This window comes from Melanaphis sacchari, unplaced genomic scaffold (genome assembly GCF_002803265.2).
Source record: "Melanaphis sacchari strain LSU unplaced genomic scaffold, SCAv2.0 Contig62_pilon_pilon, whole genome shotgun sequence".
In the NCBI taxonomy this organism is placed as follows: Eukaryota; Metazoa; Arthropoda; class Insecta; order Hemiptera; family Aphididae; genus Melanaphis; species Melanaphis sacchari.
This window is the reverse complement of record NW_020271445.1, coordinates 464,697-536,785: the sequence shown is the minus strand read 5'-3', so window position 1 is coordinate 536,785 and position 72,089 is coordinate 464,697. Positions and strand designations below refer to the sequence as shown.

The 72,089-nt window shown below is 25.2% G+C and overlaps 3 protein-coding genes across 3 annotated transcripts; 2 read left to right on the top strand and 1 right to left on the bottom strand.

Annotated features, from left to right (window-relative positions):
- Positions 1 to 26,696: 26,696 nt before the first annotated feature.
- Positions 26,697 to 29,420, bottom strand: LOC112600264 (dolichyl-phosphate beta-glucosyltransferase). The gene is made up of 7 exons (XM_025347449.1): positions 29,164 to 29,420; positions 28,914 to 29,103; positions 28,663 to 28,862; positions 28,477 to 28,585; positions 27,105 to 27,339; positions 26,949 to 27,034; positions 26,697 to 26,883 (listed from the first exon to the last, which is right to left on the bottom strand). The coding sequence occupies exons 1-7, from the start codon at positions 29,266 to 29,268 to the stop codon at positions 26,783 to 26,785; spliced, it is 1,026 nt and encodes a 341-aa protein (XP_025203234.1). The 5' UTR covers positions 29,269 to 29,420; the 3' UTR covers positions 26,697 to 26,782.
- A 154-nt stretch (positions 29,421 to 29,574) lies between these two features.
- Positions 29,575 to 41,802, top strand: LOC112600272 (ER degradation-enhancing alpha-mannosidase-like protein 2). Its single transcript, XM_025347456.1, has 9 exons — positions 29,575 to 29,915; positions 29,987 to 30,097; positions 30,162 to 30,347; positions 30,428 to 30,671; positions 32,101 to 32,434; positions 32,585 to 32,838; positions 34,564 to 34,756; positions 37,129 to 37,272; positions 40,910 to 41,802. Exons 1-9 carry the CDS (start codon positions 29,818 to 29,820, stop codon positions 41,563 to 41,565), a joined length of 2,220 nt encoding a protein of 739 aa, XP_025203241.1. The 5' UTR covers positions 29,575 to 29,817; the 3' UTR covers positions 41,566 to 41,802.
- Positions 41,803 to 52,682: 10,880 nt separating this feature from the next.
- On the top strand, positions 52,683 to 63,004 carry LOC112600287. Its single transcript, XM_025347478.1, has 8 exons — positions 52,683 to 52,718; positions 56,341 to 56,434; positions 58,984 to 59,164; positions 59,467 to 59,615; positions 59,856 to 60,031; positions 60,136 to 60,340; positions 60,449 to 60,604; positions 62,826 to 63,004. The coding sequence occupies exons 2-8, from the start codon at positions 56,350 to 56,352 to the stop codon at positions 63,002 to 63,004; spliced, it is 1,131 nt and encodes a 376-aa protein (XP_025203263.1). The 5' UTR covers positions 52,683 to 52,718; positions 56,341 to 56,349.
- Positions 63,005 to 72,089: the final 9,085 nt, after the last annotated feature.

Genomic DNA, 72,089 nt, shown 5'->3' with positions numbered 1-72,089 from the left:
GTCATTTGTTCAAACAAAAGCGTCTTTTCAAAGAAATTTTATTCCTAGGGTTAGGTTTCCAAGTGGAACTTAATGAAAAATACTCGGTCTTTAGTGGCGACGAAGTTTTAAATTTTACTATTTATACCACCTCTAAAATAATTTTTTTTATTTACTTTAGTATGTCCTACTTTTTTGTCTTGAGGTAATTTCATAATTTTTGTTTCTATTGAGATAGAACTATAAAACGTTATTTTTTAATTTACCGATAAATTGATATTATGTGGAAAAAAAAGTGTTGCAATTTTTTTCTGTACTTCGATACCTATACCTCCACTTGTTTTGAATACGTGAAAATAAAACATAACCCACCCATTGAATTATAAAAAAAATAATTAAAATCGGATTAGTGTTGAAAAATTTGTTTTTTTTTTTCAAATAAATATATTAATAAAAGTACTGGAAATTTTACTTTTGACACCCTCTCCATTTTTTTGAACTAGAATCGAATTTCTGATTACTGCTGCAGCAGTGGTATTAAATTATGCTATAGAAAATTACAAAATTCAAGGTGCAGTTTAGAAGTTAAAAGTTTATAACTATTGTTTAGTGTATACGAAATGTGGCTTAAATTATTTTAAACATCATAAAACTAAAAGTATAATATATAAATAAATTTCATCTATAATGTCAAACTTTTGTGAACTTCGTTTCATTTATGACCTTAGGGAAATAAAATAACCACTGGTAGTGAAATATACGTAGGTAATAGTCAATAGGTAGGTTTTAAAATCAATGCCTTTCACAGTTTCACTTATCTGTTTCATGAATTTAGGCTATACTGGTACGATTGTACGTCTATTGGATAAATCGGAAAATGTAAATCTCTCAATTACAACCAACAGAACTTAAAATAATTATAAAAACTCATAATGAGTTGAAATATTTTGAAAATTGTATTACATAAATAAATAATATAGAAAATTATTGTAAAAACATTTGATGAAAATTTTGATCATTTTTTAATAACAAAATAATATCAAGTCATTTGAGAATAAATAATAGCTATTTTACGGTTAAAATTTCAAAACATTTAAACTTTAAACGTTCATAAAAAATTGAATTGATTTTTTTGGTAGAAACAATTTTTAATATAAATTGAAAAATCTTGTACTAAATTTTCAAATTATCTTAGATATAAAAAGAAAATTGCTTATGATTTTCTAACTTTTTCAAGTTCAACCAAAAAATCAATATCAAAAATGGGATTTTCGTAAAAATGGCTACTTCTTTTTAATTTTTTTTTTTTAATTTTTCTTGATTATTTGAAAAATTCTGAGCATTTTTATTTTGACCTGTTTAATATACAAATTAGATACCTATAGTTTGTTATTCAAAACCACCTTCAAAGTTTAAAATCTAAGCATTATTTTAACGACTTACTGTGTATACATACACAAAAAAAAAAAAACACATGTTGTAAAATACATTCATTACTTCGCTCAGAATTTATAAACGTAATTTAAGATAACAAACAATAAATGTATATAATATGTATAAAAAAAAAAATAATCACAAATTATATTTATACTTTTTTTTGCGCTAAAACCTATGATATTTATCATCATTATTTGTTCCAATGAAATTTTTAATATTATTTATTTTATGTTAATCCTTTTAAGTAGAATTTGGAAATTTTAGAAATTGCTTATTTTTATTTGTTAATAAATTAACAGTACACGATTGATATTTTATAGTATTTTTTCAATTTAAAAGATTTTTTGCATATTATTTTATACTTTTTATACATATTTTACAATTTTTCATGCATATTTTGACTGTTTTAGCTCCTATGAATTCTAAGTTCTACTTATTAGTATAATTGTATGGTTGATTGAAAGTTGGATAACTTGTGTAAACAAATAAAAGTTTATATATATTTCAAAATATTGAATTGTTATAGCTTTTATTTTTTATTAAATGTTAAAAATATTTACAGTAAAATCTGTCCTGTGCGAAATTGCACGAGAACGATAAAAATTTCCGTTTTAAGTAGGTTTCCATATAACTGAATAAAAAGAAAATTTCGTACTATATAGAGTTACAATATTCTATACACGATTAAGATTTAAGGTTTTAACATTTTCCGACCAATAATTAAAATCAAAATGTTGAAAATTAATAAATATCATAGGCTATAATAAATTTTAATTTTTAGTAAATAATTACATAATACGTATTAATTCAAAATAATAATAAATTTCAATTCCTAAATTTGAAGAACATAACATTTAGTAGGTATTAATCTAATAATAGTATAATAAATCAAAGAACTCTTGTGCAAAAGAAATTCTTTGAGACTTGATGTTTTTACTAGGTTATGAGTATTAACATAATATATCCCGGTATTTAACTCGATAAAAATATATTACTTAATAAATGTTTATCGATAATTTATGTTCAATAGTGAAAATCACACATAAATAACATACATTTTATAAAATTAAAAGTTAAAAAAAAATGGTCAGATTAAATACCTAATGTAATTTCTGCAGGTCACAAAGTCAGTTGGAATTAGTTAACTCTATTTTCATTCAATTTAATCTGGCCACCCTAGTAGGTGTATATAGTCTATACATGTATGTAAATACTTCAATACAAATATTTAGTTTAATTTGGTAAGGTTTAGTTAGGTTACTTAAATACTTATTTGGTACTTTGGTACCAATTTTACATCTAATAAAACGACTAAAGTGATGAAGTAATTAGTACGTATAGTACGTATATGTACATCAGGCGTGGATCTAGAAATTTAAAATGAAGGAATTTTCTAATTTGAATGAACAGATATATAAATCGAAATATATACATTAACATTTTAGTTTTTTCAAATGTAATTTATTCAATACTATTATGCACTGCCAACACGGTTTTATCTAGTTTCTATTTTATTTAACATAACGCATTGATACACAACATTATCTTTACATTATTAAAAATTGACCTATTTATTACTAAAACAATGAATTGATTATTGAAAAGGTACTTACCATAATGAGACAGGCAGTATAACACTGTGACGAAACAGTGTTAACGAAAAATATCAGAATAAGATATGAACATCACATATAACATATAAGAATAGTGGTTATATAAAATATACATAATGTGCCTGACAAGCGGCATTTAGTACTATTAATGGTATTCAATTGAATGATTGTCCGGCGATTATTGTTTGTATACTCGTATTGAGTTTTTATATATGATTGTATCTCAAACTTTTAAACAATTGAATATAAAATTATTGAAAATAAGATCATATTTTTTAGGCTTGAAAAACTGAGTTTAAAGTTTATTCCAAACAATATCAATCATTTATTTTGAAACAATGTAAATTAAGTCATTTTTTTATAATATTTAATTATTTATTAATTTAAAAATGTTTGAGGGGGGCGTTTGCATTTATCCCCCCTCCCGTGAATCCAAGCTTGATGAATGCACATATAGTTATTAAAAAAATAATATTTTCAAAAACTGAAGGATTATTCAATCGTACAGCTGTTTGAATAAATAGCATTATACTTGTATGGTTTTCTTTTCATAAATACTTATTCTTATAACTTTATTTTACTAAATAATGAAAACACATTTTTTTGTGAGCAATTGTTAGCCAAACTACATAGTTATCACTAATCAGTATTAAATTAATATTACATTTTTTTTTTTTAAATACCTATAAATAATAAAACAATTTTTTCAATTGCATAATAAATAAAACATTAAAAAAATATTTTGGTTTTTTTGTTGTTTAATAATTTATAAATGAATATTTGTATCGTATAGTCCTGTAACATGGAAATCGACAGTATTTTTTCTCTATATTTTATAATTTATTTTTTAAATATTTAGATCATAATTGGTGATTGTTACTCACTCCATAGGCGCTATTCGAGGGTAGCGCTTATATAGGTTTATAAAAGGCTTATGGTTTTATAATTTTATCCATAGCCTCCCAGTATTTCAACGTATTTTAGCTTATTAAAATTAGTTTTTAGGACCATTTAATTTATATAATTAACTAAATAATATGGTATTTATAAAATATATAATCAATCGTGTATTTATAGTGCTTAGTATTATACGCAATACTTATTCAGTGTGCTGAATAGATAAATAAATATTTGCGTATTAAGTATCGACAATATTTTTTAAATTTTGGATTCACGTGATTATTTAAATTATAAAAAAATAAAAGGTTAATTTTCTATTATCCGATTTAATATAGCGTCTACCTCTGTTATTATTACTAAACACTTCTACGATTACAGACATTACAGTTAACGCAAGTTGTATAATAATTAATTGGAGAAATCGACTTAAGTCATGTAATGTATATATCAAATATATATTAAGTAAGTACCTACGTATTATGAAATTTGTCATAGATCCTGTCCGATGATAAGTTGTCAGGAAATTAAATCTAGTTTGTACATTAAATTAAACATTGAAAATTATATTTAGTACTTTTCAAACTAATTGGAAAAAATAATAATTATTTAAGGAAAAACATGAATTTTTACACAAATTTAGTTTTTAATTAAATCTAAACTTATTTTCAGTTATAGACAAATAATAATATTAGTTATTACTTATTACTTATTATACACGCATTAACACAAATACACAACGACATAAATGACACATGATTTTAATACATATAAGTACTTAGATTATACTCATATAACATTTTTAAAATAATCGTTATTTTATTTTTAAAATTTATTTTTATCAAACAATTGCTTTTTAATATTTATAAATAGAAAATCATAAAAATGAATAAATATTTTTTTTAAATACAAAACATCAAAAAATAAAAAATAAAATTGAGGATTCATCCTTTATACCCGCCTTTTCACTTTTGCTACATAAATACGCCATTAAAAACGAATATTGTACGATGCGATTCATATTAATATAATAATTTAAGTACGTATACATACTTCTACGATTAATTCAATCTCACTAGTATTAATAGTATTATATTGATGGCACGTTGTAATCTCATAACTCTATGCAGATTAATGTATTAACGCTATAACGACAGTGGGCACGTATCCAAATATTTTATGCTGTGGAACTGATCGGTGGAAGGGTGAAAATAAAAATCAAACAATGTATTATTATTAAGTCTTACTATACTTTATTCCTACTTATTTACATTTATAAAAATATATAATTTTAATTTGTTAAATACATATTTCATTAATTCGTTTTAATATCGGCTAACACCAATATTATATTGCACAATAATGTATTACTTAGTTTGAAATTTAGTACATTGAATTTATAATATTATATAAAAAATTTGAAACTAAATATTAATTAATAAAAATATTTGTTGATAATTAATTTTTCAATTTGTTATAAAATACTAAAGTAAGCCTTAAAAACTATAAAACATTTAAATAATCATTATTTAATTCCCCATCATTTGTATTTAAGTAATGAATTATATGCTACAAACAGTTGACATATAGATAAATTTAAAAAATCACAAAAACGCATATAAACTTTAAATTCGATCTATCTGGTTCCTACGTACATGCGTGAGGATAGAGTATTTATTTTAAGGAAAGGTAAAATATCTGTTTTGAATTCTATCTTTTTGGTCGGCATAGTCTCTTAGTTGCACTAACGGTATTAAATACTAGATAAATACCTACTGTTTTAGATTTTGTTACTGTCTTTAACTACATAAAAATAAAAATAATAATAATTACACACAACATATAATAACTTTTATTAAATAGTTATAATTTTAGAAAATAGATTCTAATAGGAATGATTGAATATATTGGTCTTATTCTTATAAGTTAATAAGTTACAATAATATGATTTTTTTAACATGTGTGTTTCTATCATCACTAATTACCACAATTATTCGTTTGATATTTGAAAATTTTTCTGCCTCCAATTATTTATCAAACTTTTCTATTAGCACACTAATGCAACTGTGACTTGCAAATTAAGGAAAACCCACATTTTATTTTTAATGTTTATTTATTTGAGTTCAAAATCAAAGTATTAAAATATTGAAATGATTAAGATTCGTATAAAAAACAAAAAAATTGACATATTATTTTTTTATAAATATTTCCTTAACTTAATTTAATTTAACCATATATATTAAATGTAATGATCTATTAAATTTTTCAAGAAAAAAAAATGTATTCAATACAATTGAATAGATAGTTAAGAAAAAAATGTAAACACGGTTGTGCCCTTGAAACGAATAACTGTTGGATTTTTTAATAGTATTTATTGACTTTAGTAAGAATGTTTAATCCGAAAAAAATCAATTGTTATAGGTAAACATAATATTTTAAATAGGATTGTATTAACCAATCACTGTTAAATGATAAAAAAAATATCAATCATGGTTGTATCTTTTAGACGAACCATCCCTAAACTTAAGAGTTTTTATAGTTAAAATCTTGTCGACTTAAAACCCATGTATAAATATATTTAAGTCATCTTTAAGTACTATCATATTCTGTCTGGTCTATTTCTTTAAATTCGGTCTTGGTTAACGCGATCTAGTAATATAATAATTTTCAATCGTCTTAAAAAATTATAACTACAAAATTTTTTATCAATATTTATAGAAAAAAAAGCTCAAAAAAAGTTAAAACATTTTTTAAATCATACCATGCATTACTTTAAACAAATATAAAATTCAAGATAATTGTTTATTATTATAAATTAATTACTTTATTTAACTAAATTAATAACTATTGCATTACTCTTATACTATTTTCAATAATAACATAAATTGTGATAGATAACTACAAAATACAAATTAAATAATTACCTATGATTAAATTACAATATTTTTAATCATAATTTTAGCATGTTATATAATGTATCTTATGTATCATAATTTCGATTATTTTGAATACCTATGGGTTACATATACAACATGGCAATACGATCACATAGTAGAATATGACCAGTATTACCACACAAAAATTGACTGGCGTTCTCCCTCTTGTAACTGTTTTTACATAAATATTAATAATTATATTATTATAAATAATTATAGTACCTATAATTATAACTAACTGGAATATAAAGTAGTATTTTGGATCGTATTACACTAGAATTAAATATTAAAATCGTAACAGTTTGTCAAGTAAAAAATCATGTGGTACCAAATCGTATACTATGATAATGTTATCATTTATTTAACTAAAACTTTGATTACGTCAGAATATTATACTTTTTTAGGAACATCATTGACCGGTATTCGTCCATTCTTTACTATATTCATGGTAATGTCACGAATTATATCAGAAACAAATGAAAAAATGTCCACAATAAAACAAAATTTTTACGATCTATTAATATATATAATTTCGAACGAAATAATTATTACCATCAATATTATAAATCAAAGTTTTTAAAGTACGCGATTTAAAATTAATATAAAACCACGCAATTTATGAACCTTGTCTGTGTGGTTTATCACCTATCTATGTTGACTATATTATATTGGATTCCTTTTAAGTGAAATTATTACTAACAATATTATTATGATTTATGATTACGCCATTACTGTCATCGGAATATAAATACATAACTAAATTGTTATCAAAGCAAATATAAGTCATAAAATATTATTATGATATTATAATATTGGCAATGTTTAAAGTACTTAACGATAAGTATATCAAAAGTAAAAAAAAAAAAAAACTAGATTTTTAAATTTTAAATCAACAAATTATGATTATTAATAATTTATCATTTTATAAAATAACTAAAGGCTGATGTAACTTGATCCCTGTGTTTGCAAGCCGACTTCGACCTTTTGGAGTAGGAAATGTGAAAATCGTTTCATTGGAAATTCGGTCGGGAGTGGTATTTAAGTGTTTAAAAATCAGTTACTAACGGAAAAAAATCCTTTACCTGCGCTTTTTTGTTTGTAAAAATATCGGATACATAGGATAAATTAGATTGCCACGGATGATTATCTAGCAGTCAATCATCACCTGGTGAAAATTAATACCTAGTTTGGAAATAAATTCACTTACGGCGGATTGGATGCATGTCCTCTTGTTTGCCTGGTGTTTTTATACATTTTAAATCAACAATAATTACAAATTATGACTATTAATAATTGACTGTTTTACATAATAACTTGTTGATAGTTTATTACGTGAACAATATAAGTGTCAATGTACAGCACTGTACACTGGTACATATCAGTTTGAAAAAAATAATAAAATATTTTTTCTATAATATAACAATTCTTGGAATTTTTATAATGTCTCGTTTTAAATATTTTTCCCCAAAAATTGATACTAAAAATCAAAAGTCATATAGGCAACTACTTTTTGGAGATCCATGTCAAAATTGTGTATTTGAACATGAATTATCGTAGTAGGTATAGACTTCCTAATTAAAATAAATATAAATAGCTATTGCAAAAGTATTTATAACAAATTTTAGAAGACATATTATAAAGTTATCGTTATTTCCAATAAGTCTATATTTATAGTAGTTTATTTTTTTTCCTGACATTTTTGCTTTCATTCTTTTGAAAAAAAAAATCATAACTTTTACCATTGTCGTGTTCTGTGTTAATATACAAAGAATAATAAAAAACAATTTTGAACGGCGAACATAATATATAATATTACATATATATATAATAAATAATATAAATTGACAATTTTCCTTTTATGACTTTATAGTAATACTATAAATACTTTATAGTTATAACGTATTTTCTTTACAAATAATGTCCCATTGAATGTAACGCCCTATTGACTAAAGGTTGACGTAACTTTTGTAAATACATATACATTACGTTTGTAGAAACGTTTTACAATATTTATTTATTTGATTCAAAAGAGACAACGTTGCAAAAAAATTATTTTGATGTTAACGTTAAGAAAATCTTATAATGCCTCGCAACTTACACCAAAATATTTAATAATTGTGTTGGAAATATCGACACTTAACAATAGGTATTATCGTACAACAATGCGTGTGTGAAAAATGTGTAATATATTATGTCGTAGGTATTAAAATATCATTTTTTCAGATGCTTATTGAGACTATAGTTAGTTTTATACTTCTATAGTTCTATAATTAAAAATATATGAGTACTTTTCTACTTCCTTTTTTATACTTAAAAGTTGTATGTATTTAAAATACGACTAGATATCTCCTATTATAGCTATGTATATTTTTCAAGGGTAAAATTTTTGCATGAATGAGTTATGAGCTGAAAAATTAATGAAAAACTTTAAAAAAGTTTGTTGTAAGACTAAAACTTTTATTACTTCCTAAGAATTTGAAGTTAAATAAGTTCATAGACATACCGCATATATACATAATTATGGATATTTTTTAAATAGTTTGTGTTATACGAATAATTATATCATATTAATGAGATTCCGAATTTGAATAATTAGACTTTGAACTGGTCTAAACTCCAATGATCTTTAAAATATATTTACATTTACTAAAAAAAAAAATAATAAACATAAATATAACTTTTAAAATATCTTAATTGATTGCAAATTCAGTAGCATTTATTTAAAATTAAGTGCAAATATTTGTTTATAAATACTTATCAGAATCTTCGTTTTTAACCACACGAAATACAAACTAGATCAAATTTTCTATCAGAAACTACCTTATCAAAGTTTAAGAACTAAGTATTTTACTGCTCCAAAAAATTGTGAAAGACACTTAAAAATAACAGTAAATAAATAAAAACACACCGTAAAATAAATACATTCAGCGTTCAGAATCTAAAAGATTAAAAAATGGTTAAACATTATTTCGATCTTTAAAAAGTCACTTTATAGAATTTTTTATTAATTATATAGAAAATTTAAATAAGTTAATTTTGAACAAGTGAGAGCAATTTATAATTTATACAATAAAGAAAATTTTATACTATTTTACAGTTAATATTTATTACACTTTCTGTATGTTTAAGAGATAACTATTAATTAGTGTAATCCAATAACAAATAATCTATTGGTACCTACTCATTAATATTTTATGAAATACCTAATTTATAATATTTATTATTAAAATGTTTACAAATGTAATTTCACCCAATATCTTAGGTATCTGGAGAAACATTTAAATATCATTATAATTAGCCTAAAGATACTTAAAACTTAAAGATATCTAAATAATAATACTAATAAAAATATTAATTTTATTATAGTTAGGTTAGTAATATATGTAAGTATCAATACTGATTAGTGATTACTGTTTCCAATCATAATTTTAAAATTCTATTGGTAATGCATAATAAATTTATTAAAAAACTTAATTTAGTTTTAATTTTAAATTTGTTACATTGAATTAGTTTAGATAATTAATAAAATAAAGTTTTTTATTCCAAAACAAGTAGAAATAGTATTAAACATGTAAGATACAACAAATATTTTTAGCGAGTTTTAAGTTCGTTATTTAATCTATATTAGTTATAACTTGTAGGTAACTACTAAAAAAATTAAAATCTTAATATTTACTATTCGTATAGTATTTTTTAAGCTAAAAATTGTTCTCGTTCATTCAAAACTCAATCAACTTTTAAAATATTATCAATAAGTAACAATAAAATAGTTGTAAATAATGAAAAAATGGAGATCATTAATCACACATTTTATTAAAAAAATTTGCATTAAAATATTTACACTATATTTCAAATTAGACTACTAAATTTTCAATAAATTAATACTTAGTGCAGTACTTATATATTATATACCTAGTGATTAGTATCTACTTATAAGTTTGTTTTCGTTAATCTCACCTTTTATTAAAAATGAGATATAAGAATTTCGGTTAATATTATATCAAATCTAATGTCGATGAATCAATTTAACTTCGTTATTTAACCAAATAATCTGACTGATCAATTAATTCATAATTGCACAGGTATAATAAATAATAAATATTAAAAATATTAATCAATTAAATCGACGTTATGCATAATTTAGTACCTAATTATTCTTTAAAACTGACCAAAATGTCTTAATGGACTTAATTTATAGGGCTATATATATATACTATAATAACTATTGTATTTATAGCGATGAACGTAAAGCAAATAATATAATGATATAATAGTAAACAACAATACTAATCAACCATTTATGAAATTTTTATTGTTAATTGTTCTTCCTAGTTTATTATGTTCCAAAAAATATTTCATATGGACCAATGAAGTATACCGAAAAAAATAATTACAATAAAAACTGTCAAGTTTAGTAACTATTAAGTAGGCTGTAGTAAGACAGTAATTATACATATATATATACAAAAGCTGGACATTAATGAGTTCAAAATTTAAAACTAAGTTATTTAACGAATAACCTTTTTTATAAAAGTATTTCTAACTTTTTGAGACAAATTGTTTTCCGTAATAATATGCAGTTACTAAAATTAATTAATTTTTTTTATAATCACATCTAAGGCTTGGATTTATATGCATTAGCATATTTTTTTACAACTTCTGATTACTTTTTTGATTTATAATATCTACGAATTACATCATGTTGAAATAAATGATGATTATTATATTTTGCATATTACTACATATTTCAATAATTTTTAACATGTAAAATGTATGTTGTATAGTATATTATTTTAGTTGTATAGTGGTTGATCAAAATTGTCTGAATATCGATAGCATGATGAGTTGTATTATAAAAATTATTTTTAAAAGCTCCTATAGTTATGTGTTGAAATATAATACCAGAATTATGCCTTCAGTCATATTTTTTCAAATTTTTTTACATATTTTACTATTTTTTTTTTTTAATTTTAGCCTTAATCATATATTATATCAATTCATTTTTTTCTGATTATACGACTCTATTATAGATTTAAAATATGTTTTGTTTTATACAAATAATTATGTTAAAAGAAAATAAAACGGAAATATTATTCATAACGTTAGTACATATTATGTATTTATTGTTAATACGCACTAAATTGTACTGTTGAAGTGTCGAGTATTAAATTTCTGTTTTTCAATACAGAAATCTAAATAATGTATATAAATACAACTTAATATACATGCACATAAGAAATTACAAAAATAACACACACACTTTTTAAGTTCAAATCAGGACGAAATTAGATATTAAAACAAATAAGAACGATTCCAGTTACTCGTATTTATATTTTATTTATAGTTCAAAAATGACATAATATTAATATAATATAATATTTATGACAAAAATGTATTCAATCTACTGCATTACTATAATAGTAAAATATTAAAATAAACTAAGTATTATAAACTGACTGAGTGACAAACCGTTTTCGCTCTGAATAATTTTTCGTAAGTATTCAAAAATTTTTCATTCATCAATTGGATTCAAAATGTAACAAAAAAAAATTCAGCGACTTACTCAATGATGAGTTATACTCTCAACGTCTACTGTACATTAGAGCTATTACTTTTTTTTTATTATATCTTAACAAGTTTTATATTATGTATAAACAGGTGGTCGCTTTAAAGGTATGCAGAAAAAATAACTTCCCGCATCCAAAGAAATGAAGAGTAACATTATCCCCTCTCGGATAAAATTGTTAACACCGTTTACTTTGAATAATATTTTGTTTATATAATAAAAATTAAAAAATAAAATTTGTAATTATCGTTTAACATTGTCTACAATTAAGTTATAATAATTATGGTAACATAACAATTATAATATAAAAACTGAACATTTTTAATTTAATTCAAAAGATAGTAATAATATAGTTTATAAATGTATAATGAATAAATTAATATAAACATATTTGTTAATGAGGGCGACTTTATTGATATTCCTAAATTGTAAGCTGCATCATATAATTTTTATACCTCTTTATACATCACTGTCGACTATGTATAATCTTAAAAGAATAAATTAAATAGTATTAATGATGATAATATTATATTATAGGTAAACCGTGTAATAATATTGCAGCATGGATTGACTTTCAGAAGTTGATTTAAAAATATAACTATCAATAACAATAAAATAAAATAATCGTATACAAAGTAGAAATGTTTTAATTTTGGAATTAATTTTATGCTAAAATTTTCAACTCCAGATAATAATTAGTATAATATAATACAATTATTGGTCATCTACAATGACTACATTGGCATTATTATTATGATATTACTATGTGTATGATGGTACAGAATACTTGCCTAAACTTATATATTATGCATATACACTATTGCACCAATAGTCGATCATTATCGTTAATACGTGGTACAACTATTTTTTAAGAGATTTTGTGTAGGTGATTACTTGTACCAAATCAGGATAAATGATAATCGAAAGCTTGAAAGATGTTCCGTTCTATTTGTAAATAAATTCACTTGTATCTAATCCCATGCTGGTATCAATTTTATATATTGCTATATTGCGCAACCTCTGCGTTCTTAGTGCAAAACTGTTTGAAGTTGGACAAAAACCTAAGCCAAATGCCGTGTACTTATAATAAAGCGTAAAAGACGATGAAATCCATTCAATTAAATTAACACGAGATGAACGAGAAACTTTTTTTTTTGAGAATTTATAGATTACAATAATTATCTATGTTTAGAACAGTTACCGTTTTGATAATAAAAAATGTCAATATGAAATCTTCTAACACGCGTTACGCAAAACGTGTAAATCGATGTACATTGTCTTCAATTAAAGTATAGCAATAGCCAATAATATAGATATATTAATATCTACCTACTAGTTTATAACATTGAAAATTTGTTTACAAATTATTTATTTTAAGCAGCTATTTATTGGCATACTAAATTAAATTATTATTGCCTTATACCTAATTATTCAAAAGCATAGTTATTCACATATAGCATAAATTAATGCAAAAAATATATAATAAATATACTCAGTATTCACAAAATGTGTGTCTGGATAAGGTTACACTTTCAACGAAGTGTTTATTATATACATCTGAGCTCTATGCCTCTATGCTTTAACTATAGCACAAAATATCTCAAGGATTTAAAAATATAAGCCTATCTATATGCACATAATATAATATAGTCTTTAAGTTAATTTAAAAATCAGAATTTGAATGATTCGTAATACTAAATAAAAAATAAGATTGAGCATTCTTGAGAAATCATGATGAAAAAAATATTAAATCTAGGAATCAAAAATGAATATAAGTTCATCAGATAATAAAATCTCCAAAAAATTAAATACTAATTAAAATTCTGTTATACATTTTATTAATATAACACACGTTTAAAATAAGTTAAAAAATGTAGTATGACAAATCATTAATCAGTAATCAATGATAGATAAATATTAACATCAAAACTGTTTAAAATAATATATTGTTTACAGTTAGTACTTATCTAATGAAAATCTGTAACTATATAAATGAAAATACTTATACTTTTAGAACCACCATTCATCCAAGATTCAAAATATATTTTTATTGGGACGACATACATAAAACTAAAATTATTTGATGGGAACAATTCGAAATTAAAAGAGACAGAAAAAAAATTACGTATAAGTCAAATTTTTAGCAGAAAAGTAAAAATAGCTGCCTTTATTTCAATAGACTCTACGACCAGTCACGCGTTCCAAATATATTGAAAATTAGATGCATTTCTACAACTTTAAATATTTCAAAAAAATTCAATGTTTCTGAGAAAAGAAAATAATATATAAAAATTGTGTATGTTATTGTTATAGAATTTGACATTCAAACACCCTCAACGAAGGAGATCACTAATTGTACGCATTTAACATGTTTTATTCTCAAAGTTATCATAGGTGCATAAATTCATTTTAAAAGTTTCATATTTGAAGACGTAATTTTATGTTTTTAAATTATAAACACTTCAAGGTACCTAATATTATATAATTTTAAAACATACATATTTCTATTTTAGTTAAAACAGTTAAAAAATAAGAATTCGTAGACTAGCTGGTGTTCTCTTAGATAATACTTTTGAAACTAATAAACACAGTCCGTCAAGTATTTATAGTTTATACGCAACAAACGCTTGTACGTGAAAAACAGAAATTCGTGATTATTTTTATTTGTCTAATGAATCAAATTCACTCAAGGTTTTTTTCGTATACATGCGTCAGCTTTTTCTGATTGGAACACTGGGCTAAAAGGTAAAATATTAGTTGAAAGTTTAAATCCTGTTATTAATGATCAATTATTATTAACTATAAGTAGAAGCATGCATAATTTTTATTTTTATTTCTATTTTCCATATTTTATAGTACTCTTAATTCAACTGTTATTATTATTATTATTTATGAAATCATATGTATAATTTGTAACATTATCAATTGTAATCACTATTTTTATATTAATTATTACTATTACCATATGTTATTTTGGACTTTGGACATAACATTTCAATTAATTTATATTTAATTTTTAATAACGAAGTTTTGCTTGCTAAATATGATAGGCAATCGTTTTTTATTATTAATATTAACGGTCATCGGTCAAGCGTATAATCTGCAAACTATAAAACTATTTTAAAGTTATAAAAACGATGTTTATGCCTTGATTTTAAATAAATTATAAATAAATATTTAAAAAAAAAAACCCCCGTGGAGTCTAAGAGATCTTCACGTCACTCACTCACTGTAATTTTTTTCCTGAACTCATCTATAAAATTTCCAGTTACTTTCTTAATAATCAAAAAATAAAAACAAATTAATAGAATTTTCCTACAAAACTAATTTTTGATAAAACTTATTTCTTTACTTTGTTAAAGTTCAAAAATGATTAACCACATACCACATAAACTTGAAATATTCACCAAGTTCATATTAATATTTTACATACATGGAATAATTTTCAAAATATTTTTACTCTTTTAGTGATGCTATTTATAAACAATTGGAATTTGAAAATTAAATACAAAATTCCTCAAAGATATTTTAAATAAAAATTTAAAATAAAATGTCGAGCGTAAATTCATAAGCAAATTTTATAAACTTTTGAAGTTAGATTTCAATAAATTTAATCGAAATTATAAAGATCAATAAATTATTTTTTAGTTAAAAATCCATAAAACTTTCTTTTTATTCCTAAAATCTGAAAATGTAATATAAAATTTTTCATAAGTTTTTCAATCCACTCAATAACTACTATGCAGCAGAGTGGTACCTACTTGACCAGATTTGTATAATAAATTTCTAAGAAAGAAAATTTTGAAAATTTTGATGTTATTAATTTAAAACTTAAAGTAACAATGTGTACAAATATGTAACATATTATACAATAAATATATAAATTATTACATTATTATTTATATATTTTAGTAATTATTTGTTTGAATTTACACCTGAAAGGTTCAAGTAAAAATATAATAAGTTAGCAAAAGTATGTAGGTATCTACATACGTGTGATATAAAGTAATATAACATAATATGATAATGAAATAATAAAATATTAGAAGTTATAATCAATAATTAGATTAATGATACGGAAAGATATTTAATTAAAAAAGAAATCAAAGTTAGATAAATATTACTTTTATTAAAAACTCAACTCAATGGACTATATTGACCAAAATTTTTTAGATGAGTTTCTTCGTGAAATTTTTCTAAGCCTGCCTACGTCACCAAGTTTATTCACTATATATTTTTTAGTAGATATAGCTATTAAAATTAATTATTCATTTTTTTCAAAAGTATTATACTTATTAAATTTTTAAAATAATATATATTTTTACCATATTATATTATTATTATTAACTTTTGAGTTAATACTATCATTACTATCTTACTCTAAAAAAGTACAAATTATTGATCCATATAGATCAAAATTAATCTACATACTTTGAAAATGTCATTGCGTGTTATTAAATTCATAATTTGCGTAAGCGTTTTTGAACTATAACAAAATAATTAACATCGTTTTTTATCGTTTAAGTATGTAAACTTTTTTTGTCAAAATTCTAAAAAATACATAAAAATTAAATATTGTTTACTTTTTATGAATATCTGTATACAGATACAAGAGAAACTTATGTGAAATCTTGAATAACTATTTAATGAAATTTGTAGAAAAAAAACTAAAAAACGTGCCATCAAAAATGGCTTATGCTTATAAATTAGCTCAAAAAGAGTTTAAATACTTAAGAAACTCCAACGAAACGATTTGGAAAAAATTTCAAGTTTCTTATAATATAATGGTTGTTCATTTTTGAATTACAACAAAATATCAAGAATCATATAAGAATAAATAGTTTTTATATAAAGGTAATGATGATAAATATATAATGTCGTAAATATTTTAATTTCAAGCAATTATAAAAAATATAAATAAATTTCAATAATTTTTTTTGTTTTAAGTAAAAAACTAATAAAGAATATTACTTTAAATTATAAAATCGAAAATATTTATGAATTTCTAGCTATAAAATAATATGCAAACTTTAGTGATTTTATGAATTTTAAGCTAAAAATAGAAGCATTTTTCTGCCTCAAAAGTTAATAACAGTTCCAAACTAAACATATCATAATAAAATAAATTCATTCTTCGTTTCACTCATATCTAAAAGAACAAACTTTTATGTATTTCTAATTATACATTCACATGTGACTTATAGGAGCTAGAACACTGATAGTGATAATAATATAATTTATATAATAATAGGTATTCACCAAGCGTAGGCATACTTATATATTATAATCTTTATTCTATAAAACATAAAAATTTTGTCAAATTAAAAATAAATAAAAGTTGTTCTCATTAATTTTATAAATCAAATGTTCACATTGAATAATTTTAAAATTTAACCAAGAATATTTGATTCTGAAATTATTTAAATTAATTTAAATTGTAATATTTGACATAAAATAAAAAATCGAATAGTATGAAAATGTATTGTTAATGGAATATTATTATAAATTATCTGAAATTAAGTTCTAAAGTGAGCTTAAAAATTTCAAAAAGATCTAAAAATAAAAAAGCCAAAAATTATAAAATACAATTAAGTATTTAAACATACCTATACATAATCGCATATTCGTATGTTATTCAAACACATTTTTTTTATTCTAAAACTTAAAAAAAAATAGCCACCAATTTTCAATACTTTATCCGAAGTGTGAAAAAATATTTTAGATGATATTTCAGCCTTTCAAGTTCACTTCTACGATCAAGAACGTTTGATAGTAAGATAACTTTATCATAATATCCATAACATTTTAATATTAATTGTCAAATAATATTGTCCTCGTGATGACAATATGTTTAAATTTAAACTATTATTATATTAATCAGTCTTTTCTATGATTGTAAATATTAAATAAAAAAAAATCTTTCTAATTGAGGTGTGACAATATAAAACGTACATATTATCAAAAATATTAACATCGAATATTACATCAGATTTGATAATAGGTATATAAGTACTATTGTATATCATATATATATAAATTCTTAAAAACTTAAAACGTAGGTACTAATTCTTATGTTAAATTAACTTAATAAAACACAACTTTTCTTAATTAGTATAAAATGCACCATTTTAATGGTATTCAGAGTAAACCATAAAACAAATAAAATAAAATACATTATTTATAAAAAAAGCTTACAAAACGTATATTCCCATCATATTAATACAAAACGTATTATTTCCAACGTTAAAATTAAGTTATTTAACTCTTAAATATGCTATAAAATATAGTTTATAGTTTTAATAAGTTAAAGTTTAACCGTATTTTGAAGAAATATATTTAAAAAAAAAAAAAACGTATTGACGGAAACAAACACAGTATGAAAAATGAGACACGCATTGGGAAACGCCAAATCTTTTAACAAAAGTTTGATAAGATAGAAACAAATAAATTTTTTATTTACTAACGTATAACATTTTTTTTTTAAACTACCCATAAATGGCTGAACAAAACTTGTATAACTATGATGAATAACCACTATATTGGCGCGTGAATGTCCTATATACAATACATGATAAATACCCACTAGATTGCGGTTATAACTTATAATTTATAAGTTTAATCGAAATAATTTAATACGAAATCGTATAGATATTATAAATATTTATTTCTCTGAACATCCCGGTGTAATAGGATCATAATAACAACGACTTTTCCTCGAATAATTTACCATAATTTTATAGTATCTATGTATATACAACTATATATTGTATGTCTATTTGTAATCTATATCCTGTATATAATATTTTAATATTTGTCGATATTATATACTTATGTTGTATACAACGAAGCTCCATTAAAATGGTGAACCAAATGTAACTTATATATACATTTTATATATATATATATCTCAATTTCTGGTGTAATTTAACAAGTCTAGTATTGCGGATGAGTTTCATAACGAATGCTCGAATTTATTTGACAGGGAGTATCTAATTATGTTATGACCAGCCGGTAAGTTAAACGATAATGAAAATGTTTCCATAGCAGCCATTAATAAATGTCTACTTAGGTACGTAATTTAAAATTGTATTTTCCAGTTACTGCAAAATCAACAGTGATACATAAATCTTCAAAAGCAACAAGGACAAAACAAAGATCAATTTAATTTTAAATAAGTAGGTACACTGTGCAATTTTTGTTTATAAATATATATCTAACTGCGTAGTCGTATCGTAGTTCTATTTATCATTTTACATAAAATTTAAAAATATTAATAATACATAGTGTCTACTGCGTATAATTTCACAAAAAACACTAGGCTAATAAAACAATATTCTAAAATATAACTACTTACCGCAAGTACAAAATAATATAATTTAATATTTATAATCTTTCTTAGTCACAATTTATGGATATATTGACACAAATAATATACCAGTAGGTATATAGATTATAGATACATTAAACATTTTACTTATGCCTATAATAAACGGTACCTATAGGTACTCATAATAATTTTTATTGTAAAAATGCTGTTACTATTAATTAAATTTTAATACTTATCTATTTAACAAATTATATACTATAAATTATATTATTTAACAGTTAATATCATAAAAAAAATATTTAATTGCAATATATCATATAACGATTCCTGCAGATTCCTTACTTAATAGATAATAATAAAAAACTTTATAAATAAAATAGGTATTTTATTTTAAATAATTTTTTTTTTTCATTTTTCGGTTGATTATTAGTAAATTAATTTTTAATCATACTTTCAAAAATAGTTAATTTAATTCAAATTGTGTGAATACTTATTTAATATTAGGAACAATTGCAAATTCACGATTAGTCAATGCGTTTTATGAATTCAATTAATTTATTGTCATGAATTGTATGTATATAGTATATTATAGGTATTTCGGCTTCACACAACTACGCACAGCTACACAGTGCAAAAAAATAATTTGCAATTGAATTTTTAACAAAAAATTATTGAAATATTTTTAAAATTTATTATCATGGTAGATATCGTTTTACTATGACTATACTACTGTTACAGGTATCGGAGTATCACGCCAAGTCATATAAACGATACCTAAATCATGACAACAAATATTCCTTCCTAGTTTCAACTGTCAATTTCCAAGTGCCATTCTTTACTTCTCACTTACTAGTAACTAATCACAAAAAAAAAAAAAATTAACGATTATTACTATTACAAAACGTATATCATATCCTTGTTTATTTTATCCGTGTTCTGAGAATAAATATTTTTTTCTTGTAATAATGTGTTATAAGTCATTAGAAACGACTATTATAAAAAAAAAAAGCTTAATTATTTTTCCCTCGCCCTCAACAGCCTCAACATCGTGCTGCTTGTACTTATTATAATATGTATATTGCCAACTAACCTGTTATTGTATCGTCTTCGAATTAAATCACTCCCGTTATCCGTGGAGTTAAATTACGCGTTGTGCGAGTGGCGGCCGACCAACTGCACGATGTGCCCAAAGTCGTGGCGATGAACAATAAATTCGTATCGAACGAACGGTGGAGTCAGCGGGCCGACGACGGGAAACGGAATGAACGAGCGCCGATCCGCGCGGCGCGAAATTTCGAATCACACCGGCTTCCGGTGTTGTTCCGGGCCAATGAAAGCTTGCCGTCGTCCGATAGCGCTGTCTCGGGATTTCGTGCGTTTCGTTTTCGTTGCGTTCATCCCTCGCACGATTTGGTGGGTGGAGTGATTTTTCCATTTTCGTGCCACCAGACGGGACGGATAAGTACCTACCACCTCTGGTCGGAAAGTTTCCGCGAACCTTCCAATCGTGCGTCGTAGTTGTCAATATATTTATAGTATTATAATCGGCTTTAACGTCAAACTCGTTTTTGTATTTATACTTATAATATGCATTTGTGTTATTGTGTCATATATTATCGGTTTTCAAATACAATATTACAATATAAAATATAATAATATCAATTATATTAGTTACTGACACAGTGGCACATTCAATCCTCATCCAACGTACCTACATTATGTTTTGAAACAGGTAAAATATTTTTATAAAAAAATAAAATAATATCCTATACGCCTTTAAAAGTTACATAAGCGCCAATAGTGAAAAAATGACGTATCATTTGCGTCAAAATTTGTAAGACATAAGCACCAAATATATAAAAAAGAAATATTATTTGCAGCAATATCATTATTTTATATAAGTTTTTAAAAATTGTCAATAATCGATAAAATTTATATAGGTAGGTACATAAAAATAATTAAAAGTAAATGTAATTTCAATAAATTAGTTGATTTTTTAATTTAACTTTTTCCACATATTCTAATCGACTAATTTCACCACCCTGGTGTTTCTTTCATCATTCAATAATTTTTTCATGAGATATTTGGAGTATAGTTGAAAAATAAATATGTTTCGCTTTGTAATTTTAATAATACATCAATTACTATACCTGAATGTACAAAATGAGCTGCATAAAATTGGTATTTTAAATGTCTATGATATAATACAACTGCATTTATATTTTATAGTCTGTATAATTTCATTATCCGGAATATTGGCATAAATTTAATGAGGAAATATACTAGAATTAAAGTATATTTCTAAAATTGTAATCATTAACTTAGAAACGATTTGATCTTTAGGTTCGATGGACGTTAAATCTATAAAAGCAACGGTTACTTCGGTGCATGGAAGAAAAGCTGAATCAAAAAAAAAACTTAAATCAAATCCATAGACCTTATACTATATAGTATAAGCCATAAGGTATTAAGGTCTATGACCAAATCTCTGTTTCATAGTTTTCTATGTATTCATTTCAAAGTCCTAAGCTTTGAATTTTCCAAAATCACGTTACTCTAAGTGAAATTTGAAACATTTTATTTTTTAATTTGTAAAAGCAACTAAAAATTCATCAAGTATCTAATGTTTTTTTTAAAATCAATTTTGATTATTGATAGAGAAAATTCTAAATTTTATTTTACACACAATTTTTGTACGTATTTCCATCTTAGTTCGTAGCATTTTAATGTTTTACTAGGTAGTAAACGGTAAATCATATGTACTCGTAAATAGCTTCGACAGCTACAAACATACATATATCGTGTGTAGTTAGTAAAATAATTTTGGACATAATAGGTATGTAAAATGTACTATCGGAAACTAAAAGTGAACTATTGCAACACAGATATTGAAGATTAGATATTATTTACTGGTAAGAAAAATGATTTTACTTTTTGTATCTAGTGTCTACTATCTACGTGACAAAACGTCTTGTACTCTTGTGCCTATTACTTAAAATAGTTCGATTACTAACTTAATTAATAGTATAGGTATAGCTTCTTCCAAATATTGATGTATTGTCGGCAAAGATTTACATCTATGTATTGAAACTCGAACATTTCCAATATTATCTGAAACCATTATAGTATTTTCAGCAGCACATAACTCGTGACGCATTATTTTAGATGGTCGGTCAATAATATTTTCAATTACTTTTCTTTTACATCTATTACGCAAAAAATTACACTGGGCGTCATAATCGTTTATTACATCGTGTTTCGTGTACTTAAATGCTCACTACTAACACAAACAATTAATTACAGTCATATAAATAAAGTATATTTAATCTCTATTTTAATAAAAAATTTTTTTCTGTACGCCTCAATGATATACTGGCCATTCCTCATAAGAACTTATATTTTTGCTCATTGAATAAAACGCACACTATACCTTTAGTGCCTTATTAGTAGGTATTACTGTATAAGTTTTTGTAAAATTAATTTTCGGTCTTTCACGAATACTTACTCAATACCTACTAACAATATGTTAAAACACAAAACTGCTTACACACACTAATACACTATCGTATGACAATCTATCGTGATCATTCTGATCAGATAATACATTTTTCAATTAAGATTATACATTTGGAGTTTTTGAACGATAGGTATAGTTCTAAATTTAATATCTGCCATCTAGAATGAAACACAAAGGCACGATCATTCTATTTTATGTTTATATTAACCGTAGTAGTGGGGTACACAGGTATTACATTAGGGTTTAGGTGCTTTAATACGATAAGATTTTTTTTTAATTATCCCATTTTGGCGCTAATATCTTCCACTGTTTCTTAAATATCCATTCTGTATTAAATATTCAAAAATAATTGTAAATATTCGACGTTTGCACTTTCATTTGTTCTTAAAATTTAAAAATAATTAACGACTTATACTCTCTTCAACTATCTATTACCTACCCATGTATTAAACTCTTGTTGATTGAGATTTTGTTTTGAAATAATTATTAAGATAAATTAAACTTGGTTAGTAGGTACATAATTCAAAATATTCAAATGTATAAATAATATTCATAAATTTTAATTAAAATACATGCTGCATTATAATATAAAACCATATAAGATGGCTCAAACAGTAAAAAGTATAAAATGATATAGGTAGGTAACCTACCTATAAGTACCTATTATTAACATTTTTAATATCTACTTAAATTTTAAAAAAGAATAAAATTTTGAACATGTGCCAACATTTTATGCCATTTTTTAAGAAAGTTTTCTGTGTCAACCCATACATACAGTCAAGTCCAGAATCCAGATAATACTCAGTAGATAAACCGTCTTAAACATTATGTTTACTATGTATCTAATCTAGAATTAAATAGTAAGTTAAAATATATACTAAAAATATTGTAAATACTTAAAAGAAAAATCTAAAGTATCTATAAAATTTACAAATAATTAAAGTGAATATTTGTATTGTATAAATATTAGGTACCAATGTTATTTATCGTGGAATATATTGAACGACAAATATGTATTAAATTAGGTTTCTTTGATCAATGATTAATGGTGTGGTTATATTTTTTACCTACAATTAATTAATGCAATAAACAATTAATGCTTTCACTGTTTGAGATTTTAAATTTGAAGACTATAACCTAACATCTAATTGTTGTGTCATTAAAATACGCTTTGAGAAAATGTATTTTATAATAAATGCATTACTAAATATTTGTATTATTTTAATTTTATTAGATATTAACATAAATTTAAAATTTAAATTAATTTTAACAATATAGACACCTAACTTCATTAATTTAATGACAATGGTAATATTCTGGCCCAGCAAGATTATCTAATATACCTATCCTTAATATTTAAAGCATTAGATATTTTTCTTTAAATCTTTATAATGGGCAGATTTATAAATCTATCTTGAAATAATGACATTAATGATTTTTTATCATTCTCATTTCTCATAGCTAAGAAAGAATAAAGTATTTTTTTTAAACAATTTATTAAAATTGTAACACTAATCCCAAGTCTATAGAATTTTGACAATAATCACGACAAATATTTTTACATGTTTAAATTATTCACATATTAACTTTGTGAATTTAGAAATGTTTCCATGCAAGTATAAATCAAGGTACTTTAATTACAAGACATTTAGAAACTTAGCCTCCCCTATAGTGCTAATGTTTATCATAACAAAGAGAAGAAAACTGGATTAACTTTATGGGTAAAGTAGGAAGTAGATGTTTCTGTTATTTGAACTAAATATTTTTGAGAGTATACACAGAGCACATTCATTAAAAAATCTCTAATGCCGCATAATTATTTATAAATACAAAAAATAAACACATCAATAAATTTAATAGTATAACACATCTATATTTTATAAAGTGTTAAATCTGTAACCAGTTTGATAAATATTATATAATGTAGTAAAGAATTATAAACTTCTATGAGATATACGAGTCACAAATCAAATAATAATGAAAACAGTATATTAATTACAATATTTTAAGTTTTTTTAAATAGTAAAAAACATAAAATTTATGATAAATTAAAAATAATTGTTAAGTAAGAGAATTTAATTTAAATTTAAATAATTCATCAAACAATTTTAGAAGGAGACTTTAAACTTTTAACATATAAATTAATTAATAGTAGGATTTAAATTTTTTTAATAATATATCATTTAAACTCACCCATAATAATATTACATATTTTATCAAATTTCAATAAAATAAGTTTCAAACTCAATAATAAAATAAATACTACCTCGTTTTACAAAATAATAATTATCATTAAATTTAATTAATTTTGACTAGTTTGTTTATTTGTATTTATCAAAAGTCCTTTAATCGATTACAATGTTAAAATTATAAAATAGTTTAATTTAAAAGCCCATAATGCTCACATTTTGTTGTAGTTAGATAATTATTTCAAAATGTATTGTAACCTAATTTGGTATCTTAAATATAATACAATAATTAAATAGTTATAAGTGCCTGTACTTCAAATACCAGTTTAATTTATATAAATTCAAATAGGTTTGGAAAATTACTAATAATAAAGCAAGCACTAATATTAGTATTAAGAGCCAAAGGTAAAATTGTTTGAACATAATAACTAAAACCAACCAAAAATTCAGACACCAAAAATAAATAATTTATAATTTACATGCAAATGTGTATTTTAATTAATTTAAACATGCTAAATGTATTTACATAAAAATGAATAATTTAAATGACAATAATAATCTTAACAACCAATATTCTTTGTACATATTGTTTAATAGTATTTATATATATATAAAAAAAAAAATCTAACTGCTTAATACTTTATTTACATATTTATTTTCACAGAAAGCTGTAATATGTTAATTTTGTATAGTGTATGTATTTAAAATTAAAGTTTTAAGTCAAGGAAGTGTATTTATATTATAAGTAGATTAAATACTTTTAGTTATTTATTTTAAAAATGTTTTGTTTTTTTATAAAAGTAAACAGAATACACTAATAATTAAATAGGAAACATTATTATTAAATAATAATTATAATATTATTCATAAATATTAATAATTTTGTAATATAAAAATGGAATGCTTTTTTAAATATAATATTTATCTTGTTATTTTAAACATAACGTATAATTCATTTAACTCAATAAATGTATTTTTATGTACTTTGTACAATTGGCTTAACTATTTTATAATTCACATATTTTTAAAAACATCTTCCAATGATCTAACAATAAAAGTAGGATTAAAATTAAATCTGAATCTTAATTTTATTTCAAGTTTAAAAGCAATAATAAAATTTAATAATAGTTCATTTTTAATAACTCTTCTTAAAGTGTTTTTTTTTTTTTTATTATTATTAAAGAAGAAATAATTATTATATAGTTTCATATAAATCTTAATGATAAAATATTTTTAAACACAACCAAGTATGTAATTTACATACTTTTATAATAACTTAAGAGAAAAACAAATGATATAAATATGCAAGTTGATTTGTCCTTTATTTGCGTATCACCCATGATTCAATGCGATACTTAAACCATATTATGAATACATCAAGACCCATTTCCAGCCAACTCCACACAGGAACTATTTTTGAGCCTATAAAAAAAAAGAATGATTAAAATATCTAAAAATTAAATATTAATATACTACTAATCATTTACCGTCAATCTCTGTCCAATGAACTGGTACTTCAACTAATTTAAATTTCAACTTTTCAGCAATATATAACATCTCTACATCAAAAGCCCTAATAAATTATAAAACAAATATAATTAAAAACAATTTGAGGTTTAGAATTAATATATTTATTTATATACCATCCATTAACGTGTAAATTATTGAACAAAATTCTTGCAGCTGGTCGTGTGAATAGTTTAAAGCCACATTGTGTATCTTTGATACAACGTACACCAAATAACCAGACATGAGTATGAAAGCACATCATCAAAAAAGTACGAAATATACTTCTTTGAGTAATAGATTCTGACTCTAAATGGGCACGTGAACCACACACAACTGCATGTAACTTAGTACCATATTCAGTAATATCATCTAGTTAAATTTAAAAAATGTATTAGGTATTAAAAGAAAATTTAAAAACGTCTTAAATAAATTAAGTCAATGTTGCAACTTGCAGCAAGTTAAAAAATAATATATTTAAATACAAGTAAAATGTATACAATGAATTTAATTGATGAATAAGATAACATTTCATAAATCAATAACCCAATATTAAATGTTCTGTAAAGAAATAAATTTAAAACTTTAAGCGTTTATCAGTTGTCGTTAAAGTATGAAATTTATTATTTGATAATATCACATAATGCATTAGTTAAAGTATTTACATTAAAATTAAATTAATACTATATTCATAAAGTAAAAAAAAAAATATGATAAGATTTGTATGAAATAATTGATATTCTATACAATCTTAAATTGAGAACAGTTTAAGAAAATTTATAAAATAATTATTTAGATACTAAAAAATATTAATTAGATTTAGAAAAAATGGAAACAAAAATTAAAAAACTGATAATTTTTGTATAAATATTACATGAATGTACAGTAATATTTAAAAAATCTTGAATATTTCCATTATTTTTTTTTTTATTATTTTAATGTAAATAACAAATGATAAGCAATAAATAAAAGGGTAAAAATAAAAAATTACTGTGGAATTAAATAAAAGTAAGGGAGATGATCATACATTATACATATCAATGCATATTTTTAAGAATTGAAGTACTATTTGGCTATGTGAATTATTTTTTATTATTTAATATAAGAATCAACCTAATTGTCATACGAGTTACCAAAAATGAAAAAAAAAATTTATTTAATTTTAATCTTAACAAAATCCGAAAGGAATTTATAAAATATCTAATTATAAATTATATAGTGTATCACCTTAATTTGGTTAGAGTATAAAGTATTTAAATATTTTATGAAATAATACTATTTCATATTTTAATGCTAACATATCTAAAAATACAATATAATGGTCATATAGTTATATACAATTACTAACGTAGTAAATCATTCAGATACATACATATTCAACTTTAAAATTTGGTTATCATATAAATAAAACCTTGTTTTTAAAACTTGAGAAATAACTGATGTAGTATTTATTTAATTATGTTTTTAGTCGCTTAAGAACAAAATATCTCATATATTTTTTATTATTACTTGACGTTAAGTTGTGTAATGCTATTTCTAATTTTTCTAAATCTTCAAACTTTGTTGCACCATCAGCATCAGCAAATAACAAAGTACGTCCACGTGCACTTTGCATTCCCTGTATGAAAAAATATTTTAATTATTTTATATTTGGAATATTTCATTCATCGGCAAAAATTCAATAACTTTACTCACCATACAAACTGCTCCTCCCTTTCCACGGTTTTGCAATAATTTTAAAAGACGTATCCGATCTGAACTATATTGTTGCACATATTCCATGACAACATCACATGTCTTGTCAGTACTTCCATCACTAACAACAATCACTTCAAACGTACATTTTCGATTGGCATCAGTCAAGAAATGTAAGCATGATTCGAGCATTGGCCTTACTAAACACAAAATTTTAAAACAAATGAAATAAAAAGATAAATCTGTCTTACTCCTGTCTTGTTCGTTGAACGCAGGCACTATGACCGACAAATCCAGAGTGCATTCGTCTTTCAGACTAGGGAACAGCACTTGTTGGCCGTTTTCATCCGTGAAGTGTTTTTCATTGTCGGCCCTTAGCTGATGCGTGTAAGGAGATTCCTTAAAGTACAACATCCAGTATAAATACGTTATGAACAGCAACTGAAACACGGGAGAAGTTTAGTATAAGAGCGATCGAACGCGACTACGATAGGTACTAACTAGGGCTCCGATAATTAATTGTTGGATAAATGGCAACAATTCATAAAAAGTAATCATCGGCGATGGATCAACGAAATTATTAATTACTTCTGCCTCCGTTTCCATTATCACGTACACGTCATGCCAATGTGAACGAGGTACAAAGGTGAGTAATAAATACTTGAAACGTCAAAAAACTGTTGACGAGATTCGGACTACGTACTACATTAGCAACAGGAGCTGTTAGCGGTGATGTGCCGCCGCGGTGCATCGTATCAGTTGGCTGTCGACTTTTATTTCTTATCCTTATCTGTTTGGGGGTAAGATAGACACGTACAAAATTCGGTAGAAGCCTTATCTCAGAAGTAATGTTTGATTATAATTTGTTATTGTATTTTATTTTATTATTATTATTATACCGCACGTATGAAATAGTTTACGTTTGCTGATAACAGTTTTGTTTTTTACCGATTAAAATTTTAAATTTATTACCCAGTATAATATAAATATTATGTTATAACATTTGTTGTTTGACGCTGCGTGTATATACACACATTTGCTGACGATGACTGCACTAGTGTATTGCGACAATATCAAAATAACGAAAAATAATAATATCTAATGTTTTTAAACTGAAAAATACAAGTCCTATCTGCATATTTTGAAATAAAAAAAATGAAGTTCTTGTTTTATTTCTCATTAATAAATTTACTGCTTACTCGACATAGTATGTGTTCACGTCATTATGACAGACATCGTCTCTTAGAATTAAGGTGTGTCTCGAGGATTTCCTATTTTTCACCTGAACCAATAGAAAAATTAAATTAATATTTTATTTTTAAAGATCGGAAGTGAAAGAAATGTTTGAACATGCATATCACGGCTATATGAAATATGCTTATCCTTATGATGAATTACGACCATTGACATGTGATGGTGTGGACACTTGGGGCAGGTACCTTGTTCAGAGTCATTTCAATAATGGAATATACAATAAACATGTTATAACTTATTTATAGTTATTCATTATCATTGATTGATGCTCTAGACACTCTAGTTGTGATGGGACTACATGATGAATTTAATAAGGCAGTTGAATACATAAAATATAATGTTTCATTTGATGCTGATATCAATGTATCAGTTTTTGAGACAAACATAAGAGTTGTAGGTGGACTTCTAAGTGCTCATATGCTGTCTCATAGGTAAACAACTGTTTTAAAAACTCAATATTAATTACAATACATTTATCATACCTATTGTTATTATTGTTCTTTATATTTAGAGCTACAACTGAATTAGAAATTGGATGGCCGTGTAATGGACCACTGTTACGTATGGCTGAAGATGTAGCTAGAAGATTATTACCAGCATTTGATACCCCTACTGGTATGCCTTATGGAACAGTTAATCTTCGATCTGGTGTACCTGAAGGCGAAACAACTGTAACTTGTACGGCAGGAGTCGGTACATTCATATTAGAATTTGGAACTCTTTCTCGGCTAACTGGTGATTTTATATTTGAACAGGTAAATAATAAGTAAAGCTAGGATTTAAATACCTAAAAAATATATTTGAATGCACTAAAAAAATGCAAAAATGTACTTCAATAAATGAAAAAAATTTAATTTTAAAATAATAATTATTATTAATTATTATTTATTCATTTTTATTTATCACCAAATAGATAAAAATTTGTTAAAAAAAGTAAATTAAACAAATATATTCAAATTTTAGTTGACAATTAATTATATATTATTTTCAATATCAATGGATTGGAGTAAGTGATTGGGATTACTTATACAACACATATTAAAAAAAGCTTAAAATAAACAAAAATGAGTTTAAATACACAAAATTAGCATAATATTTGTTAAAATGACCTAAAAAATGCAAAATAAAAATTACACATTCTAAATTTTTATATAAATATACTTTAATTTTTTTCAAATTCAGTTGAGGTGATTTACAATTTAAGTTAAGTGGTCAAAATATTATTATATAATTGTATAATTATAATTGTAGTAAGTTAAATTAAAAATATTTGATATTTTGTTACTATCAATGACTTATCTTTGCAAATTATTTCTATATTTTTATAATTGTATTTAATTGTTCTTGATTTTTACAATTTATAAAGATTTTAAGCCATCTGAGTTTTTAAAAAATTATAAATTAAATTATGAACATTTCTATAGCTGGTAATTATTATTTTGTAACACAAATTTCTGTTCTCTGTTCATTTCTTAAAATAATTATTATTTAGATTTTGAATAATTATCTTAATTAATGTTAATTTAGTCTAAGCAGTCAATCTGATTTCTAATTCTAATATTTTATAAATAAATAAATTATACCACTATAAAATTCTACTACTGTAAAATAAATCATTTTCTAAAATAAATAATAGCCTAATTAATCAATATATGTAGGTATAATAGATAAAGCTTATTATAGTTCAATAAAAATTAATTTTTCATTCATAATAATAATATAGTTACAATGAAAATAGGTATATTAATACTTATAGGCTTGACAGAATATTTATTTATGCAAACCTTTTATAATTTAGTGCGTAAATGTACTACACAGAATCAGAGGTCGTTAATATTTTGAATTTTTAATTAATAGGTAATTTTAAATATTAATTTTAAAGTTAATATATCTGATAAATATTTATAGTATTTATTTTAAAATTATATTTAATTAATTAAAATATTACACATAATTTGTATAAAAATGATAGTGAACATTACTACATTAGTCACAATCCATGGCTATATAAAATATATAAATATTTGTTTAAATGAAACATATCATTTGAATTATTTATATTTTAATATTATTTTTTTTTTTTTTTTAACAATAAATGATAAGTGAAATCAAAATGAACTTCTTTGTAATTACCAATTTTCTTTTAAAAATTATAATTATAAGTGATATTTTATTATTTGATAGGTAGCTTTAAAAGCTCTTCATTCATTGTTCAACCATAGATCTAAAATGGGATTAATGGGTAATCATTTGGACGTGGCTTCTGGATTATGGATTGCACATGATTCAGGCATTGGTGGTGGGATTGATTCATATTTTGAGTACTTAGTTAAAGGCTCTCTACTATTTAACCTACCTCATCTAAGAAGTATGTTCGATGAATTAAGAAAACCTATTGATAAGTACTCAGCTACTTCCACAGGATGGTATTTTTGGGTGAACATGCAAAAGGGTCAAGTAACAATGCCCATATTTCAGTCATTAGAATCATATTGGCCAGGGCTTTTAAGTCTAATAGGTAATTATACTTTAATATCATTTATGTTTAATAGTACATCGTTTTATTATAATATCCAAATACTTAACTTGATTTTATTATTTTGATTGCCATATTACTTTTATCAAATTAAACTATTTATAATATTTTAAATATATTCTTTTGTTTTAGGTGATATAGATATTGCCATGAAATCAATGTCAAATTATCATGATGTAGTTAAATTATATGGTTTTACTCCTGAAGTTTACAATGTTGTCAATCAAGAGGCTGCTAGAGATTCATTCCCATTACGTCCTGAATTAATCGAGTCTGCGATGTATCTGTACAAGGCAACTAATGGAGACCCTTATTTATTAGACATAGGTAGTGACATTCTACGCTCCATTCAACACAGTAGTCGCACACGATGTGGATATGCCACGGTAGTATTAAATATATATTTAAACATTATTTTATATTTATTTATGTTTTTCATATTTTTAAAGAAGAATATAAACTATGCTCAAGTAAAGTTTTTTTTTTAAATATTTATTTTAAAACAATTTTTTATGAATTTTATATCACTTATAGCTCATTAGAAAATAAAACTATTGGCTCAAGCACAGTTTATATTCTACTCTAAAAATTCAATAATATGTAAATTTTCTTTTATATTAAATATACATAAATGATAGTAAGAATCTGGTGTATAGATTTGTTATGTTACAAATGTATGAGATAGAACCAACACATTTAATTGGTACACGTCCGCTTAACTCATAATCTATAATGTTGATTTAAACTCAATATAATATATCTATAGATATATTACTATATTTCCAAAGTGATTACAAATTAATTTTTATTTGTATGGCTGTGATGATTATTAAAAAAAGAAAATATTAGAATATCAAATATAATACATAATATATTTATTTTAAAACAATAGTTATCATTCATCATACATATATATATATTAATTATACTATTATAACATACATTTTAAAAAAATTTTAAGTTTTTTTAACCACTGAATTTAAAAGCTCAAAAAGTATCAAATTATAATCAATACATGCACAGATTTCAAATTAATTTAATTTAATTGTTGCATGTTTAACTAAGTAAACAGTCTATACTCCATATCCATACCATTATTTATATAATAATATACAAACTAGCCTATATTGAAAAATTATACACCATGAAATATAATGATAAATAGAAATAAAAATAAAAATAATGGAATAAAGAATAAAATATATTTAAAAAAACAATTGCATAAGTATAGACTATTATACATATCATATATGTAAATACTATATATAACTTCAATTTAATGTATACAATGTACTTTAAGTGCATAATATAGAAGTAAATTTAGTTAAAAATACACTTTTTTAATAATATAAATGTATTGTTATTTATTAAAATGGATGATCATTTGTTTATACAATCCACATAAATATAACTTATAAGTGTTAAAAGCTAAGATGAATAGAGTAGTATGACATCAAGAGTGGGTACACTATAAAATGTTGGTTTACTACTATATTTTTCTAAACATTCAATAATTGTAGCTAATTAACTATTTATTTAAAATTTAAATTTTACATTTTAGTTTCCTCAGATAAATATTTTACTTTGGAATATTAAATCTTAATAATTTTATGAAATACATAATTTGCATACATTTTTTTGGATTGTCTTATAAATATAATAGAACTAGTTGATGCTTACAGATTTTCCCAGATCAAAATTGTGTCTCTGATTGGCTTTGCATGCTTATATTAAGTCTAAACGTTTGTTTTTAGGAGAACTTTGCATAACTTTTAGACAAAATACAAATTTAAAAAAAAATACTAATATTAACATATTAAATATATACGAATACCTATATTCAATTTTTCCAAATTATAAAGTTAATATTACTTTTCAACATGATAAAGTTATAGAAATTAAGTTATGATTTTCTAGCTTGAAATCAATAATCCTAGTTAAGTTGAATCTATTTTAATTGATTAGGTGGAGTAAAATTTTTTTGACTAGTTATTAGATTTAAAACAAAATAATGTACTTAGTACTTCAAAAGTAATAACAAAATTCAAAGCAATTATAATATTTTTTTAAACATTAACTTAACTTATTCATTTTTTCAACTTTGTTTTTAGATTAAAAGTTGCAAGAAGCATTCTCTTCAAAATAGAATGGAGTCGTTTTTCCTCGCTGAAACAACTAAGTATCTTTATTTACTTTTCGACCCTGATAACTTTATACATAATGATGGAAGCCATGGTAAAGTTTGGAACACAGCTGGTGGCCGCGAATGTATAATCGATGCTGGTGGATACATTTTTAACACAGGTAAAACTTCTTTATTCTTAAATATTATTAAGAATGAATGTTTTTTAAGAGTGAATGTATTCCTAAAGAAATATTATCAAATTTATAACAATGATGTTTTATTTTATTTTTTCTGTCATATTTTGAAGCAAAACATTTTCTCTATTCTTTCATATTATTAATAGTTTTTGCAAAAAAATTGATAAAGATTTTAGTTAATACTTTATGTGATCAAAAGAAAGAAATACCTACTATATTTTTTTTTAGCTATCGGGAAAATAATAACAAAAAGATAAAACTGAAATATTATCCAACTACTACTTTTAACCAAATTGATTTGATATTTTTTTTAATTTTTTTTGTGATTTAGTATAATATAACAATTTTGGAGACTTAAAACTTTTTTCCATTACTGATATTATTATTTTCCATGAATTATGATATTTTGAAATATTTAGACTAATTTCAAGTTAATTATTCCACAAACCTATTTACATCATTATACTGTGCAATACACATTGATTTAATTTATTATTTTAGAATATTATTATTTTATCATAGTAATATAGACTATCCTAAATCCTTAGAAATACGTATGCTAATTCATTTGGTGTAAAATATTACAATAATATGCTATTTTAAAATATTACAATTGATAATTATGATTAGGTACTTATTTTTTCTACTTTGCCAAATCTAATGATATTTATTGCATAATATAGGTAATATTGGTGTTTAAGTTACTGTCTGTATGTAAGTGTGATATTTATATTTCATGTCAACATAATTATTGTTTTACATTTTGGTGTTTACATAATTTATTTAATTAATATGCTCTAAACATACAAATTACTATATTAGTATTATTAATTATTGATTATGTTAATTACATTGTATAATATTGTGTAAATATAAATTCCAATATTAATGCTTTTAAATTTTAGTTTTAAGTATAATTTATATGATTTATTTTTCTCTTAAATTCTACATTTAAATAAATATTTAGTAGACCTTATTTTCTTGATAAAATAAACAAAATAATTAAATAATTTGTTATTTTTAATATAACTATATAAGCCAGAATTTCCCAAATTTTTTATGGTACGATCTATTTAAGAAATTTTTTAAATTTTAATGGCCCACAATACATTTTTACTTGAAAAAATACATTTACTTTGATCATTGACTGATTGGCATGACAAAAATAAAAAAACAATTCATTTTATTTTTTAAATTTTAATGTGAAAGTTGTGATTGTTTCCTATTTTTTATTATTTCATTAATATCCACTTCAACATTTTTAGCTTGAGACGCTATAAGTATGGCAATTTCAATTTGCTTTATAATTTAATCTTGACAGCAACTGTTGTCGAAAATTATACTTTACAATTATCTGATGAAATTAATTGGAGTAATATCTTTACAGCTTCATTGGAAAATGTTGAATTAATTTCTTGAAAAAAATAACCAGAAACGTATTAAATATTTTCGATTGCAATTCATTTTTAATAAACTATCTTCAAATATTTTAATTAATTCTTCTTTAGCTCTTATTGATAATCCATTTGTCATGCCATGATCTTAAAAAGAATTTGAAATCCATTTAATTTGTTGCTAGGTCTCCATCTTACTCAGAAAATACGAATCAAAATTATTTATCAGTGTAGGACGTAGGTATTCAAATTATGAGCAATATATGTAACTATGTTATCATCAACTTCTATTTGATTTTTAACTATAAAATTAAAAAATGATTTTCAGATAGTCATAATATATTTTTTTTATACTATTTTTCCACAACGAAAGTTTTTTCAAAATTGCTTGAATTTTTTCGTGAACTACAAGTATATCTCTGTCTTTCCTTTGCAAATAATTAATCAAGTTCGTTTAATTTTAAAAGTATAATTGCCATGTAGATAAGTTTTAAAATAATTTTTTCATTATGTAAACATTTTATGTACTTAATCATTTTTTCTTGTCCAAATAATATGTGACTTCTACATGAAGTTCAACAAGTTTTGTAAGAAATTTTCCCCTCTATAGTAGCATTTCTATTCTACCCATTTCTTTATTAGTATATTTTATTTTTGATAGAATTTGAATTATTTGTGAATTTTAAGTGCGCTTAATCGTGTAATCAAAAAGGTACAAAGAGCTCTATTGTTTGATAGTCATACCCTTCATTCATAATGTTTTTTTTTTATGTATAATAATTATTTATCGTTCAATTCAAATTTAACAAATCCATTATCCTACTCAAGGTACCCCTAGATTTTTTTTAGTTAAACATTTAATTTGTTTAAGCTTATTTATGTGGTTATTCTCACCGTAAGCTAATATTCTTTATCTTTTTATGTAATTTTATGATTAATGTATTTTTATAATCTATTTAGAGGCTCATCCTATAGATCCTGGATTATTGCACTGTTGTTACATAGCTGACAACAACGATTGGTCGCATCGTCAACAGCCAAAATATCAACGTTTTATGAAATCGTCGTTGGTAGTCGACAAAAAAAAAGAATCAACCAATCAAGGTATGTATTAAGTAAAAATAAAAAATTATGTTATGAGTTAAAAATACTCTTGTATATCGGGAAATAGCGAATGGTGAATTACTTAATGACAAGGCGATAATGGTTGTAATTTGAAATTTATATTATATTTAATTTGATGTCTTTAACTCATCATTTAAATATAAATACTTAATGCTGTTATGTTTTAGTATGAGGATGAGTATAAGAGTTTTTTCTTTGTATATATAATATGTATAATGTATATTTTCATAATGCAAACTAAGGTAAGTACATTTTGAATACATATATTATTTTATCTTTTACGAAATTTGTATACCGAATTGTCTTTTTAGCTTTTGAGTTGATTGGTTTTTAGAATTTAATTAATTATCAGAAAATGATTTATTAAAATAATATTTTAATAATCAAAAATAATTCACATAAATAATATGGATTTTATTAATTGTACAACAATTATTAAGTAGATATTGTGTAGGTGACTAAGCGCGTTTTTGTGTGTCATATGGGTTTTTATAGATAATGTTCTGAGATGCCGCCTTTGCTCGTAATAAAATCATAGATTGTGGCATGACTAAAACATCTGTGGTTTGTATGTAAATAATCGGAGGATTAAAATGCATTGATAATTTTATAGTATTTAATTTAATTTATTAAATCTAAATGTCCTTTAATTTTAATGTTATCTAATAAATATGTACAATTGAATATAAACTTTAATGATATATTATAATATTTATCATTACAAAATATTATTTACTCTTTATGATTTTGTATGCATGATGTATCACACATTTTGTTCTAGTAAAATTGATTTTGAAATAAAAGTTTTTTTTAAATTTTTGATTCCTCAGATAATAATATATTAAAAATATATTCAATATTTCAATACGCATTAAATTTGCTGAATGTCCTTCAACTTCAAATGATATTATAAATATTTTATTTTTCTATTTTAGTTATTTGTAAAAAATCTAATATATTAATTTCATTCTTACTTGTATTATTGTACAAAAATATTATTATCTAATATATTACCTACAAAATCAAATACTTTTTCTTTAGTTGTAGCAGTGGTGGATTTGAGAGGGGGCGATGTGGCGATCGCCTAGACTTTTTTGTTGTATCTAATACGGATAGGCAACTGGTGGCCCGCGAGCCTTTTTTATCTGGCCCGTGCTACATTAATTCACATTATAAACAAAATAAATAAAATGCTAATTAAAATGCATATTTTGAATGAACAGTTTTTTTTTGTACTCTTTGTGTTCTGGCTTGCTAGATTTTAATTTTCTAAAAATTGACTCTCTATAGTAATACCAATTCGCCCCTTCCTTAAATGAGCTTCAGATCCGCTACAGGGCCGTAGTGTACAGAAATTCTTATAATTTATATAATTCAAAGTAAATCTATGATACATTACCAATGACTTAGTAAGATGCTAAAATAAACTATCGATTTTAATATCTTCATTATCTTCAATATTTATTTATAAATATGGGATACCTGCTACACACTATACACACTTAATTATTAAAATACAACATATATATAATATGTATATATATTATATATTATATAAGTAATGGGTATAACTATAATTCCTAAACATATTATTATAATTATAAATAATGAAACTTGGAGACAACTGTTCTTTTTTTATTTGTTGTACATTGGTATATTCGTACATTACAACGAACACACAGTTGTCGCATAGTTAATTATCGTAATTTCCTGTGTAAACTGTTACTTTTGTTATAATTTTAATCGTTGAAATTTGTTTAAGTGCTTCTTAATATTCCCCTTTATTTTTAGCTATCCTATTTATGTAAGGTCAGCTATGTGGCTTGTTTTATAAATTTATAATATTATTTTATGTTTTTAAAAGTCAAAAGTTATAATTGTCATTTGTCATGGTTTAATGGTTAATGTATACCGTAATGGCATAATTATTAACATAATTGTACAGTTATATAAGAAAAACGTATATGTTACTATGTGTAACAATTAATAAATAAAGGAGTTATAAAGTAATAGGTTATGCGTCGGTATTTTAGCATTAAACAAAATTAGAAAAAAAAATTAAGCATCTCCACCCAAAAAAAAAAATTTTAGCTACGACACTAATTATTGTTGGTTTATTTACTCAAAAGTAATAAAACATACATGTTTATTAATAAATAGAGTAGGCTACTATGAACTATAACTAGATTTTTAATTTGATAAACCTTCAGTGATTATCATTCGTTATAACTTATAAGTTTTTGTTATAATACTAATAACAGTAACAACCGAACTTAATAATAATAACTACTTAATGAATAATCACAAACGAAAAGTTGCATAAGCATACTATATACTTACATGGTATATTTTTAAGTGTACCGACTATATCCTATCAATATTTTACTGATTGTATTAACTAGTTCTATTTATTTAATAAATTTTCTGAAAACATTTGAATTCATCAACTAGTTTACTTGATGATGGCCTTCTATTTTTTTGAAATTAAATTCTAAAACTCTTCAAAATTTAAAAATAAAATTTTGAATATTAATAATATTAAACTAAAGAAATTAATATGAAAATGTAAAAAAAAATTCAGGTTAACTTAATGATGAATTATTATATTTTTTTAGACATTTTAATATTTTATTAGATAAATACGAATCGTAAAACTATTTAATACAATTGACAAATAATTAATATTTAAAAATAATACTACTATTGTCTATTTATGAAGCGTGTTATTAAAATGTATGTGGACAAGAACTCTCCACTATTTCTTTTATACTTATAATTCTGCTATCACGTTCACATAAACTAATGATCACTGATTATAGTTACTTAGTAATTACGCGTTTTAACGTTTACATGACATTCGTTTGATGAACACTTGTAAGATTGCCTAAATTTAACTTCATGAAAACGATCATATCGAATCTTATTGAGGTACTCGCATTTTTTGTTTACATTTTATTAACGCATACTTTACCAAAATATACGTTTAGCAGTTCCAATTGTGTGTTAAGTTTAAATATTAGAGTGAACTGATCCATCATTAAACTTTAAGGTAATAAAATTGTCTATGTTCTTTCATCGGTATTTAATTAATAACGAGTTATAAGGAAATAAAATACTAATATTTAAAAATACTTATAATTCACTTGAAAATTAAAATATCGTAAAAAATCTACAAAGGAACACAAATAATGTTCTTACCTTTCAGTTTAATAATAAGTCGATTCACTCTAATATTTAAGCTAAACACACAAAATTGCTTTTATTGAACGCAAATTTACCATGTACGTTTATAACAGAGATAACACGCACAAATATGACGAAGTATTAACTGTGTTTTATTAAATCTATAAAAATAATTTTTATTAAATTAATGAATATCATATTAATTTATATATGGCATATATTATACACTTGTATATGAGCAATCTCTTTACATAATAGATAATGGAACAAATTATTTTAGCACTACTAAGTTTACATCTAATACGTTAATATGCAGCTATATCGCTTTATGACTAGTCGAATAGGCTTAAAAATATAAATTTATAATGCGAAAAACCCGTAAAAAAATTGAACTTATTCTTACTCTGCCTTTTTTTTCTTCCCTCATCTTTAGCTAAAGACACCGTGACTGAAGAGAACAGCAATTCTGCAAGTGGTCATGGTTTCACCGTGGACGAGAGCAGCGTTTATTGGACACAACAAACGCACGAAGATCAACGACCACAGTTCAAAAACGACCATCAAAAACCAACATTGGCTGCTGATGCGATTTCCGGAAGATCACCGACAATAGAATCGTTGCAACCACCGCCGATGCCGCCTCCATCGTCACGACCTCCAGTGATTTATCGGATGGACGACCAACTGCAGGACAACAAGAAAAAAGAGAACGATGGAGAAACCGCTGACGATAGTGACAAACAGTTCGAGACTTCAAACCAATTGCAAGAGAGTGCTGTAAACCTAGATGTTTCCGGTTCGGTAACGGCGGTCGATTCGAACGATTTCCACGACTACGATGACGGTTTTAAAGATTTATCGTCTTCTGACCGCCAATATCAACAGTCGACGTCAGTTGACTATGATCGCGATCGCAACGCCAACGGTGACGACGAAAATTGGAAAGCCAAACAGCACCGTTGGACAAGTGAAAAACTGCAACAGGACGACGAAGACGCCTCGATGACCGGACATGACGACGGTGACAACGGTTATCAAGTGCTCTCATGCCCGGCGACGAATAACTTTTACACACATTACCGGTGGTAATGTCGGGCTGATGAAAAAATGTCTCACCTAGTTAATCTACCTGGTATCCTTGTTGATTTATTTATTTATTATTATGATATTTTGATAATTTTGTTGTTGGACCAAAAAATATAATATTATTATTAACACCGCATAGTTTAATAATATTATAATACGTATATAATCGGATTGTATCTATCTACCTACCTACCTGTTCTGAATATATCGTAATTATTGTTTTATTTATGTATTTCATACTGTATTCTGAATACTTAAAAAAAATTGTTTTTACTATTTAGTTTTTTTTTTTTCATGTTCACAAACCAAACACTAACCAAAAAGTAATAATAAATATAGGTACCTATGTACAACGTTATTTATTATTCTCTTATGTTCTTTAAAAGACTTAATTTTTTATTTGAGATTCATAATGTGTCTTAAAAATACACTGAATAATTTGGATATACAATTAATGTTTTTTAATGATATGGTTTTAAAATATATACCTATTGTGAATACTATTTATTATTTTTTATTAATTACTATCTAAAACTTTTGAAGTGTATTTAATGCATATCTGACCCAGCTATGCTGAACAAAGTACATTTTTTATTCGTTTATTTTATTGTATGTTGAGAATAATTGACGATTGTGCGTAAAAAACACCTGTCGCCCCAAAATATACTTTATAACAATAATTCTCAACTTTTTTTATGCTCACGGCGCGCATTTCTTATAATTATACAGTCTGACGGAACACTAATAGTAATAAAATAATGAGAAGCAAACTAAAAAATGCATTTTTATATTAATATATTTTTATATAATTATAAATTAATATTTAATAACACTATACACATGTACTACGGTCGCGGCACATCTACAGCCAGTTCGCGGCATACTTGTGTGCCACGGAACACCGGTTGAAAAACATTGTCTTATAACTAGCGCTCGGATTTTTATGCAAAAATATTTATACAACATATTTATGCACTCAAAAATGAAAACATATTTTTTTCGTGTGTTAAAAAACTAAACGTTTAAAAAAAAGTGTATCAAGTGAAAAAAATACAATTTAAAATGTGTAAATGTGTATACAACATAAAAATGTATATTAATCAATTAATAATTGAATGAGTACGGGCATGATGTAACAAAATATGCTTTTAAATTATCAAATTAAAATTTCTACGATTGTCACTTAGCATCGCCTTGTACTTCGAAGAATACTTGGGCAGTGCTGACGATGAACGATTTGCGTGTGTCGGATCTCGAAGGAGAAATCGCGTGAAAATCGGATGTCAACGAAACGACAATCGACAACGGCACTGCATGTAGTGAACATAACGGTCAAAATTGTATACAATATAGGTTGCAACGACGATGGCGAGTGCTGTGTTGAGCGATGACGGCTCGAAGAGGCATGAAATCGCGACGGATCTTACGGTAGGTTATTTATAAATATTCAAATTGGTATTTAACATAGATTTACCGTTCTTACATTTTGAGCTACTATTTGTCCTTAGTTTTAAGTGTACACATATACACTCATACACTTAGCACTCACAAGATTTGCTCGGTGATCCTGTCCACTTCCTGTTGAGTGCTATGTATAAGTATACGGGTCGGTCGGTGTGTAGGACGTGCAAAGTATTTTGGTAACCGGGCCGCAGTATTATTTATTATTAATACACATGTACTGCCGAAGGAAGTACAAAAAACATTGATGAGATTTGATTTTAAATTATTGAATAGATTAAAATTCATAAAGAATTTCTTGTTTTATCTAAAATTTTAAAATTGTACAAATATTCCCCATAAAGATTCTATTTATAAAAAAAATTACCAACAAATCACATTTTATGAGCGATTGAAGTTCAAATTTCTACAACATTAGATCCGTAATAATATATCCTCAATAAATTTCTGATATTTCATTGTAACTCAGAAATGAATAACTAGATATTTTCATCAAGTGTTTATTTTACATTTTTTATACATGATAAGACTGTTATAATATTTTATCTATTTTTGTGTTATTTATAAAAAAAAAAAATGTTTACAATTTTTATCGGTAAAATCTTTCTTGATGGTTTAAAAAATTTGACAATTTAATACATGGTTCCTCATAACTTCCGCCACTGGTTAGCTGTTGACACGTGCGCATCAACACAACAATGCTCACGTAATAAAATTATAATAATATTAATATTAATTGACGGCACCCAAAACACTCAAAACTGACCGTTACACCGTGGAGATCGCAGCAACACAATATGTTAATAGGGCGATGATCGTGATAACACGAGACAATATAAGTTTTACGTAGGTAATGTACGATATCCTTATCCTTATAATAGTATGTATAAATAAAAGAAAAAGCCTTTTTTATGTTCTCATTTTGTAACGACACTATTTAACATTTTTACAATTTAATTTGACAATTTTGTACCAAATACTCCTACAAATGATTTATAATTCCCAATTTAATTTTATTCGTCATTGGTCATTACTAAATACTAGGGTTAAAATGTTTATGACCTTAAAAACACTAAAAAATGCATGCAAATATGCTCTTAAAAAAATTAAATATATTGTCTTTTTAAAATTAGTTTATTACTAATCCAAAATGTATTCCTAATTAGTTTACAATACTATTTTTATAACTTTAAATTTAAATACAAATATCTACATACAAGTATGAAATTTTTGAAACTAAAAATATAGGTAATTAAATATAATTTTGTTTTTACTTATAAGACACAAATATACATAAAAATGTAAATGTAAGTCATAATGTCCTATCGACATCACTATACTATCGCGATCATTGTTCATAAACATGATTATATTAATTAATAAGCTTAAAGTTATAATGAAGATAAATAAATTAATAATATAAACTATACGTTTTTCTCGTTTTTGTTAGTTATGAAACCTAAAAATGCCTACCAGCTATGGTTTTATATTGATGTTTAATGTTTATATTATATTTAAGTTATCTTTTAGATGAAAAATGCATTTATTTACAATTTTTTGGCAAAATAATATGCATTTATTCATAAAAATCCCGTAATATGCAAAAATTTGCAAAATAAAATTGATTGTATCTGATTTTATTTCATACAAAACGAATTTATTACTGGGTTTGCAATGTGTACGACTAAAAGAAAAAATATGCAAAAGTCATAAATATCCTAACCCTAGTCATCACAATTATAATCGTTTACGCAGTAAATAAATATTTGCCGAAATTATAAACTACTGCAGATTAATATAATATTTTTAATAATAGTTTTATTATCAGGAAAATACCGTCTAGCTCAATTATATAAATTGTGTTATCGAAAAATAATTATACGCTTCTTATCAATATTATTATTATTATGATAATTGTTTAATTTATTATTCAGCTACTGCCTACTACTACTACTATTTAGCACTTGATAAAATTAAGTAAAATAAATTTATTTCACACAACAATGGGTGTTGATTTAGTAATTCCATTTTGAGAAAGCACATACTACACACAGGCGAAACCAGGTAATTCAGCTAGTATATATATATATAAGTTTTACGTAATACAAAAAGCACGAGATACGATATATGTATACAACTCAGGTCGCAAGACGGTAAGTTAGGTGGTAGATATATGAGTATCGACCTACTTGTACATAAACATATTTTTTGCATAAGTATTTGGTCAAATTTTGGCAAAATAAATAAAAATCGCCGAAATTTGAAAATTTATTTGTAGGTAGTTAAAAATGTATAAAGTGTTCAATACAATGTATTTTTTTAGTTTTAAAAATTTAATACAAGGTTTCATAATAATTAATTTTTATGGAATAAAAAAAAAATTTAAATATTTTCTTTTTATTGCAATAAATATTTTTTATCAATACATTGTTAAAAATGGGAAATATATGATCATAAAATTATATAATATAAAAATACTTAGAACCACTAATGATTATATAAATATGAACAATAATAAAACGTATAATACACATAAGAATATCTTGCGTAGTTAATAACCCCACGATTTTTTTTAATGAATAAATATTTGTTCAATTAAATTTAAAAATTTTGAAATTTTTCTTAATATTTGTACTTAAGTATTTAAACTTGAACATGCCGTGCTTGGTGAGAAACATAACAGTTATATTTAGTTATATTGGCCGAAACATAATCGCGGCGAAACAGTAAGTGTAGAATAGAAATCGTTCACGTCCTATACTCTAATAACATACTGCATGACATCTTTAAGAACTATAGCAGTCAACGCTGGGATTATACTCTTGTCAAAATATGCATCTTACGAATATAGCCCTGGTACCAAATTTTACGTTTTAAGTCACCCTCTTTAAATAACAACATCTATATATAGGTATAACTCTGTTTCAATCTGACCGGATGACCACTTCAATAGGTTCAGAAACGATTGTTGGAAGGTATTATAATAAAAAAAAAAAATCGTATTCGCTCTATTCAGACACAACACTGCGTTCAAGTCTTTGTAAACTGCATACATCGTCGGAATGATCGTCTTACCAACGAGATGCATGTTACGCATATATTCCTAATACCGAATTTTGCGTTTTAAGTCACCCTCTTAAACAACAACATCTATATAGATAAAGTAAAATATACTTTGTTAACGACTTGCCGCTCTCTGGGGTATCTCGCACGTATTCAAAAATGTTGTACGAAGAATGTCGCTGCGTGATAATATATATATATATAACAACGAAACACGGTACGAATCTTTCAAATGGTGTTTTGTATCCAACAGTGTTCGTACATGAGCATAATTATTTTATAAACATTTAATTAAATTCTGGCCAAATTGATAGAACCACAAAAATTTGTAATTTGTAGTTAAAAACGTATTAAATGGTCGATAAATATCTTTTATAATTTGGTCGTAAAATGTAATCCAACGTTTATTATTAATCAGTTTTTATAGTAAATATTTGTTGAATTCAACTAAATAAAAACAATTAAAAGAAATTTTCTAAATATTTGTCCCTCTTTAAATAAAATTTTAATGAGCCGTATTTGGTGAGAAACAAAACAGCTTCTATTTAATCGTGTTAACCAAAACGTAATCGCGACATTACAACATGTGCAGAATAGAAATCGCACACGCCCTGTTCAAATGGGACACTGCGTGGCATCTTTGAGAACTATACAGTGAACGCTGATATAATAGGTACTCTCGCCAAAAGACGCGTCTTATGTATATATAGCCTTGGTACCAAATTTTGTGTTTTAAGTCACCCTCTTAAATAACAACATCTATATAGATATATCTGTATTTTAATCTGACCAGCCGCCCACAACAATAGGTGTTATATTTTTTATTTATTTAATATTCGAACAGGGATGTATTAATGTTTTTACAAAATAAACTAACAACGTATGTACTCGTAGTTCACAAATACGTTAGCGCATTGTTGTGTACGTGTATCGGTGTATAGAATCAATAGGATTTCATTTAAACACAATATACCTTCTAACAATCGTTTTCAAACCTATTGTAACGGTCGTCTGGTCAGATTGAAATTCAGATAATATATATCTATATAGATGTTGTTATTTAAGAGGGTGACTTAAAACGAAAAATTCGGTATCAGGAATATATGCGTAACATGCATCTTGTCGGTAAGACGATCATCCAAACACAATGATTAATATGTGCTAATCTGCAATACTAACAAGTTTTAAAATAATATTAAATTATAAGAAAAAGATACCTATATTAACTCCATATGAAAGTCACGGCTTACTTGAAAAATTAACTTATGGTGTTAAAATAATGTCTAGGCTAATACCATTGAGTATACTCCGTGTTAATACTCAGAATCACGCTCTGCTACCAAATGTTTGCGCTATCGAGCTGCTCTTTCTGGCTGTTGTTTCGACAACTCGCACCGTACAATATGGCTCAAATAGATTTATATATGACAAGAGTCGATAAATGTGGTGAAATATATTTTAGTAAACCAAACGGTGGTTTAATATGTAGTATAAAATAATTAATAAATGTAAAATATTTAAATAATTAATATTGACTATGTATATATAAATATGCGGGGACTGGCAATGACCCGTGTGATCGCTGGATATAGACAATCAGATATATATATATATATATATATATATATATGCATCGACCGTTGCGGAGACTCAATGGATAACGGTGCGACACTTGACGTATATATATAAATGTATAGCACTATAGCGGGTGTAATAATGGTTATAATATGAATTATAATAATACTCCAACAATCGCGACACGGCACTTCACACTATTTAAGATAAATTACAGATTCAAAAGATTCAATCGTAAGTGGTGAGAGGTGATAAATAATACGCGTTCACAGACTACATGCAACGTTTACGTCAGGTCACCAAAGGTCCGCGTGGGAGAGGGGTGTCGAGCCATGGCCCTCCACAATATTTTAGTTAATATTGAATATTAAATATTTTATTACATATACTTACATAACTTAAATATTTATAACAATTGACAATTTATTATACTCTGTATTTCTGTAATACTTATTACCTTAGATGATTTTTATTTATTATTTGTTCAGTTTTTTAATTTGCTCACATTTTTCTATTAATTTTTCTAATAATCTAATTAAAAGCTTTATTTAAATATACAGATATTTGATATAAACCTTTTTTATTTTATTTCAGAATTTTATGAAAGTACAGTAATTTAGATTACATTTTAAATTATGTTATTTTATTTACATCAATTATAGGTAGGTATTAATTATTTTTGACGGTTGAGACGAGTTAAATTATGCAATAGCTCACCACCGATTCCAATCTTATGCAACGATACGCTGCACCTCGCCCGACCTATCTCGGTGTCTGCAGATGTTTTCACTGGGGGGGAATATATCGTAAAAAACTGTAAGTTCATTAAAAAAAAAAATTGTATAACTACCATAATAAACCATCTATTTCTTATAAATTTTATATTAATTAACTAATTTCACAAAATATTTAAATTATTAGGTAGTCATTAAATAAAAATTGTATACGCCTATAGGCTGCATGGCAAATAATTTTATTATTTTGATGTACAATCCTTTTTTACAATTGATAAGAAAATTACTATTTACAAAAATAGCGAGTGGAAGGAAGAGCATATAATAACCCCCTGTAAATGCTTTTGATTTATCCTTTCGTCGGTGTAAGTACGCGTAGTACAATGTAGGCACTAGGCGATAAGGAGCGGTCACAGTAGATGCCATGTTAACTTCCATAACCGACGCTCGCGCTTACACGTATTAATGTGTGACCAACGGCCTAACAATCGGTTACCGTATGAGTTATGTTATAATTTGATATTTGAAAATACGTGAAGACAGGACTTGCAAACTTTATAATAACGTTATATTTAATAAAAAACGATTGAAATTTGTTAACATAATTATAACGGAAAACGATAAACATAAATAATTAAATAACACAAAACAAAACATAACGCAAAACGTTACATAATATAGTAGGTATATCATTAAATGAAATAATTTATTTCCAATTATTTAATAGTTATAATTTAAAAAGTATGTTAAACAATTTAATTCTGAATAAAGATAAACACAAAAGTTGAATAACGTTTAAATTCTGAATAATGATAAACTCAAAATTTGTATAACGTTTTAATTTTAAATGACGTATAACAAATTTTTTTTCAAATGCAAGCCCTACGTGGAGGTCATTGTATGTGTTTTCAATCTTGCGGTTGTGTGTTCTATGTGTGTGCTCGACTTATTATTCAGTTGTGTGGGTGACTTGGACAGTCGCGCGTGTTGTTATAACATACAAGGAAGGATGAAATTGTAATATCTCACACTTATACGGACCTCAGATTCGCCGTGGAGTATCATTTGATGATTGCGGTTTAAAGGTCACTAACCTGAGATAATGAGATCTGAAACTACGGGATTTTTTTTTTGAATAATAATTATAATAATAAGGATAAAATAAAAAGTAAGTTCATGATACAAGGATGGGAATTTACTTAATATGTAAAATCGAGTACATTTAATAATGAAGTTAGTTGTGACCTAGAAAGTTCAGACGAGCATAAAACACGATCAGAAAAAAAAACTAGTAATTAGTTTAACGAATAATATTGTTTGGAACCACTACCTGGGTTTAAATTCCCGCTGCCGCAGACCGGTTAACCGCGAGCGCGTGCAATCTATAACCTGACCTGTGGCTATAAGAGTTTTTTCTCCCCCCCCCCCCCCCGATCAATCATTTTTAAAGACGCGTTTACCCGTCCATGATCGTTGTTGTCGCGTTATCGTCTCCGCAACGTTTGTCTTTTGCCGTCATCAGTGTTTACCGGTTACGACGGGTCGTTCTTTTTTTGTGACTCATTGCGTTCATTTTTTTACGCAAACGCGTGTTGTGTTGCCTTTGCAAGGTACACAAATATCGCTTGTCGTGAACGACGCTCGTGACTAGTGAAACCTTCGTGTTTTATGTACTACGCGTTTTTTCGTCGATAGTTTTTGCGTTAGTCGCGCCATTTATCGATGCACTGATCACAACGCCCACGTTTTGTTGTATATTCGTCGAGTACATTTCGACTTTTATTGCACCCACATAATTGATAAAATCAATTTAAAAACTAAAATATAATTAATAATTAATTAATTACTTAAACAGTGAAAACAGTGAAAACCAATAATCGATGTATAAAAAAACCAGAAGAAAAAATGCAGCAGCAAATAAAATAAGTACTTAATATCTACATTTATAAATTGTTATTTATTTTTATAGGTACATATAATAATTATAAAAGCAAATTGCTCATAAAAAAAAAAAAATAAATATTTTAAAATTAAATAAGCGGACACTAATAGTTTTTAAGTTTAGTAAATACATCTACAGCTTCTTTTAGATTGGTATTATTACCTTCTATTTTTCAACAATAAATACTATTAGATCGTTTAGCCTTTCAAAACTCATGGTAGGTATATTGTATATAAATATGACTTCACTGTTTTTAGCGATAAAAAAAATCTTTGATTTAATGCTGTTGTAATTGGTAAAGTTTTTACAAGTGAAATAATTTTCAAAGTGTCAACAAAAGCGATAGGAAAATCTTTCATTCAATATGCTATGGTGTCCGAATCAACATCATGTTTTTCATTAAATAGTGCTTTTACTGGCAGAAATTATTTAGCAATTTAAATTTCGTATACATTTTATTTGATTGTAAAAAAATTGTAATAATTTAATGTGTCATATGGATTTTATAATATTATCAGTTTCTTGCCGCGTGGCGTAAAATGCGATAAAAACAGTGAAACAATTATTTTTTGGAACAATAAATACCATGTTATCTATCGCTTATTCAATTCATTGATAGTACGATAATTGTTTATAACCAACATAATTATTTAAAGTTATAATCATGACTGACAGTATACCGATTCTGATAAATATTAATATAACAATTAAAATACAATTTAATTTTAATTATATAAATAATCGTGCATTATTTCAGCAGGGCGCAGGAAAATTGGAATTATTTTAAAAGTAAGGGGAGCAACCATACTCCCTGATCTCCCTAAATGACGGGCCTTTAAGTATCTTTAGGTTAATTAGTTTAAAAGCTTAATATTCATGGTAGTATGTGAATATGACTTCACTGTTTTTAGCGATAAAAAAAACCTTTGATTTAATGCAGTTGTAATTGGTAAAGTTTTTACAAGTGAAATAATTTTTAAAATTTTAACAAAAGTGATAGGAAAATCTTTCAGACAATATGTTACGGTTTCCAAATCCACATCATGTTTTTCATTAAATAGTACTTTTACTGACGGAAACTCTGAAGCAATTTAAATTTCAATAAAATTCTGTTTTAATTGTAAAATAATAAGTATCTACTTACTTATTTTTTTAATAGATTCCATTAAAACTGTAGTTAGAATTATTGAAAACCACTGTCATTATCGTTCTTATACAGTTATACATCTAAAATCGGCAATTGTTAACTGCGCCCAAAATACAGGTAAATATAAAATTACACATGTAAACTGTGCCCGAGTTTTTATTAAGTGTAAAAAGGTGACATGTAAATTGTGCACAGGTAAAATTTTAAAAATCAATAGCTATATTTGTGCAAAATTATCTTTAATATACACTTAGTTTGTTACAACCATATAATTTGAATAATTAAAATTAAAAATAAATTATGAATTAAAAAAATTTTAAAAAATAAAATAATAACAAATATTACAAATGATAATATATTGTTGATACATATTCATCATTCATTAAATTGTTTAAAAATAGTGAAAATGTCAACATTTTTAAATGATCTTTAACTTTTCAAAATAAATTTTTTTTTTTAAACACGTCTTACTCTCAGAAATATTATCACACAATTTAATTTTATAATAGGTATATTTACTATGGAACCAAAATTGAGCGAGTTCTACTCAGACTGCATAAACGCGTTTTGTCTACGTCGTACGATGTGTAAAATGAAGACAACACATGCGGATATGACGTCCTCTTAACCGGCTCGCCAAAATTATTAAAATTAAAAATATTACGTTAGTAAAATTTGATATAAATGAAATGGAATTTATTTGTATACCTTTATTAAAATGTGCTAAAATAAAATGTAACATTAAATTTAAAGAAAAAGTTCTTGGCCCGTCGAAATATTTTTATTTTTTCATGACCTTCGGTAAAAAAGGTTGGTTACCTTTGCTATACACCACTAAATTAATGTTTTTATTTTTTTTTTACCTTCATTGACCATTATTTGAACAAAATTATTTCCCTTGCTATCAACCGTACAATACGTGTTGAAAGAATGTGCAAAGACAACCATATTGTACACACGAATACAAAGCAAACAGAAAATCGTTTTGATACATTTCCAGCTTGAATACAACCCCCGCCACTGATGTTGTGTTATGTTAGGTCAGCAGCGCAGCCTAGCAGGACATTCTTCGGACGAGTACTTGCTGTTCATCAGTTTCATTTGGTTCTCTTGCTACGAGGCTGTGGACTGTAGTGTCTATAGAGCAAGATACCTTTTACTGTTTTAAGGTGATTTACAAAACATCGATAAATTCAGATACAGCATAATACGTACCACAAAATTGACTGCAGAAGTATGTATCTTATATATCTATAGTTAATAGTTATGTATAATCATTTATAATTTAATTTACTAAGTCTTGATAATGTTTAAATACATACGAATTTTACAGTAGGTAGGAAACAATTAATTTTATTGCAATGTATGCTTTTTATAAAATATTATAATATGATACTCGTTCTCTTTCAACCCAAACATTGTTTTTCAGTATGAGATGTGTGCTACTGTGTTAGCAACTGAATATATTTATAGTGTAAATATTAATTAATTTTCTTGAAATTGACTAATTATATATTTAATAAATATTATTAATAATAACAAATAACAATAATTATATTGTATTATTTATATAATGATTTAGTACTAGTTAAATTTATTTTAAATATTATTTAACTTTCCTCGATCGTCATTGGCATTTCTTGAAATTTAAAATTTGATACCCAAAGCCTAAATAAATTAATAAACTTCGTTGTAATCAAAAATATTATATACAAAAAGCGATTAAATTATTTTAAACAACTAATATACAAAAAGTAAACAAGCATTTTTCTAAAATATATTTATTTTTTCTTTATTACATTATGGGTACCTAACTAAATGGTATTTAACAAAATACTGAGAATAGCAAATGTTTTGGGGTTCGTATGTGTCAAATCCTTTTCAAGTACCTAATGGGTATTAAAGTACCTACGTTAACAATAAACATGTGTTCAGCGGATACGGTCCCGACCGGCGTTGACATTCATGTGACTATTAAGCATACAATTTAAAAATCGATAAAATAATATTATACCATTATGTAGTAGGTTTTCACATTTTTGAAATTAACTCAACTTGTATTATATATTTTACAATCTATTTATCATATTTTGATGCATATTTCGATTTGAGTCCGAACGATTTTGATTATAATATACACAGACAAATGTATAATTTCATATCTAAAAGAATGATCAATAAATATCATTTACATTTTTAGAATCTGAGAAAAGAAAAACGTTAGTTCTAGAATAGTTGTGTAGATTTTTGTTTTGATCTTTATTTAATATATATTCAACACAAATAATTCGTTTGAAATACGAATCTTTCAAATTTCATTATTGTTTAAAAATACCGCGTTAAAAAATATCAGCAATGTTAGAAATTTTTATAAATTATCAAGATTTGTTTAATTTTTATAAATATTACAATATTTATTCTTTGCTTTGAAGTTCATAATGTCCATAATAATTTTACAAGTCTAATTTCTATACGGATTGAGCATTTGACCATTATTAAATAAGCCGGTCAAGGTAAGAGTACTAATACAGCTGTCAAACACCAAAATATCTGTACAGTGTAATGCGGTCACCCAAATAATAGACATAACTACTAAAAAATTTTCCCATTATGGACATTTTAACATTTATATACACTACCAATATTTGGTATAAGATTTTAAAAATTATCTTTTATGATTTCAATTATTATACGATCAATAAATCAACTGGCTTATAAAGTATGTATTTAATATGATAAAGATGACCTTTTTATTATTATCACGTAGTTTAATAAACGAAAATTATGGGAATATTAAAAATGTTTGTTATTATTGTTATTAGTGTTCGAATGGACGTACCACACGCAACAGCTACGATAGTGTGCTTAAATATATAGTATACATATATTGATATTTGTAATAACAGATAGATATTTTTAAGTAGTTAAAAATAATAAATTCTTATACTTCTACCACATATATACCTATGTATATTTATACATTTTACATACTATATTACGAGGGTAGCCAAATTGCGGTTTCTTCATAGATTAATGCAGTTCACATCTTTTTATAAGATACAAAACATTTTTTACAAAAAAAAAAAAAAAATGTTTTCTATATAAATGTATGTATTTCAAAAAGTATAATATTTTATTAAATTAAAATTCATAGAAAACATTTTACAAAAAAGATATTTAAATATGTATTTTATTTTTTATTTTCATTATTAATTAATATCTTATACTGATTCGCTTTCTTCTCGTTTTGTTACATCTGATATCTTATCTTGTTTACGATAACCATACATAAATTAATATGATCGTCTTTTTCATTTCGGCTGTTCCATATTTATTAATATATTGGGCGGCTCGCAAGTCTGTTATTGGTAGCTACTCCTGCTTTATTACAAGAAAAAATGTTTTTCTAAATAATAGATGGTTTTAATTTCATGTAAAATTATTATAATACAAGGTACATTACTATTACGTATAAACGATTGCGTATGGACCTTTTACATTATTATAATTGCATACGTTCTACCTACCCTAACTTTACTTAGTGCAACGTTGCCGTTGATTAAAATCGTGAAAATCTGTAAAGTAGCTTATCTTAGAATATTTTTACTTATATATTATAAAATTTAATAATCATTACTGTTTATTCACAAGCTTTTCAGGACTGATTATCGGTGCCAAAGATTTAAATTATAATTTGTATTTGTATTGTATTATATAAACATACATTTTTTTAATTGACTTAAAAATTAGTTTTATTTTAAGTTTTAATTAATAGAATCATTTAAAATTGAGCTATTTTATATAATATAAACCTCATCAAATATTACAATTAATAAAAACACAGTACTTACACTTTTTACTTAATATTGTAGTTGTCAATATTTACTATGTTTATTTGAAAATATGATCATTTTTATTCAAATACTAAATATTAAGTAGTATAATATGTTGGCAATGTTGCACTCATTTTTGTATACATTGTATGCAGTCATAATTTTTTAAGGGTCGGATAAAAACGTCGTTAGCAATCGCCAATCGTACAAACTTCGGCATTACTGCTACCAAAGGGGGACAAACATATGCAATCATGCAATCATATATAACCGATAAATACAGACTACGGGTGGTCAAAAGGTTTATCGCAGATGGTTTCGAAGTAGGTTTCCCTTTGTTAGAATTTAACGTTATACATTTACTAGACCCAACAAATGATCCCGATAACGCTTTCATAACAGATTTTTGTATTTGTATGGCTTCTCAAAAAAATGACTATATATTTTCGGTATAGATCTTTATCAAAAAAAAAAAAAAAAAATTGAAACCCCTAATATAAACTGTAGAGGTTTTACTGCATACCAATTTTTTACTCTTATTGTTCAATATGGTTTTAAGAAAATGATTTTATCGTTAGATGTTCAATCACTATTATGTGGAGAATGGAGGAACGCTATTGAAAAACGGACAATAACACATATCTTTTCACTAAATTGTTTTTTAATTGATCATTCGTACACCAAACATTAACTATTTTAATATTACACAGTACTATAATAAAAATGTATATATTATAATACGTATTTATAAATGTGGATTTTTAAGAAAGTAAGTGAATAATAAAGAAAATAATAATAGGTACTAGGTGTAGGGATCATGATCATGTATAAGCTAATTTTCTATGTTAAAACATAGTATCAAAAATATCACAAAAACAAAAAATGATGTAGTTAGTATAAAAGATCGCCGTAAACGATACGCCGATATAATTTACAGGTTATATTTTCATTTGATTTTTAGTAAGATTAGTAGCATTATTATTTAAAAGAAATAAATATTAACATTAACCATTTTTATTTCAGATTTATCAAATGGAAAAAATACATGTACAATCGATATCAATGGCTGTCATAATGTTGATAATGATGAACATAATTACACAGTCTTTTGCTGAACGTAAGAATTTTACACTAAAAAAATAAATTGCTTTTCACTATTAGTTAAGTTTGATAAGTTTTTTTCAGTAAATCGAGTAGGTAGTAACTAGCAGTGCTTTCTAGAATTAAAAAGCTTTATTGACATGGTTGATAACAATTCGTTTTAAAAATTAACCAATTTTTGATAGTAACGATTAATATAGTTTATCGTGTAGATAGAACAAAATAAATATAAATCAACCAAACCTATACTAGAAACTTATACATATAGAATTTAAAACTGACTTTTGTATAGTGTTTATGATTTTACGAATATTTTTATTAGCATTGAATCAAATATATATGTATACAAAAAGCATCATAATATAAATAATTAAATAACAATTATTTTTCAACTATCTTCTGAAATGGTAAATTAATGGTTTTTTAATCTTACCAAGAAATATATATCATTATTATTATTATTACTAATTCAAGTTTGAAAACTTAATGAAAAATAAAAATAAAAATATAAAACCTTTGATTTAAATATTTGAATTAAGTGTTATAATAATATATACAGGTATTTTTAATAACATTGTTTGATTCGATTAAATCAAAACCTGTAAATAGGTATCTTAGTATCTACCATTAAATTTGAGTAAACAGCAAAAATTTAAATTACTATAATATGAGGGACATACGTAAATTGCACCAAAATGACCTTTTTTTTTGTAAATTGCACCCAAAATGTTATCTATGTTAAAAAGGTATAATGTTTACTGTGTTTGACAACTTAAGCTTTGCCCCGTTTGTAAAATATATAAAACTTTTAACTTATTGAAGTCTCTATGGTTATGCACTTTTTCAATTATATCACAGAAATTTTATTTTCATCTAGAAATACCGCCGACACGTTATCGAATAACTATTGCAGTAATACGACAACTAATGGTTTATAACTACATATGGCATAGGTCTGTTAGTACCTACCTATCATATTAAGTTATAAGCACCAGTAGAGTTAACTTTATAAGCCACTAATGAATGCGAATTGTTTTATTCTAGCTTTTATACAACTCATCCAAATATTTTCATATTTATATAAAAGTTAAAAGAAATTCAAATAGAAACAAATATTAAACTAAATAGTATAAAATTATTATAAATGAACCCTTTAAATACCAAAATTCTAAAGCAAAAAAAAAAAACAATACGTAAAGTAAATAAATATAATAGTGGTTAAACTCCAATTGATGAATATGTAATATTGTAATAACAATACTTATGTTATAATTTTTTGTAATATTTGTTATTATTTTACTTTTTAAAATCATATATATTTTTTTAAATTCTTTATTTAATTTAAATTTTAATTATTCATATTATATGGTTATAACAAATTAAGTGTATATTAAAGATAATTTTGCACAAATTTAGCTATTGATTTTTAAAATTTTACCTAGGCGCACTTTATATGTCACCTTTTTATACTTGATTTTATACTCAATCTTGATTCTATTTAAGTTTTAATAATATTATGAATTGATCACCAAATGAAAAAACACCAAATAGTGTTATTAAAATATCATGTAAATTACAAAATTATCACCATTAAAATATCGCGAGTATAAAGTATTGAAGCAATATAGTTATTATATTATGTATATAACTTGAATTATTCAAATACCTATAATTAATATTGAATAGTTTCTTATATAATTATTTTTATCTTAATTTTACAAAATATAATACTATACCACTGATTTTATAATATTTTTTGGCGAAGTGCTTTAATTACAGAGTCTCTTCATTCAAGTATAAAGTAAAGCCACTATAATACCTATAAGACTACAATACTTACGCTTATTGTAAAAATATGTTTATAAATCGTGTATTAAAAAAATATATAAACAGGTATAATGTACCTACAATATTTTATACTGACGACATACTTTTATCTATGCATTATTTTACTGGCAATATAATGTCTTTGCGTTATATTTTTCATGGTGTTTTATGCGATATTTTGTACTTATTATTTTAATGAACTATATAGAATAAAAAATTAAGAGTAAAAAAGTCTAAATAAAAAGTTAAATAATCCGTAAAAATATAATATATATATTTAATAATTAAAATTATTTGTTAAGTACCTATCAAAAAATAAAATGAATTAAAACTGTATTATACATTACTATTTGTAATTATTTCTTATTTATTTTCTTATAATATGTCCAATAATAATTCGAAAAGTATTTATCGGCTTGGAATATATTTGAAAAAGTCTTATGAATAAAAGTTTTATGAAGTATTTTTATAGCAATATTATATATTAAGGGAAACACGGAAATTATTACTTATTTAATATTATATATATATACACTCGTACAGTTAAACAGTTCTATTTTCTTTTATTTCTTGATTCATAATAAATAATTAATTTTTCCAAACATATATTATACTTTCATCGGGCATTTTTACCGTTTATCTCTTTAATTTTATCACAATTTAACCTAAGCATGTGTAAATATTTTGAAATTAATTATTATCATTAAACTAATTATGTATACTTAATTATTATTGTAGCACCAAAACGGCCACCCAAAATAGATATTGGAAACTTTGAATACGTGCTATCGTCGGTCAACGATATCACAAGAGATGTAATAGTATATTGGCAAAACATTCACGAAGACGAGAAACATACAATTGATAATTCGTTTGAATATCGCGCTTATTATACGTCCCTGTCAAATAATAATACTATGTCAGTACCATTCTTGATCTTATAGCTGCGTACGCACTTTAACATTTGCGCGTAACGTAACGTAGACGCGTAACAGTATCTAATAGATGTGTGAACGTAAAGGCATAAAAGCTGATACACGATGAAGTTGCATCGTATTCCAAGAGTTGTCGGAAAATTCGAATCGCATCAAAAGATAGTTGCTTGGTGGGTTACGAATAGTGGATCTACGTTACGATACGCGCTTAACATGGCTTATTTTTTTTCGATTTATTACTTGACTTCATTAATGAATTTAACGTTTAAATTTTCTGTAAAAACAGACTTCATCATCCATGCAACAAAACGTTTGCCAATCATGCCATGTTTATCGGATTAGAATTAAATATTGGGTACAACATCAGAGTGTACTCGGCAAATAAGGATGGTTTATCGACTGACTACGCAAGTATATACATACCTAGTTCACCGGGCAGTAAGTACATACATGTAATTTCATTATACCTACACTCAACCAGTATTCAAATTTGAATAGTGGAGATCAATCTATATGGTTCTAAAAATTACATTATATGCAAGCGCAAAATTCTACATTTATACTATATATTTACATATCTTTAATAAAATAAAATAAATTTTAAATAGTAATTATATTTATTTTTATAATATTTTAAGTTATTTTAATATTTTATGTAATAATTATCACTTACAGAACGTAATGATACTGTTACATTGTCGTTGACAAAAGTGAAAATGTACAACGATCAAGGTATCTATGAGTTGTCGTGGAAAATTTATGACAGCGAAAAACTATTTGCCACTAACCAACTGAACTATTACACTCTGTATTGGTGTGAAAATGATATGATCCATCCTAACCAGTGTAACGTACGTAAATCAAATTATATGTTACCATCCGAAAATATACTTTTAGACTTTAGTTAATGATGCATATAATATTTTATAAATTGAAATATGAAATATTTGTTTAGGGTTATATGGACTGGATAATTATACCAAGAACAGAGACAAGCTACATTATTTCTGTACCAGAACATTGGAAAAATTATCAATTTGCGATAAGCGCCAACAGTAGATCTTTAAAAAAGAGCGATGTCAATATAAATGAAGTTTATAAATTTAAATCGATAAGTAGTGGACTGGTGTGGGAATCGTGTACAACACTCCATATAACGAGTAAATATAATAGTTCTTTATTAAAAAATAAAAAAATGTTTATTTTTTCATTTATTAATATTTATTAGCTACAATATTTTAATGTGTTTTCCATTTATATATGATTAGAAACCAGTAAATTAAAAAGCGTTTGGATCAGTGAGGTTGGCGATACATACATGGCTTTGAGATGGAAGTTTGACTGTTTAGAAAAGTCAAATTTGTACTATGATTTTCACGTTTCTTATTGTTCAATACATTCCTTGGACAATTTGTCATGTTTAGGTAAGACGTTATTACTTTTCTAAATATTCTTTACGATTTAGTAGTATAAGGTATTACAGTATAGTATTTTACTACCTATATTGGTGTAAAGTTATTTATGTACAGAACTGCCGTACTAGCTATTAGTTATTACCTATTTAGAATATTTAAATGTAAATATATTTATTTTTTTTAATAGATAGATACTTACTTATTATTTAGTATATATAAAAAAAAAATTAAAGAATGCATTGGTTTTATAATAATGTGTTTATTTTATGTCTCAAGACACTTTTTATAGTAGCAAATATGGTTCAATCTCCAACAATATTGTTTTTTGATATTGCTACATTGAATTTAGGTTGTACTATTTTAATATTTTATTAATATTCAAAATGTATAAACCGTAGAAATTTGAAACATGTAACTGTTATTACTTATATAATAATTTTCTATTTAGAACAATGTATCTAAAATATTTAAACAAATAAAATTACCTAAGTGATAGGTATTCTTATTTGTTTAAATATTTTGAAAATGTCATTCTGAATAGAAAATTATTATATACCTAATTAATAATAGTTGAATGTTTTAAATTACTACAGTTCATATATTTTGAACAAGCCAGTAGTATCTAATAATTATTTATAAAGATATTTTAAAGTTTATTTCTAATACATAATTGTTGGTTAAAAAAATTGTACTCAGAATACCACGGTAAAAATTTGAAAATTTAAAGAAAGATTCATTAATGGTAATTTAATAATATTAAACATTTAAACTTAACACAACTATTTTGATTATTTTATTGTAACTAAAAAAATGTATTATTCGTTAATGTAGTGTATTTATTTTTGTTTATTTTTTACCTATACAAATATTTACTATAATTATACACATAAAATTAAATGTTTAAAATGTTTAGAAGCTATTTATACCACGAACTTACTAACACCATTCTACTGTGTGTTAAATATTGATTTATACGTTAGTAATAACTAATAGGTAACTAATAAATAATAATAATTAATATATTATAATTATGATAAATAATAATGAAATTTATTATTATTGTAAAATATATGTGATTGAATGAAGGCAAATATTTTTTCAATTCATCGTACCGCTATAATAGTAAAATAAATTATCTATGTAAATATAAGTATGAAAAGATTGGTTTATCGTCTTTATTCAAAATCATTTTTTCGAAGAACACTTGAAACCTACGACTTGGAGAAGAGCAAGTTCCCTGGTTTTTTTTATTATTGATTAATTGAAAAAAAGTAGGTACTTAACTAAAATTACTCTACTGTATGGTACGAGTCAAGTGTAACTCATCATTGAGTAAGTTACTGTAACGAATGTACCTACTAAGTTTTAATTCAATAATAATTAATAAATCACTGCATACGAAAATTTTTTCTAAGCAGAGACAGTCTGTTAACTAATATGTATATTCTTCGTTTAAATATCGAATTTTGTTCAAGTATGAACTTCAAATGCATTATGTTTATAAAAAAATCAATTTTATATACTTTTCAAGCTTTTTGGTTTCAAAATAAATTACTCATGATGAATCTTGTATTACATTTTCAAATCTAAGCTATTAAAAAATTGGAAGTAATTTTTTACTTTAAAATAGTTTGTACATTTTCGTGATGTTGGTAATTTTTTTAACAGTTTAAATTTAAAATACTTAAAAGAAATTGTGAATATGTGTTTACTATTATTAATTTTGGAATTACAACAAAATGAGAAAAAACTTTGACGAGAAATTGTTGTGTTACGAATGAATAGATATTTGATTTCGTTAAATTTTTAAACTTCAAACACTTAATTAAAATATTTTTGAAATTGCGTTCAACTTTATTTTATGACTTTCCTTACAAACACTTATGAAGAACCTTATATTCAATTTTCAAATAAGTATGATTATTAAAAATGTTAGAATTTTCAACTGTTAAGAAATTTGCAAATTATCACACTTTTGACGAAATTTGTCAAAATTCTAACTTTAAACACTTATACAAATAAAATATTGTGACTATATTATGTTTTCAATATTTTTTAATTGATACATGAACAACTTATAAAGAACTCTAAAAGTTGAAAATCTAAGTATTTTTTCTATTATCCATTGTTATAATAATTATTCTATATGATGTATTAACAAAATATAAAAAAAAAACCATTATTTTAAAATCACTTCGCTCGAAAAATAAAAATGTATTTTATGTTTTAGATTCTTCTACATTTATGGTAGTTAACGAATTTATGAAACAAGACCAAACACCCTTTGTATTCTTGAAGCAACTGGAGCCATCTACCACTTACAAGATATTAGTTTCAATATATTTTATAAACGACAGTATTATTGAATCTGATCCAATAGTTATGGCTACACTACCAATTACCGAGTGAAAACTTCCTATCCAAACATACTTTACATTGGAATAATAATATATTTCAATTACCGTTCGTATCGGTATAATAATCTATAGAACATTTACTCTGCTAGTGAGCTAAGAATTTATTTTGACGTTAACAGTCTTTCATAATAATATAATATTATAATAATTAAGTTTATATTTCACTATTTCCATTATTTTCTATTTTCTTAATGATTTTTGGGTATTCATTATTTTTAATATTATCAATATAATTGTTACCCAATTAGTATTATAATCATTTTATCATTTCAGTACTTAGTAGAAAATAGTATTATAATGTATTAGTATAATGAAAAATATTAATTATCATCACATTTTTAACTACACAATTGTATTAGAGTTATAATATAATTTTTTTATTGATACCATCGTTTTATAATTACATTATATACAGTACTATTATTATTGTATTATTTTTTAGTTTTTTAAACAATATACACCAATCACTTAAATTGTAGATATTAATTTAAGAACCTTCACAATTTAAATAAATCTCATTCTTTCTTCAATTTCTCTACAACATGCAGCAGTATACTTTCTTTCTGTCATCATTTAATTTGCATGCAACTTTCCATCTGTATAAGTTACTTACAGCAGGTACCTATATGTCATATATTATACAATATTTGCAATACATTCAATATATATTCAATAACGTTTTACACTAGGTAAATGATTTTTTTAATTTATAATTGAAGTTTTTTTTAAAAATTCTTCTTTAAAATTTAAAAAACTTAGTTTATTTTTCAACTCTCTATCCTGTTGAGTGTTGACTCAAAGAGTTAATCATTTTTATAAAAAAATCGATAGTTTCCTAAAAAAATTGTCCATAGATTAATCGACTACTACGTGTAAGAACAATAAATGTATGTAATATAATATTTAAATGATTAAATGACTAGTGTTGCGTCGACGCTGATCCATCAAAATACTAGTTCGCGGTTGTCGGCGATGACTCGCAATTAAGTTGAGGACAAAAAAGGGTACACCACACAAAGGAGGATATATCAAATAACAACCAAATGTGTTCATGGGCGCCCATTGGTAGGTGGCAAGACGAGGCACTTGCCTCTCTCCCATAGAAAAATAATATGAACTTTTAATAAGTATTACTTTTATAGATATTATCTAATTACCTATAGAGCATACAAATTATTTTCTTTATTACTATAGGTATTTGAAATAATAAATATATATATATACATATATCATAAACATAGTTATGTATAATATACGGAAGATTAATTGCAGATTAAACGTTTATTTAGTTTATATTTTGAGACTTTTTTTGACATATTTAGCCCCCCCCCCCCCCCCCTCAAATTGAATCAATGGGCGCCCATGAGTACGCTATACGTATTACAACAAGTTAGGTACTTAATATAATATATAATTACGAATAAAAAAATATATACGTCGATTGAATATGATCTAAAATAAAGAGCACCTCTACTCTTGTTTTAATAGAACTTTCAATTTCACTTAATATTAAACAACTCAAAAACGACTGCAGTCGTGCGATATAAAATAATGAATAATTAAATTACTATAGAAATTACAATAATCTAATATGCGGGTGCGCAACATTAAAAGAAAACTTTTTCACGGCTACAACATCCATTGACTTAATACACCCTGGGAACGGCGATAACGTCTTCACTCACGGTCGCAGATGAGACAACGGCACAACGTCGACGACAACGAGCACACACCACGCCGGGAATACCAATTTCGTATTAAGCGCAATCTTTAGCAAATAGAATCAGTCGCAGCCCGGTTTCAATCGAGGGGAAGGCACGAGCTGATACAAAAATGACACGCGTAGCAACGCCGGCACACGGTGGCGGCGGTGAACGGACGTCACGTTGCGTATGGTCCAACGATGACATAGCCGACGAGAAACGTCTCGTTAGATGAACTGGAGGCCGGTGCATATCGGACAGACCGCTGTCTAAGAACTCCTACGCCCGCCGTACCGCCCGCGGAGGATCGCTAGCGTGTTGGCGGCAAAGCTCCGGATTCGAACAGCTAGAATAATGGATATAGAAAAACTCAATGACGCTTCTCAAAGTACAATTTTTGTCTTTTAAACGTTCCGAGTTCAAATGTTAATAACGTTTTTAAAAACCACGAAAATTCGTAAATTATTTTTGTAAGTCATTATGTACATCAAAAATGCCAAAAAAACAAACAAAATATGTACTAAGAAATGAATTAATATGCAATTAAAATTGTAAATTAAGCCCAAAGAAAAATGTCAAAATATGTACAAAATAATTTCATTTTTAAAATCGTTTTGTCATGAAACAAATTTTGAGCTCACCTAACATATCAATAATACAATTAATAGAATAAATATGCAAATGCATACAAATCGCGCTCTATGTCAATAAGTATGATGAGTACGTAAATTTTTTTTTTATTTCTTCACTGAGTGACATGAGCAGTGTTCAAGCCTCCGCCTTTTCACGGTCCGAATCGGTCCACATAATCACGTAGACGCGCAGTGTATTGAACTTTTCGATGATCCCCTTTTTCCATAATCACGGCTTTTGTCGATACCACGCTTGTTCGTCAATTATCTGATCTTCAGTTTGTCTCCGTAAGCGTTTGGGTGTTGGGTTTTGTGTGCATTTTCATCGACTTTTGATTTAATGCGACCTACCACAAATTGCTATGATCCAAGCGACGTGTATCGTCAATTTGCTACTTCAATTATTACATTTATACTCGACTATTCTGAAGTGTCGATGTCGTGTCACGGTTGTCGAGCGCCATATTTGGTTATTGACGTATTTTTGACTTTAGTGCGACCTGTCATAAACAGAGGTGTATTTAGGCACAGGTTCCTAATTTAAACGATATTTTAAATAATGTGAAGTGCAACGTCGTATCTTGGTCGTTAGAATACTATTATATTCCATTTTTTAATCATTACTACACTCTCTATACATACATACATATATATATATATAATAATTATATATATATATATTATATATTATATATATATATGTCATTATGTCAAGTGTCGTTCCGCTATCCGCCGATTCGCCACAACTGTCGATGCATAATTGTATATCTATAAATACCTGAACGCGATTGTCTATATCTCTATATCCAGTAATCCACAGGTTATTCCCCGTCTTTGCCCATCTATTTGGACTGTCGGGATTATTATCGTTAACAGCCGTTACAGCAGATTAACCGCGGACTGTTAAATGACCTCTTGGCAGTCACCGCATATTTATATACTATTTTCGTGCACTTCGTTGCCCGTACAAAACGCATCCGTGTTAAATTTAGTTGCTAAATGCTAACCATTTAGCGCAATGCGAATGGATAAATAATATTTTTAGTTTTCTGATTTGATGTACAGATGATATTTTCGACATATCAACTTAATGTAATTGTCACGCTCAGGGCCGGATTAAAATAGGTGTAAAAGGAGCTTTTGCTCAAAGGCGACAAATTTTTGTGAGCGGCTATAACTTTTATATTACAAATATTAAATATTGTGCACTTGTTTTTTTCAATGTTAATCGAGTAATATTATATTTTAAAATATAAAATTATAAGCTATTTAGTAATAATGAATCCATGATATTATTAGGATGGACTAGCGCATAGTTTTACTATAGTTATAATGATAATAACTAATAATCACAGTTCACATAGAATTTTGTAAAATTGTGTTTTAAATAAACAACTTCTATAATTTTTCCTAATTGATTTTCTGTACCGCGTCGTTGACTACGCTACGCTTGTTATCGCATTATCTTTGTTAAAATATACGTTACTGCATCTATTATATATATATATAATATCAGCGCAACCCATTTATCGTAACCCATTTGCAGCCCAAATCATAGCCTATATGCGCCCGATTTATTGAGAATATTGGTATTTTATAATTTTAAAATTTAAAATAATATTTGATTGTTTCCCTAGCTAATCGAAACCAATATCCAAATCGATAAAGATAATATTTTGTCGTTAGTCATGCTTATCGATATTGTTAAATTCTAATCAATAAAAATTATATTATACAAAAATGCATTTATCAGTTGTATTTTATGTGCCAGTTTCATCAGCACACAGACAGTGAGTACTACTATGAAATAAAAGAATTCTATGTAACTATTTCAAGTAAACAAAAACTTTGTTAAATTTTTCGTTATTTTAAATATCGCGTGAGTAGACGTTAGTTAAGTTGGCGTTAAGTAAAAAAAAACCTGTAGTGCATATTATGTCAAAACCAATAATTCAATAACGAAATTAACCGAAATTAAAGACATTCATACCCATGACCCGGAAACTGAAGGAAGTTTAAACTTACTGAACGTTTAAGGTAAGTGTAAAAGAAAAGCGTACAAAGATTTAATTTTACGACCGAATAGAATAATACGTAGGTACAGAGCTTTTCACATGCAGTACTGCTAAGCATTTGTTCATAATATCAAAAAATCTATAAACCGCGAACGTCGAAAAATATTACTTCCAGTTCCTAAATCACTTATCGAAGTATTTGAATAAATTTCTAGTTTAGTAATTTTAATATAAATAATATTTAGATACATAAATACATAATTATGTATACTGTGTAGTATTTATCATTATTTTTAAAATAATTACTTTTTACTAATTTGTCTTAAACGGTCTTAAACGATAACTGACAGCAACGTTACATGCAAAATGGACACATTTGGGCTTTAAATCAGGGTGTTAAGATTTTTATTTAGGTCACAAATGTCGATAACTCTCGGGGCACAAATAGGCTACAGCTATATAATATATATTTGTAGATAAGTAGATTATTATAAGAATGATGTCAATAATAATAGGTATCTGAATATCTGGATAAAATTACAAACAAGTCAGTAGGTACCTACTCACTACTCAGTCATCAATTATCACTCCATCAGTGTCAGAGTTGAGAATTTGCAGTTGACAATAATAATTATTTAAAAATGAATACTAAAAGAATTAAATATAGTGGTAGTGAATACAGTACAAAAGCAATCGAGAAAAATAAAAAAAATTTTTAATGAAAAATGTCAGAAATTGGACAGTTTTTTTAAAAAGGTAAGCTTTATTAGATGATTTATAAATCCTTATTTACAGCTGAAAAGTTAATGAAATTATGTACCAAATAAGGATATCACCCTATATTAAATAAATATATCATAAATTTAATTTTTTTTTTTTTTTAATTTAAGTTTCATAAAAATAAACTCAAAGAATTAATTTTTATACATATTTAAATTCTGAATTACAACTCAGATTACGATTTTTCATCTCATTTTTTTTTTTTTGTAGTACCTACCTACCTACCTAGTTATTTACGTAATGATATAGGTAAGGTACTAAATACTAATTGTATTTTTATTAAATTGTTAAACAGATTCATTTAAATATTTATTATTACATGAAATACATATACAATATACATACTACATTGTCTTAACAACTTCTTTATAAAAAGTACCTATATCAAAAATAATATATTGCTCCAGGGCGGCTATGATTCTTAATCGGGCTCTTAAGCCATGGCCCAGAGTTACTTTTCGTTTGACCATTTAAAAAAAGCATTTTTTTGATGAACAACCCAAAACTGATTTCCTTTTCTTTCTGGATCAAAAATCAACAACTCATAAAGTTTCAACAGTGTAAATTAAAAACAACAAATACGTTTTATACTGTTTTTAACATTATCAACTATTTATTAAATTACTAATTTCTTATAATAACTAGTAATTAGTTACGCGGATAAAAAAAAATATATCTTTACATGCATATTTTTTAATTATCTGAAAATTAAAACTCGATTTTTCATTAATTTATAGAACCAAAAAAATTTGCTCCGCAATTTACTCTTTTATTTTTAAAAATATCAAGATGCTTGGATGAGTAGTTTTAGATAACATGCGTCACAAAGATTTGACAAGATTTTTAACAATTTATAATTGTTTTCTAGATTAAAACAAATTTTATTTCAAATTTAAATTTAAGAAAATATGACGTATAAACTGTTATTTTAATTTTAAAAAGAATTTATAATTTTATTAACAGATTTATTAGCATTTTTAAGTATTTACTTCATTAACATACAGCATTTCATAACGTGTTATCGAGAATTTGATCAAGTAAATAGTAATTAGTAATACAAATTTAATATAGGTACCTATAATTTATACAAACTATAATCTACCGATACATACAAAATCCAAATACCTCACTCACTGATTGCTGTACCTCAAAGACTACTGAACTTACGGACTTGAAATTTGGAATTGTGGTTCCTCTAATACTTTTACCGTGTAATAAGAAAGGATTTTAAAAAATGTTGCGTTTAAGTGGATTAATTAATAATTTTAATTATTCATTAATTAACACGTATTGTACGGCACGGCGGTCGACCGCGCGGGTTTCCAGCTACCTGTAACTTTTACTCATACCGGCCGTGCAGCGTGTAGATATGAATAATTGTTCCGAAAAATTTATCGACAAAAATACACAAGGGCGAAGTCGGGCAATTCATAGCTAATAATACTATATAGTATACTAGCTGAATTACTCGGCTTTGCCAGTGTTAATTTTGTGCTTTCTCAAAATGACTGTTATGACGAATAAAATTAAATTGTGTATAATTGTGTAGATCACTTGGAGGAGTATTTGATACAGCCTCGTGAAAAAAAATTGGAAAAATGTTAAATAGTGTCGTCACAAAACGGGAACATAAAAAAGGACTGTTTTATATATTATATATAAAGATGTGAAAAAAATATATATAAGAATTATGATCATGGGTTTTATCTGTTTCACAGCAGTGTAGCGTACCTATACCTATATGTTATGTTTGTCATAAAAAATAAGGTGACCCAAATACGTAAAAAAATTCACTGAACACGTGAATCCAAATAAAAAACAACACTGGTTTAGCTCTTTGAAAAGTCAAGTTCAATATTCGCTTACAAAATACGGTATTGAGAGGTGTTACTCCAACGATTAGTGCGCATACACTGACTAAAGAGGAGACAACATGATCAAACCAGCCAGAGAGGTTAGCGACTTCACCGAAGGCCTCGGCGTTTCTACGGAACTAGCCTTATCCTCGGCGGTAGATACCCTCACTTGACCTTACCAGTCTTTGGCGGCACACAAGAAAGTCACACATCTTATGCCTCATTGTCACTATTGTCACCAATACGTGTTAATACAGTTAATAGAAATTATTTTTATGCAAACTGTACAATGCGAGTCGTCCTTTTCATCAGTGATGAAGAGATATTGGAATTAACCGTTATCTGCGTGTGACAATTTGACCGTAATTTATTAATTATATTTATGCTATATACAATGATATGCCGGCATGTTATTACATATATTATGGGTGAATGCAGAGTTGAACTGGGGTCAAAAGGCTAAGTCAGCGATTTGATCAAAGGGCCCACAGGTTATACTAAAATGTGTTAGCTCCGCTCTACAATTTTTGTATGTAAATACTAAATAATATAATAACTAAATAAAATGAAAAAACACATATACACATATAGTATATTATAATGATAACAATTTAAAATAAAAGTTTAATAGGTGTTTTATACTCGTACACATTCTAAATAATATATATGTTATAATATACTCATATAACTTCTATACAATTATTTACCAATAAAATGTTAATTTTTCCTCGATTATTTTAATAGGCACTGAGAATTTTTATCTCCCAAAAGTACTAACTTGATCCAATCTACAAACATAAACCTCCCTTATGTTTGAAATCAGAGAATTTTTTCTACTAGATTAAACAACGTTTCACACAAAAATATAAAAATATACGTAATTGTTAAATAAATAAATAATGTATATACTATATATATTGGTAACCTTTGTCAGAATTTTATTGTTGACAAGTTATATATAATATATATTTATACATTAGATAAAAAAATGCTATTAGTTGCATAAACAACTACTAAATATTAATTATATTAATTAGAGAGCTAATATGAACCTTTAAGCATTGTGGACAACGATTAGTTCATTAAATCTCCGTGAATCATTAAACAAATAAATATTTTTTTTTGCAATCAGGTCTAAGCATTTAAGTGTTTTTTATTTATATTGTACATAGAGAAAATAATATACATTTAGTTACATAGTTTGACACGATATCTAAAATTAACAATGAAAAATAAAAATATCCAACTCCATTAAGCACTATAAAAAAGAAAAAGAATATTTTTTTACTGAACATAAAATATATCCTTATTCAAGCAATGAAAATAGTCATGTTTATATTTTTTTTCTATTAGTACCTATAATTCAAATGATTCCCAGTCATCGTATAGAATATGTCTTTTTTATGTGTGTAGGCATCAAGTTGTAGTTTTTGGGACCTAGATAATCTTATCATTTTGATCAAACAATTATTTAGAATAATCCATTCTGACATCAAATACATCAATTTTTCTCTTTTCTCTGTTCTATTTTTCATATCCAGAAAAGATTTAAAGTTTTTCATTTATAAATAAAATAATTATTCTTTTATACATACATTGAACTGGTAACATATTTAATAGGTAGGTACCTTTAAGTTTTCTTTCGTTGAACTTATCTAAGTATTTTTAATTAAGCATATCCTAATAGTTTTTCTTTAAAGAAGTTGTAGTTGTAGTTTGATTTATTACCCTCTCTTTAACTAATAAACCATAATAAAAAATAAAAAAAAAACACCTGAAATGGTGATAAATAAATGATGGACAAAGTTTGCATTGGTTTGTAATTTATAAAAGTTAAATCAAAAGATAATAAACACATACATTTCACAAAATTTTTTGCATTTAACTCCATTTCATATCTTTGTCAAATGTTAAACTCAAATATCCTTAACTAGAGACTGCATATTTTTTGACATATTATAGCATTACAGGAATCCAAATTATCACATGTATGAATTTCTAAGTTATCAAAACTTTTATCATTCTTATTAATTGAGAAACTCGTGAAATTTATTTTAATATAATTAATTTTATTAATAGTTTTCTGTAATT

Bases quoted from the DNA above. Each gene is read 5' to 3' on its own strand.
- LOC112600272 (XM_025347456.1), top strand. From the start codon at position 29,818: ATGAAGTTCTTGTTTTATTTCTCATTAATAAATTTACTGCTTACTCGA. The intron at 29,916-29,986 runs GTGTGTCTCGAG...TTATTTTTAAAG, and splicing joins CATCGTCTCTTAGAATTAAG to ATCGGAAGTGAAAGAAATGT. The intron at 30,672-32,100 runs GTAAATAATAAG...ATTATTTGATAG, and splicing joins GTGATTTTATATTTGAACAG to GTAGCTTTAAAAGCTCTTCA.
- LOC112600287 (XM_025347478.1), top strand. From the start codon at position 56,350: ATGGAAAAAATACATGTACAATCGATATCAATGGCTGTCATAATGTTG. The intron at 56,435-58,983 runs GTAAGAATTTTA...TTATTATTGTAG, and splicing joins TACACAGTCTTTTGCTGAAC to CACCAAAACGGCCACCCAAA. The intron at 60,341-60,448 runs GTAAATATAATA...ATATATGATTAG, and splicing joins TACAACACTCCATATAACGA to AAACCAGTAAATTAAAAAGC.
- LOC112600264 (XM_025347449.1), bottom strand. From the start codon at position 29,268: ATGGAAACGGAGGCAGAAGTAATTAATAATTTCGTTGATCCATCGCCG. The intron at 28,586-28,662 runs GTGAGTAAAGTT...TTTTTCATACAG, and splicing joins AGGGAGGAGCAGTTTGTATG to GGAATGCAAAGTGCACGTGG. The intron at 27,340-28,476 runs GTAATAATAAAA...AAATTTAACTAG, and splicing joins ATTACACAACTTAACGTCAA to ATGATATTACTGAATATGGT.